This window comes from Chiloscyllium punctatum, chromosome 45, assembly GCF_047496795.1.
Source record: "Chiloscyllium punctatum isolate Juve2018m chromosome 45, sChiPun1.3, whole genome shotgun sequence".
Lineage (NCBI taxonomy): Eukaryota > Metazoa > Chordata > Chondrichthyes > Orectolobiformes > Hemiscylliidae > Chiloscyllium > Chiloscyllium punctatum.
In genome coordinates this window covers 28,985,473-29,050,946 of record NC_092783.1, presented here as the reverse complement: position 1 = coordinate 29,050,946, position 65,474 = coordinate 28,985,473, and the positions used below count along the sequence as shown (strand labels likewise).

At 45.9% G+C, this 65,474-nt stretch overlaps 1 protein-coding gene across 1 annotated transcript; it reads right to left on the bottom strand.

Annotated features, from left to right (window-relative positions):
- Positions 1-19,607: 19,607 nt before the first annotated feature.
- On the bottom strand, positions 19,608-20,334 carry LOC140467094 (beta-nerve growth factor-like). Its single transcript, XM_072563159.1, has one exon. The coding sequence runs from the start codon at positions 20,332-20,334 to the stop codon at positions 19,645-19,647; it is 690 nt and encodes a 229-aa protein (XP_072419260.1). The 3' UTR covers positions 19,608-19,644.
- Positions 20,335-65,474: the final 45,140 nt, after the last annotated feature.

Sequence of the window (65,474 nt, the reverse complement as noted above, 5' to 3'; positions counted from 1 at the left end):
CTCAAGCAACAAATTCCATATTTCTTTTTCCCTCAGATCCCCACTAAACCACATACTCCTCATCTTAAACTTATTCCCTCTGGTCTTAGACGTGTCTGCTATGGGGAAAAGATACTGAGCAATCTACCCAACATATGTCTTCATAACTTTGTCTACCTCAATCAGATCATCCATCAGCCTTCTCTGCTCTAAGAAAAACAAACCCAGCCTATCCAGTCTCTCCTCATAATCGACACTTTCCATTCCAAGCAACATCCTGGTGAATCTGCTCTGCACCTTCACCAGTGCAATCACATACTTCCAATAGAGTAATGATCAGAACTCCACATTGCATTCCATTTGTGGCCTAACCAGTGTTTTATAAAATTGTAAGAAACCTTCCTTGCTTCTATACACTATGCCCTAGCTAATGAAGGCAAGCATCTTGTCTGCCTTCTTCACCACCCTGTCTAGCTGTGCTGACACTGTCAGGGATCTGTGGACTTGTAAACCAAGCTCCCTTTGTTCCCCAATACTCCCTAGGGATCTACCAATCATTTTGTATATCCTTCCCTTATTCGCGACCTCCCATAATGCCTCACCTAACACCTATAGGCTTAAATTCCATCTGCTAATGATCTGCCCAATTTACCAGCTGATTAATATCAGACTGTAGCCTGATACCATCTCCCCAATAGTAACAATGCCACCAATTTTTGTGTCATAGAGTCATCGAGTCATAGAGATGTACAGCATGGAAACAGACCCTTCGGTCCAATCCATCCATGCCAACCAGATATCCCAACCCAATCTAGTCCCACCTGCCAGCACCCGGCCCATATCCCTCCAAACCCTTCCTATTCATATACCCATCCAAATGCCTCTTAAATGTTGCAATTGTACCAGCCTCCACCACTTCCTCTGGCAGCTCATTCCATACACGTACCACCCTCTGCATGAAAAGGTTGCCCCTTAGGACTCTTTTATATCTTTCCCCTCTCACCCTAAACCTATGCCCACTAGTTCTGGACTCCCCTACCCCAGGGAAAAGACTTTGTCTATTTATCCTAGCCATGCCACTCATAATTTTGTAAACCTCTATAAGATCACCCCTCAGCCTCTGACACTCCAGGAAAAATAACCCCAGCCTGTTCAGCCTGTCCCTATAGCTCAAATCCTCCAACCCTGGCAACATCCTTGTAAATCTTTTCTGAACCCTTTCAGGTTTCACAGCATCTTTCCGATAGGAAGGAGTCCAGAATTCCACGCAATATTCCAACAGTGGCCTAACCAATGTCCTGTACAGCCGCAAGATGACCTCCCAACTCCTGTACTCAATACTCTGACCAATAAAGGAAAGCATACCAAACGCCTTCTTCACTATCCTATCTACCTGCGACTCCACTTTCAAGGAGCTATGAACATGTACTCCAAGGTCTCTTTGTTCAGCAACACTCCCTAGGACCTTACCATTAAGTGTGTAAGTCCTGCTAAGATTTGCTTTCCCAACATGCAGCACCTCACGTTTATTTGCATTAAACTCCATTTGCCACTTCTCAGCCCATTGGCCCATCTAGTCCAGATCCTGTTGTAATCTGAGGTAACCCTCTTCGTTGTTCACTACACCTCCAATTTTGGTATCATCTGCAAACCTACTAACTGTACCTCTTATGCTCGCATCCAAATCATTTGTGTAAATGACAAAAGGTAGAGGACCCAGCACCGATCCTTGTGGCACTCCACTGGTCACAGGCCTCCAGTCTGAAAAACAACCCTCCACCACCACCCCCTGTCTTCTACATTTGAGCCAGCTCTGTATCCAAATGGCAAGTTCTCCCTGTATCCCATGAAATCTAACCTTGCTAACCAGTCTCCCATGGGGAACCTTGTTGAACGCCTTACTGAAGTCCATATAGATCACATCTACCACTCTGCCCTCATTAATCCTCTTTGTTACTTCTTCAAAAAACTCAATCAAGTTTGTGAGACATGATCTCCCATTCACAAAGCCAAGTTGACTATCCCTAATCAGTCCTTGCCTTTCCAAATACATCTACATTCTGTCCCTCAGGATTCCCTCCAACAACTTGCCCACCACCGAGGTCAGGCTCACCGGTCTATAGTTCCCCGGCTTGTCTTTACCGCCCTTCTTAAACAGTGACACCACGTTTGCCAACCTCCAGTCTTCCGGTACCTCACCTGTGACTATCAATGATACAAATATCTCAGCAAGAGGCCCAGCAATCACTTCTCTAGCTTCCCACAGAGGTCTCGGGTACACCTGATCAGGTCCTGGGGATTTATCCACCTTTACCCATTTCAAGACATCCAGCACTTCCTCCTCTGTAATCTGGACATTTTGCAAGATGTCACCATCTATTTCCCTACAGTCCAAATCTTCCATATCCTTTTCCACAGTAAATACTGATGCAAAATATTCATTTAGTATCTCCCCCATTTTCTGTGGCTCCACACAAAGACCGCCTTGCTGATCTTTGAGGGGCGCTATTCTCTCCCGAGTTACCCTTTTGTCCTTAATATATTTATAAAAACCCTTTGGATTCTCCTTAATTCTATTTGCCAAAGCTATCTCATGTTCCCTTTTTGCCCTCCTGATTTCCCTCTTAAGTATACTCCTACTGCCTTTGCACTCTTCTAAGGATTCACTTGATCTATCCTGTCTATACTTGACATATGCTTCCTTCTTTTTCTTAACCAACCCCTCAATTTCTTTAGTCATCCAGCATTCCCTATACCTACCAGCTTTCCCTTTCACCCTGACAGGAATATACTTTCTCTGGAATCTCAGTATCTCATTTCTGAAGGCTTCCCATTTTCCAGCCATCCCTTTACCTGTGAACATCTGCCTTCAATCAGCTTTCGTAAGTTCTTGCCTAATACCGTCAAAATTGGCCTTTCTCCAACTTAGAACTTCAACTTTTAGATCTGGTCTATCCTTTTCCATCACGATTTTAAAACGAATAGAATTATGGTCGCTGGCCCCAAAGTGCTCCCCCACTGACACCACAGTCACCTGCCCTGCCTTATTTATGAAGAGTAGGTCATGATTTGCACCTTCTCCAGTAGGTACATCCTCATACTGAATCAGAAAATTGTCTTGCATGCACTTAAGAAATTCCTCTCCATCTAAACCTTTAACACTATGGCAGTCCCAGTCTACGTTGGAAAGTTAAAATCCCCGACCATAACTACCCTATTATTCTTACAGGTAGCTGAGATCTCCGTACAAATTTGTTTCTCAATTTCCCTCTGACTATTGGGGGTCTATAATACAATCCCAATAAGGTTATCATCCCTTTCTTATTTCTCAGTTCCACCCAAATAACTTCCTTGGACGTATTTCCGGGAATATCCTCCCTCAGCACAGCTGTAATGCTATCCCTTATCAAAAATGCCGTCCGCAACCCCACCTCCCCACTCCTCTCTTGCCTCCCTTTCTATCCTTCCTGTAGCATTTGTAGCCTGGAACATTACGCTGCCAGTCCTGCCCATCCCTGAGGCACGTTTCTGTAATTGCTATGATATCCCAGTCCCATGTTCCTAACCATGCCCTGAGTTCATCTGCCTTCCCTCTTCTGCCCCTTGCATTGAAATAAATGCAGTTTAATTTATTCGTCCTACCTTGTCCCTGCCTGCCCTGACTGTTTGACTCATTTCTGTTCTCAACTGTACCAGTCTCAGATTGATCTCTTTCCTCACGACAATCTCACTAATTGTACCTTCTACATTCTACATTCACGTCTGTAAACTGAATTGTGCTTTTCTATTCTCCCTTCTGAGATGGATATGTTAACATTTTTCTCTGCTCCACTGTATCTGCCAAAGTTTGCCAATTCACATCGCCCATCTTTATCTGATTGCAGACTCTCTGCATTCTGTTCCTACCTGTCATTGGCTAATGTAACCACCATATGTCTATATGTTCAATCCCCTTACCAAAGTCTTTAACATCGAGTGTAAATTACTGAGGACCTAGCACTAAGCCCTGTATCATTCCATGAGCTAGGTTGTCCAACCAAAAAATGACCTACTTATCCCTGCTGACTGCTTTGTATGAGTTAACCAATCCTGTAGCCATGCTGATGTATTGCCCAGTACATCATGTGCTCTTATGTGGCACCTTATTAAACGCCATTGGAAATCCAAGTACACCACCATCTGTCAGATCCCCTCTATCCACGTTAATCTTGTAGTGCCAAAAGCGTTTATAGAGTCTTTAAATTTGATTTTCCTCTCACTAAGCTACTATGATTCTATCGAATCAAATCATGATTTCTTAAGTATCCTGCAAAAACAACCTTAACAGAGGGTTCCAGAACACTCCTTATGACAAACACTAGGCTCAGTGGCTTATTGTAGAATCATAGAATCTCTAAATTGCAGGAGGAGGCCATTCAGCCCATCGAACTCTGTACCGTTCCTCGGAAGAGCAACCTAACTCGCTCCCTACCCTTTCCCTGATAGTTTCTTACTTTCTCCAACCCTGTCTACTTTCTTGAGAAAAAAAATGACATTTGTTATTTTCCAATCAGTTGGGACCCTTCTAGAATCTGAGGCATTTGGGAAAATTATAACCAATGTCTCTGTTGTCTCTGCAACTAAGCCTTTAAGACCCGAGGATGCAGGCCTTCAAGTACAGATTTGAGAGGGCCCGTGGAATCCCTTATGGACTCAGACCTATAAGCCTCTCTCTAGGTTCGTCCCAGAGATCATACTCTTTGGAAGTCTGGAATAAAAAACCCTCTTGCAGACATATTTGATTAATTTTAGTCATCCTCTTTATTCGCTGATTGCATCACTGTTACAACATAACAATGGTACCTATAAGCTAAACTAACTAGATTCTAATAACCCAGGAGAGTAGGGTACCAGCTCTTCAAGTGCCCCAGCAGGCTACACCGATGTACTGATACAAGTAATCCTTTCTTTCACTCACTCCATAACCAGAACATCCTTCCTCAGATACACAGATCAAAAGTGCACACAATTCTCCAGATACTTGGATTCCAGTCGACGTTGGTGCAACAGGTACACAGACTCCAGAGGACAGTGTTATACACAGTCCTGACATAAGGGGTACACAGATTCCAATATACAGTGGTGTACACAGTGCTAATGTAGAGGGTATGTGGATTCCAGTGGATGATGCTGTACACAGCCCTGATATAGAGTTTGCACAGATTCCAGTGGACAGTGGTGTGCCCAGCCCTGATGTACAGGGTGCACAGATTCCAGTGGACAGTGGTGTGCCCAGCCCTGATGTACAGGGTGCACAGATTCCAGTGGACAGTGGTGTGCCCAGCCCTGATGTACAGGGTGCACAGATTCCAGTGGACAGTGGTGTACCCAGCCCTGATGTACAGGGTGCACAGATTCCAGTGGGCAGTGGTGTACCCAGCCCTGATGTACAGGGTGCACAGATTCCAGTGGACAGTGGTGTACCCAGCCCTGATGTACAGGGTGCACAGATTCCAGTGGACAGTGATGTACACAGTGTTGATGCAGGGAATACGCAGATTCTAGTTGACAGTGGCGTACACAATGCTGATGTAAGGGTTACACAGATTCTAGCGGACGGTCGTGTATACAGCCCTGATATACAGGGTACACATTTCAGTGGACAGTGGTGTACAGGGTACACATTGCAGTGGACAGTGGTGTACCCAGCCCTGATGTACAGGGTGCACAGATTCCAGTGGACAGTGGTGTACCCAGCCCTGATGTACAGGGTGCACAGATTCCAGTGGACAGTGGTGTACCCAGCCCTGATGTACAGGGTGCACAGATTCCAGTGGGCAGTGGTGTACCCAGCCCTGATGTACAGGGTGCACAGATTCCAGTGGACAGTGGTGTACCCAGCCCTGATGTACAGGGTGCACAGATTCCAGTGGACAGTGATGTACACAGTGTTGATGCAGGGAATACGCAGATTCTAGTTGACAGTGGCGTACACAATGCTGATGTAAGGGTTACACAGATTCTAGCGGACGGTCGTGTATACAGCCCTGATATACAGGGTACACATTTCAGTGGACAGTGGTGTACAGGGTACACATTGCAGTGGACAGTGGTGTACCCAGCCCTGATGTACAGGGTGCACAGATTCCAGTGGACAGTGGTGTACCCAGCCCTGATGTACAGGGTGCACAGATTCCAGTGGACAGTGGTGTACCCAGCCCTGATGTACAGGGTACACAGATGCCAGTGGACAGTGGTGTACCCAGCCCTGATGTACAGGGTACACATTGCAGTGGACAGTGGTGTACCCAGCCCTGATGTACAGGGTACACATTGCAGTGGACAGTGGTGTACCCAGCCCTGATGTACAGGGTGCACAGATTCCAGTGGACAGTGGTGTACCCAGCCCTGATGTACAGGGTACACATTGCAGTGTACAGTGGTGTACATATCCAGGTTTTCACTGAGGTAGGGAAGGGATAGTCAGTGTGTGAGTGCCACCAGCTGGCTCACACTCTTGGGCAATGAAGGATGTTGCCATGGAGACAGGTTCACAGTTGATAATCGAACAACCCCTCACATCCCGACTTGCCTCTTACTGGAGGTTGCAGCAGGTTGGGCCAGTCTCCAGTGTCTGAGAGTCAGTACTCACTGTTGTTGGAGAAAAACAGCCTAAAATTTGAGACACTGCTGGTCTCTGAGTTTGTGGGCAGGGCTGACACTAACACATTGGTGTGACTGAAGGGGTTTCTGGGCAGAAACACATTGCAAAGAACAAACTGTTTATATGGCTGTCTAGAACAGAGAATAGGTTGTGACATCTTTGACCCCCCTCTGTGACATTGAGTTGGTTATAAAGTAAAGTCATCCCACATATGAACATATGGAATAGGAGCAGATTTTAGCCATCAGCACTTCATGCATGTTCTGTGTAACACGACTTATTCCATCTTGCCAATCTGGAAAGGACCCATGTATTCCTACTCTCTGCTTCCTGTTAGTCAGCCTATCAATGCCAATATACTACCCCGCCTATAAGCTTTTATTTTCTACAAATACCTTCTGGAAATCCAAGCACAAAACATCCTCCTGGTTCCCTTCACCCACACTGTGTGTTACCTCTGCAAAGAACGCCAATAAATTAGTTTAAACATATTTTCCTTTTCACAAAACCATATTGACTCTGCTTGATTACCTTGAACTTATCCAAGTAGCTTGCTATTCCTTCTTTAATGATAGTTTCTAACCTGGTCCCTCCAATAAGCTAATTGGCCTGTACTTCCCTGCTTTTTGAATAAAGAAGCTACTATCACTACTTTCCAATCTAATGGGACTGCTGCTGAATCAGGGGAGTTTTGGAAAATTAAAGCTAATGTATCAAGAGAAATAAGAAAGGGACTATCACCTTATTGAGACTGTACTATAGACTTCCCCCAGTAGTCAGTGAGAAATAAGGAGATTTCAGTTATCTGTAAGACTAATAGGGTGGTTATAGTAGGGGATTTTAACTTTCCAAACATAGACTGGGACTGTCATAATGTTAAGGGCTTGGATGGAGAGGAATTTGTTAAGTATCTACAGAAAATTTTATGATTCAGTATGTGGATGTATCTACTAGAGAAGGTGCAAAACTTGATCTACTCTTGGGATGATAGACTTCATGAATAAACCTTGCTAATGTCTATATAGACCACTGCCTTCATTAACACCCCTGGTTATATCCAAAAAAAAATTATCAAATTACCTTCCCTTAACAAATCCATATTGAGTAGCCATGTCATTCCAAATGATATACTTTCGGTGTCTCAGACTTCTTTCTAATAATTTCCCCACTACTGAGGTTAAGCTGATTGACTTGTAAGTTCCTGGTCAATCCCTTCCTCCCTTTAATAATAAGACACTTTTAGTAGTTAATCACCTCACCTGTGGTCAGAGAAGATTTGAATGTGGCTGTCGGGGCCTTGGTATCTCCTTCCTTGCCTCTGACAACAGCATGGGATACATGCCATCAGCGCCTGCAGAGTTATCCATTTTTAAGCCTGCTGATCCACTGGTACCTCTCCCCTCTCTGTTAATTCCATTTCATATTTCGCTGTCCTCCATCCTGATGCCAATACCTGCAGTCCTCCTCTTCCTTTGTGAAGAATGACGCAAAGTATTCATTGAGAACGTCTTGCTTCTATGGTCCTATGCCCCTATGGTCCCTTTTGGGCCCTACTCTTTCCCTAGTTATTCCCTTGCTCTTTACAGGTTTTTAAAGCATTTTGGGATTTCCTTTATTTTACCCACAAAGGCTTTCTCATGTGCTTTATTAGCTGTTTTAATTCCTTTTGAAGTTTCTCCGGAATCTCATACTCAACCCTCAGTATCTGTCATAAGCTTTATCTTTTGTCGTTAATCAGAGTTCCCTGGTGCTGGTCTTTACACAAACGTATTTGCCCTTGTACTCTTTCTATTCCCTCCTTGAATCCCACTACTCTGTTATCTGCCAGTAGCTTCTGCCAATTCAATTTGATCAAACTGTATCATATATTAGGAAAATCAATCTTTCCCCATTTTTCAAATTTTATTCCTGACTCATCCTTATCCTTACCCATGACTATTCTAAATCACCAAACTCCAAAATGTGCCCTGACTGCAATACTTCCTACCTCCTTGGGTTCATTTCCAAATAGTAGGGCCAGAAGAGCCCCCTGCTTTGTTGGGCTTCCTATCTACTGGCTAAATAAATTCTCCTGTGTGCAATATAAATTCCCCTGTGTGCAATATAAAGATGTGTTCCCTTCCAACCTTGCACACCAAAACTACTCCAAAAACTATTTAGGTGGTTAAAAACTCACACTTTTATTGACTTATACTGTCATTACATTTTTGATCCTCTGTCTCTCACTGACTGTGTGAGGGTCTACAGAACACACCCAGCAATGTTTATAATTGTATTTGTTTATTTCTGCCCTTATGGCCTCGATCCTGCCAAGGCATCAACAATTGAATATTTGATCAATATCGTAAACCCCACCCCACTCTATTCCATCCTCTATCTCACCTGAGTACCCCGTAACAGGATTGTTGAGCTGCCATCTTTTTCAGCAAGTTTCAGTTACAGCCCGTCAGTTTTGTTACATTCACCCATGGGATGTGGGGTCAGCTGGCTGGCCAGCATTTATTATCCCTTCCTGGTTGCCCTTGCGAAGGTGGTGTTGAACTGCCTAATTGAACCATCACTACTGTAGGCAGACTCACAATACTACTGGGAGGGATATTGACCAAGCCGTAGTGATGAAATGGCGATATGTTTCCAAGTCAAGACGTTAGTGGATTGGAAGGAAATTGCTCATGATGGTATTCCCATATATCTGCTGTCCTTGTCCTTCAGGATGGAAGTGGCCATGGATTTACATCATGCTCTCTAAGGATCTTCGGTGAATTTTGGCAGATAGTACACACTGCTGGTAGTGAGGACGGAGAGCCTGTTTGTGGGTTTGGCACCACCAATCTGGGTGAGTGAGGGATATTCAATCACACTCTCATGAGTTGTGCCTTGCAGGTGGTGAACAGACCTTGGGGAGTCAGGCAATGAATTAATTAGGAGATTACAGAGAGTTAGGCAGAAATTTAAAAAGGTCCTCGAGAGTAGCAATATCTGGATTATTCCCGGTGCTATGAGCTCATGAGGGCAGGAATAGGAGGATGGAGTAGATGAATGCATTGCTGAGGAGCTGGTGTATGGGAGAAGGATTCACATTTTTGGATCATTGGAATCTTTTTTGGGGTAGAAGTGATCTGTCCAAGAAGGATGGATTGCACCTAAATTGGAAGGGGACTAATATACTGGCAGGGAAATTTGCTAGAACTGCTCAGGAGGATTTAAACTAGTAAAGTGGGGGGGATGGTGGTGGGGTGGGGGGGGGGGGGGGGGTGGGACCCAGGGAGATAGTGAGGAAAGAGATCAATCTGAGACTGGTACAGTTGAGAACAGAAGCGAGTCAAACAGTCAGAGCAGGCAGGAACAAGGTAGGACTAATAAATTAAACTGCATTTTTTTCAATGCAAGGGGCCTAACAGGGAAGGCAGATGAACTCAGGGCATGGTTAGGAACATGGGACTGGGATATCATAGCAATTACAGAAATATAGCTCAGGGATGAACAGGACTGGCAGCTTAATGTTCCAGGCTACAAATGCTACAGGAAGGATAGAAAGGGAGGCAAGAGAGGAGGGGGAGTGGCATTTTTGATAAGGGATAGCATTACAGCTGTGCTGAGGGAGGATATTCCCGGAAATACATCCAAGGAAGTTATTTGGGTGGAACTGAGAAATAAGAAAGGGATGATAACCTTATTGAGATTGTATTGTAGACCCCCCCAATTGTCAGAGGGAAATTGAGAAACAAATTTGTAAGGAGATCTCAGTTACCTGTAAGAATAATAGGGTAGTTATGGTCGGGGATTTTAACTTTCCAAACATAGACTGGGACTGCCATAATGTTAAGGGTTTAGATGGAGAGGAATTTGTCAAGTGGGTACAAAACAGTTTTCTGATTCAGTATGTAGATATACCTACTAATGAAGGTGCAAAACTTGACCTACTCTTCATAAATAAGGCAGGGCAGGTGACTGTGGTGTCAGTGGGGAGCACTTTGGGGCCAGCGACCATAATTCTATTTGTTTTAAAATCATGATGGAAAAGGATAGACCAGATCTAAAAGTTGAAGTTCTAAGTTGGAGAAAGGCCAATTTTGACGGTATTAGGCAAGAACTTTCAAAAGCTGATTGGAGGCTGATGTTCGCAGGTAAAGGGATGGCTGGAAAATGGGAAGCCTTCAGAAATGAGATACTGAGATTCCAGAGAAAGTATATTCCTGTCAGAGTGAAAGGGAAAGCTGGTAGGTATAGGGAATGCTGCATGACTAAAGAAATTGAGGGTTTGGTTAAGAAAAAGAAGGAAGCATATGTCAGGTATAGATAGGATAGATCGAGTGAATCCTTAGAAGAGTGCAAAGGCAGTAGGAGTATACTTAAGAGGGAAATCAGGAGGGCAAAAAGGGGACATGAGATAGCTTTGGCACATAGGGGTAAGGAGAATCCAAAGGGTTTTTATAAATATATTAAGGACAAAAGGGTAACTAGGGAGAGAATAGCGCCCCTCAAAGATCAGCAAGGTGGCCCTTGTGTGGAGCCACAGAAAATGGGGGAGATACTAAATGAATATTTTGCATCAGTATTTACTGTGGAAAAAGATATGGAAGATATAGACTGTAGGGAAATAGATGGTGACATCTTGCAAAATGTCCATATTTCAGAGGAGGAAGTGTTGGATGTCTTGAAACAGGTAAAGGTGGATAAATCCCCAGGACCTGATCAGGTGTACCTGAGAACTCTGTGGGAAGCTAGGGAAGTGATTACTGGGCCTCTTGCTGCGATATTTGTATCATCGATAGTCACAGGTGAGGTGCTGGAAGACTGGAGGTTGACTAACATGGTGCCACTGTTTAAGAAGGGCAGTAAAGACAAGCCAGGGAACTATAGACTGGTGAGCCTGACCTCGGTGGTGGACAAGTTGTTGGAGGGAATCCTGAGGGACAGGATGTACATGTATTTGGAAAGGCAAGGACTGATTCAGGATAGTCAACATGGCTTTGTGAGTGGGAAATCATGTCTCACAAACTTGATTGAGTTTTTTGAAGAAGTAACAAAGAGGATTGATGAGGGCAGAGCCGTAGATGTGATCTATATGGACTTCAGTAAGGCGTTCAACAAGGTTAGAGACTCATGGGAGACCGATTAGCAAGGTTAGATCTCATGGAATACAGGAAGAACTAGCCATTTGGATACAGAACTGGCTCAAATGTAGAAGACAGAGGGTGGTGGTGGAGGGTTGTTTTTCAGACTGGAGGCCTGTGACCAGTGGAGTGCCACAAGGATCGGTGCTGGGCCCTCTACCTTTTGTCATTTACATAAATGGTTTGGAGGTACAGTTAGTAAGCTTGGAGGTGTAGTGGACAGCAAAGAAGGTTACCTCAGATTACAACAGGATCTGGACCAAATGGGCCAATGGGCTGAGAAGTGGCAGATGGAGTTTAATTCAGATAAATACGAGGTGCTGCATTTTGAGAAAGCAAATCTTAGCACGACTTATACACTTAATGGTAAGGTCCTAGGGAGTGTTGCTGAACAAAAAGACCTTGGAGTGCAGGTTCATACCTCCTTGAAAGTGGAGTCACAGGTAGATAGGATAGTGAAGAAGGCGTTTGGAATGCTTTCTTTTATCAGTCAAAGTATTGAGTACAGGAGTTGGGAGGTCATGTGGCAGCTGTACAGGACATTGATTAGGCCACTGTTGGAATATTGTGTGCAATTCTGGTCTCCTTCCTATTGGAAAGATGTTGTGAAACTTGAAAGGATTCAGAAAAGATTTACAAGGATGTTGCCAGGGTTGGAGGATTTGAGCTACAGGGAGAGGCTGAACAGGCTGGGGCTGTTTTCCCTGGAACGTCGGAGACTGAGGGGTGACCTTATAGAGGTTTACAAAATTATGAGGAACATGGATAGGATAAATAGACAAAGTCTTTTCCCTGGGGTCGGGAGTCCAGAACTAGATGGCATAGGATTAGGGTGAGAGGGGAAAGATATGAAAGAGACCTAAGGGGCAACTTTTTCACGCAGAGGGTGGTACGTGTATGGAATCTGCTGCCAGAGGAAGTGGTGGAGGATGGTACAATTGCAATATTTAAGAGGCATTTGGATGTGTATATGAATAGGAAGGGTTTGGAGGGATATGGGTCGGTGCTGGCAGGTGGGACTAGATTGGGTTGGGATATCTGTTCAGCATGTACGGGTTGGACCGAAGGGTCTGTTTCCATGCTGTACATCTCTATGACTCGATGACTCTAATTGCCGCAGTATTCCTACTCTCTGAGCTACTCTTTTAGCCACTGGGTTTGTATGTTTGGCCCAATGTACTTTTCTGGTCAATGGTAACCCCCAGGACCTTGATGGTGGGGATTTGATGATGAATGTCAAGGGAGGTTGGTTAGCTTATTCTTTATGGAAATGGTCATCGCTTGGTATTTATGTGGTGTGAATGTTACTGACAAGTGACAAGTAACATATTGACTGACTGGGTCATGATGCATTTGAACACAGTCTGCTTTAGTATCTGACGAGTTGCAATTCGTGCTGAACATTGTGCAATGATCACTGAGCAAACCCACTTCTGATCTTATGATGGAGAAAAGTCATTGAGGAAGCAGCTGAAGATGGTTTAGCTTAGGACACTACCCTGAGGAACTCCAGGATAGATGACCTGGAGCTGAGCTGACTGACCTCTAACAACTATAACCATCATCCTAAGAACCACGTATGACTCAAACCAGTGGAGAGTTTGCCCCCAGTCCCCACTGACCCGAGGTCTGCAGAGACTCCTTGATGTCATGCTTTGTCAAATGGGCCCTTGATGTCACTCTCACCTTGTTTCTGGAATTCAGCTCTTTAGTCCATGTTTAAACCTAGGCAGTAATGAGGTCAGGAGCGAGTGGCCCTGGCTGAACCCAACCTGGGCATCACTGAGCAGGTTATTACTGAGCAGATGTCGTTTGATAACATTGTTAATGACACCTTCTATCGCTTTACAATGGCTGATGGAGCTGTAATTGGCTGGGTTGGATGTGTTCTGCTTTTTGTATAAAGGACATACCTGGGCAATTTCCCACATTGTTGGATATATGCCAGTGTTATACCTTTACTGGAACAGCTTAGATAAGGGAAAGGCAAGTTCTCGAGCACACATTTTCAATACTATTGCAGGAATGTTGAAAGAACCCATAACCTTTGCACTATCCAGTGCCTTCAACTGTTTCTTGATACTATGTGGAAGTGAATCGAATTGGCTGGTATTTATGATGTTAAGGAGCCGCAGGAGAAGGTCGCGATGGATCGTCCATTTGGCACTTCTGACTAAAGATTGCTGCAAATTTTTTCACAAACACAAATACAAATTGTTCGAGTTGTTTGTACCATGTTGAGCAACAGACAAAGTTCGGAGAATATTCAGTGTGAAGGGCAACGGGGATAATTCAGGAAATTGTAGGACAATAAGCCTTAATTCAGTGGGAGGGAAATTATTGGAGAAGGTTCTTAGGGACAGGATTTATTCGCATTTGGAGAAGATTAGTGATCGTCAGCATTGGCTTTCTGCAGGGGAGATCTTGTCTCACAAACTTGATTAAATGTTTTGAGGAAGTGACGAAGATGATTGGTGGGGATACAGCAGTGGATGTTATCTACATGGACTTCATCAAAGCGTTTGACAAGATCCCTTCTTGGTCCAGAAGGTTAAGTCACATGGGTTCCATGGTGAGTTGGTAATTTGGATACAAATTAGGCTTGGTCATGGAAGACACATAGCTGTGGAGGCTTTTACCTGACTCCCACTTTCCAAATGTCGATTTAAATGCAAGTAGATGCTCCCAGTCTAGACATGGACGGATATTGAAATCAGTATTCCCCAGATATAGACACTTAACTTCTGCACTTCCCATAACGGCTTTGAAACTTACAGGGTTATGGTCACTATCCCCAAAATGTTCGCCCATTGAAACTTCAACCTCTTGACTGGCTTCATTCCCTCGGATTAATCTACTACAACCCCATCTCGAGCAGCACTGTCCAAATAGGGGCACAACAAGCCCTCCTGGGTGCACTCCAAAAATTCCACCCTGTCTAATCCTTTCATTCTAAGGTGGTCCCAGTTAATGTTAGCAAGCTTGAAATCCCTAACAAATATAACTATTTCTCTCAAACCTTTCTGTGATTTGCTGACATATCTGCTCCTATATCTCCCTCTGCCTGTTGGAAATCCTTTAGTATAATCCCAACAAAGTAATGAACCCTTTTTTATTTCTAAGCTCTATCCAAATGGCCTCATTTGGAGACCCTTCTATGGCTTTCTCCATCATTACGCAGTGATAGTGATAATGCAATCCCCCACCTCTCTTCTATACCCACTATCCTGGTTGAAATGTCTACACACTGGAATGTTGAGCCTTTCTTCAGCTATGTCTCAGTGGTTGCAACAACATCGCATTCCTACAATGTACTGATTAACACTTGACATTCATCTGCCTTACCTGTCAGTCTCCTTGCTTTAAAATAGAGACAATTTAGCTTTCTCGACCTCCCATGTGCCTTAGCATGTGCATGTCTCCTCCATCTACTGGACTGTCCTAGCGTTCCTTTTATATCTGATTGGACCTTGCTCAAGGCTTTGTCCTGCCAAATTAGTTTAAAACCTCCCCAACAGCATGGGCGACCCTCCCAGCAATAATTCTATTCCATTCTGGTTCAGCTACAACCTGTCCAGCTTGTCCTAGTCCCAGATGCACCAGAAGCTGTCCCAACAATCCAAAGTCCTCCCTCTACACCACTCCTCTTTAACATTCACCTGACCTCTCTCCGAAGGCTTCGGGGGTGGACAGTTGAGCTAGCACTGGCCTCAAGGAAGCCCAGCGTCGGGTAGACTCACGGACTCGAGGTGAAGCCTAGCGTAGACTCACAACTTTAGAAATACTTTAATGCTGAACTTTTACCTTTATTTGTCTTTATTTAACCAACCCTTTGTCTTTATTTAATTTGTCTTTATTTTATACCCAAGATTTTGTATCTTTATACCTAGCTTTATAAGGACCATGATGCTGATCTTTTAGTAACATTTTTCATTTTTCTAATTCAATCTAAGGGGTTTTTGTACCTAGATAGCTTTGTACCTAAGATAGCACCAGAAATTCTGACTTTATACAATTTTTGCTGTACTCATGTATCCCTGTACTTGGGCAAATGTGACAAGAAACCTAATTCTACTTCTAATTCTATTTTCATATTCCTATCCTCAGTAGCATGTGGCACCAGAAGTAATCTGAAGTTCACATCCTCCTTGTTAACCTACTCCCTAATTCTCTAACTTCCTTTTGCAGAACCTCATTTCTCTTCTTACCCATGTCGTCGGTACAGACATGTACCATGACCGCTAGCTGTTCACTCTCCCCTTCAGAATGCCCTGTAGTCTCTCTGAGACATCCCTTCCTGGTGAAAGTGAAGACTGCAGATGCTGGGGATTAGAGTCAAGATTAGAGTGGTGCTGGAAAAGCACAGCAGGTCAGGCAGCATCCGAGGAGCAGGAAAATTGATGTTTCGGGCAAACGCCCTTCATCAGATTCCTAAGGAAGGGCTTTTGCTCGAAACGTCGATTTTCCTGCTCCCTGGATACTGCCTGACCTGCTGTGCTTTTCCAGCACCACTCTAATCCTGATCCCCTCCTGGTGGTCAACCGGTGCTTTTGTGTCTGTGTAATGACCAGCTCACTATATGTGCTATTCGTGATTTCCTCAGCATCATGGATGCCAGATAGTAAGTTCATTAGCCGCTCCAGCCCCTCCATGTGGTCAATTAGGAGCTGCAGCTGAACATAATTCCTGTATATGTGGTCACCATGGAGACTGGACATGTCCCTGATTTCCCACACACTGCAGGAGGAGTATTGTACAAGGGTGAGTCCTCCTGCCATTGCCTTAGCAACTACAAACAATAAACCAGGAGCAGATTACTCAACCTTTCCCACTACTCACTCTGTCTCCCTGCCAGTACTAGTCTCTCAGTCCCTAAAGCTGTTCCTAAGTAGCCAAACTTCTTGCCCTCCATCACCTTTTGAACTTAGATATCACTTCAAGAGCTCTGCTTCTGGATTCCGAAAATGTTCCATCTACTCCAATCATCTCCCACTCCCACACTGACTGAGCGTGATCCAGTCCTCTGCCAATGCTGCTCTGACTGAGCCTGTACTGCCTCCTGCTCCTCAAGTTTTCATGTTACCTGGGATGGAACACGTTAGCTATGAGCAGCTGCTTGGTAAGCTTGGGTTGTTTCCTTTTGAGTATGGATGTTTTGTAGAGGGGTGAACCTGTTAGAGATGTACAAGACTATGAGGGGCATTGACAGGGTGAATAGAAACCAGCTGTTTCCTTTAGTTGGATGGTCAATGACATGGGGCATAAATTAACAAGAAAGGTTTGCCTAAGAAGATAAACCTTTAAGAAGTACTTGGATGTGCACTTGAAGATCATGATATTCAAAGCTATGGATCTAGTGCAGGAAATTGGAACTATTTAAGATTATAGTGTATTTTGGGGGGTACAGACTCAATGTCTTTTGTAGTGCCTGATTATATGAATGTGATGTGAAGAAGTTTAACTGGATTCAAATGGAACCAAAGACTGGCACGAGAAACTGGAATAGAACAATGGGTGATTGTTATGGAAATGATGTCCAAGCAACGTACCTCCCAACAAGAGAGAAAGGCAGGGGAACTAAATTCTGTGGTCCACAGATGATGAGGGAGTTAGAGAATCTAGGAACATAGCACTTTAACAGAAGGAGTAGATTAATTCAGTTCTTTGAACCTTTTGATAAGATAGTAGCTGATCAGATTGTAGTCTTAGCTCCACTTCCCTGCATTCTCCCCGACCCAGCCCACCTTAACCATTAACTCACTAATCTCTCAAACATTTATCAAATTGAGCCTTGAGTAAACTTCAACACCCAGCCTTCAATATCTTCTAGATGGTACGGTGGCTCCACTACTACCTTGCAGCATCAAGGACCCAGGTTCGATAGCAGCATCAGGTGACTGTGTGGTGCTTGCATGTTCTCTTCAGGAAAGTGTGGGTTTCCATTGGGTGCTCCAGTTTCCTGTCACAGTCCAAAGATGAGCAGGTTAGATGGATTGGCCATGCTAAATTGCCCCGTAGTATCCAGGGCTGTGCAGGTTATGTTGATTAGCCATGGGAAGTGCTGGTATGGGGTGGAGAGATGGGTGGGTGAAATGCTCTTCAGAGGGTCCATGCAGACTCAACAGGCCAAATGGCCTCTACCTGAACTGTAGAGATCATAAAAGTATTCTACATTCTAATAAGTTCCTGAGAGAGAAAAAAATCTCCTCATCTCAGTCTTGAAAGAGAGACCTCTTATTCTTAAACTATGTATCCTTGTTCTAATTTCCCTCAGAAGAGGAAACATCCTCATCCTCACCCAATAAAGCCATCTCAGGATTTTATGTTTTAAATGCGATTACTGAACTCCAAAGGCCTAACATTTTCAATCTTTCTTCATAAGATAAGGCCTTCATCCTAGCAGTGAATCCCATGAACCTTCTCTGAATTGTTTTTAAACATATGTAAACTAAAAAAGTGGATAGATGACCCATGCCAGATGACTTCTTCATGCATAGACCATGCGAAATACACTATGTTGTGAGGGGACGTTAAGAAAAATAAGGGTGGAAAAGAAGAGGATGAGGAAAGATCGGCAGCTAACATAAAGGCGTAAACACAAATCTTTGATCGAGGTGTACAAGATGAGTAGAAATATGGATAAGGTTGACAAAGAGAGGTTGTTCCTGTGAGTTGCTGATATGAGGTCTAGAGGACAGAGGGTGTGAGCAGGAGGTGCTGGAGAAACATGAAGAACAAATCTTATACTATGAATGGTAATGATTAAAACACAGGAAGTTAGAAGTGGAGACAGTGAAATATTTCAAAAGGAAATTGTGTAGACACTTGAGAAACTGTTAGAGTCTGTTTTCCGATTACTGGATGGCTTTCTGTCATTTCTATTTCCTTGCTCTTTATTAGCTTCCTGTTCACCTTGTTGTAGTTGGGTTTTTTTAAATATCTGGGAGTGTCATCATACACAATCAAGTAGCTCTCCATCCCCAAATTATCCATGGTGTTTCTAGTCTATGAACCACCAGTTCATAGATTAAATCACCAGTGTTTCCAATTACTCAAATTATGTTCAATTCCCCAGCAAGGCCAGTACGTTTAACACTAAAGGTGAGGGAAAGAAAAAGGATCATTTTATATCCTTCTTTTATTTATTTTGACCAATAGGTGCTCTTTCCCCCATGACCAAATCATCCAAGGTTTGTTTTTTCCATCTACTAACCAGCATCGAAAGCCTGTTAAAGGTGTTCATGTGTTTAAAACGCTGCCAATTCTCAGGATTACCACAGTCTTTGTTTGAAACTAACCCCTTTGTTAACTTCTAATTAGCCAGGCAGCAATCTCTTCCCATCATGATTTTTATCTGTCAACAGAATGTGATATTTTGGTTCACTGGACTTGAAACACTAACTCTATTTTTCTCTCCACAGATGCTGCCAGGCTTACTAAGTTTCTCTCGCATTCTCTGTGTCTATTACATTTTGAAGATTGTTTTTATTTTGTCACTGTTTCACCATCAAACCTTTGATTTGATTTTTCCGATGTACTTTTGCAAACTATACCTTCCTAGCTCTGCATTAATCTGATGAAAGTTTAAGCCTCACTGCGGTTTAGGACAGTCCGTCCTCAATCTCTGCTTAATCGGATGTGATTTGGAGGCTCGTTATCATGTAAAGAGCTCAGACAGACTGAAGCTGCACACTGGAGTTAGGGAAGACCAGAGATTCAATAAAGCAGCAAAGACTAAATCAGGGCAGTGTGACACGGAGGGCTGAAAAATCAATGCACGTGGATCTTTTCCAAAATGTTTTAATAAATTAAGGATAAATTGTCAGAATATAAATATCACCATGCAGTTGGTATAAGTTAGGGCAATAATTTACACTGAGGTAGGGTGGGCTAGCTGCTGCTGGGTTATGGTATCCATGTTTTCCTGGTGAGTACACAGACACATGCTGTCCTAATTCGGATGAAGTTCCACCGGGTGTGATTGTTGTCCAGCACCAAGGCGTGAACGTGACTGTCAGTGGTGTCGCAGTGAGAGCTCCAGTGGCGATGGTCGATGCCCCGACAGCCCTGCCGCGTGGGCTTCCTCTTTCTGCACCTGGTCTCGTAAAACATCTGCCTCACCAGAGTCCCGTTCACGTAGAAATGTGACAATACATCCACCTTACGGCCACGAATGTCCAAGGCCACCTTTTTGTCCAGCACCCATTGATTCTCCTTGTCACAGACGGAGAACTGACCCTGGTGTTGCAGGCCTTGGGTGTGCCGCTTCAGACGGGAACTCGGGTGACTGGGCAGCGGCCAAGTGCGTCTGGCGCTGGCTGGGCGTTTGCCCAGACCATGGCTCTGAAAATGAACTCGAGAGGAATGGACGGGACGGTTCTGGAACACGTCCAATTCAACGGTGAGTGGTTGCACGTTGCTCACACTCAGTAATACCCTCTGGGCAAGGAGCTGAGTGTCTGGAATGCGGCGAGAGGGGGAGGTGGGCTTCAACTGTCCTGGGCTGAAAGGTAACGTTAACATGGTGCTGTCAATCGTTGGTGAAGCCAGAATGGCACGGACGTAAACAATGAGGAAACAGCAAATGGTGGACATCACTCATTCACCTGGGAATGAAAGGAACTCCCATCAGAGGCTGAAAGTAGGTACTGTCACAATCCCCCACCCTGCACACCCTGCACCCTGTGTATACGCCTCCCCCACCCTGTACACCCTCCTCCCTGTGTATACACCTCCCCCACCCTGTACTCCCTGCTCCCTGTGTATACACCTCCCCCACCCTGTACACCCTGCTCCCTGTGTATACACCTCCCCCACCCTGTACACCCTGCTCCCTGTGTATACACCTCCCCCACCCTGCATACACTGCACCCAGAGTATACACCTCCCCCACCCTACACACCCTGTTCCCTGTGTATAAACCTCCCCCACCCTGCACACCCTGCTCCCTGTGTATACACCTCCCCCATCCTGTACACCCTGCCCCCAGAGTATACACGTCCCCCACCCTGTACATCCTCCTCCCTGTGTATACACGTCCCCCAGCCTGTACACCCTGCTCCCTGTGTATACAACTCCCCCACCCTGCTCCCTGCGAATACACCTCCCCCACCCTGTACACCCTCCTCCCTGTGTATACACCTCCCCTACCCTGTACACCCTGCTCGCTGTGTATACACCTCCCCGACCCTGTACACCCTGCACCCTGTGAATACACCACCCCCACCCTTTATACCCTCCTCCCTGTGTATACACCTCCCCCACCCTGTACACCCTGCTCCCTGTGTATACACCTCCCCCACCCAGTACACCCTGCTCCCTGTGTATACACCTCCCCCACCCTGTACACCCTCCTCCCTGTGTATACACCTCCCCCACCCTGTACTCCCTGCTCCCTGTGTATACACCTCCCCCACCCTGTACACCCTGCTCCCTGTGTATACACCTCCCCCACCCTGTACTCCCTGCTCCCTGTGTATACACCTCCCCCACCCTGCACACCCTCCTCCCTGTGTATACACCTCCCCCACCCTGTACACCCTCCTCCCTGTGTATACACCTCCCCCACCCTGTACTTCCTCCTCCCTGTGTATACACCTCCCCCACCCTGCACACCCTGCTCCCTGTGTATACACCTCCCCCACCCTGTACACCCTGCTCCCTGTGTATACACCTCCCCCACCCTGTACACCCTGCTCCCTGTGTATACACCTCCCTCATCCTGTACACCCTGCTCCGTGTATACACCTCCCCCACCCTGTATACCCTGCTCCCTGTGTATACAGAGGGTCATTTCACCCTGCATCTGCATAGATATGAGGTTTATAGTAAACCATTAAAAGCAACATTTCTCAAAATGTTAGTGACATTTTACTTGCCTTATTAAATTGTTTGAAATTTAACAAAACATGTAGATGATGCTAATCCAATGGCTGTTATATACATTGACTTTCTGAAGATTTAATACTGGACCCTCATGTCGACTTGATCATGTAAACACAAGATGAATTGGAAGGTATCTACAAAACAGAGAGCACAGGTGTTAACTATGTGGTTTCCTGCATCATTCCCTACAGCATTGTCTGCATGGATCTGAGAGTGAGGGTGCTGTGGTCCAGAGGGCTCTGGGTGTCTTTGTACATCGAGTCATAGAGATGTACAGCATGGAAACAGACCCTTTGGTCCAACTAGTCCATGCAGACCAGATATCCCAACCCAATCTAGTCCCACCTGCCAGCACCGACCCATATCCCTCCAAACCCTTCCTACTCATATACACATCCAAATGCCTCTTAAATGTTGCAATTGTACCAGCCTCCACCACTTCCTCTGGCAGCTCATTCCATACACATACCACCCTCTGCATGAAAAAGTTGCCCCTTAGGTCTCTTTTATATCTTTCCCCTCTCAGCCTAAACCTATGTCCTTTAGTTCTGGACTCCCCGACCCCAGGGAAAAGACTTTGCCTATTTATCCTATCCATGCCCCTCATAATTTTGTAAACCTCTATAAGGTCACCCCACAGCCTCCGGCACTCCAGGGAAAACAGCCCCAGCTTGTTCAGCCTCTCCTTGTAGCTCAAATCCTCCAACCCTGGCAACATCCTTGTAAATCTTTTCTGAATCCTTTCAAGTCTGACAACATCTTTCCGATAGGAAGGAGACCAGAATTGCACGCAATATTCCAACAGTGGCCTAACCAATGTCCTGTACAGCCGCAACATGACCTCCCAACTCCTGTACTCAATACTCTGACCAATAAAGGAAAGCATACCAAACTCCTTCTTCACTAGCCTATCTATCTGCGACTCCACTTTCAAGGAGCTATGAACCTGCACTCCAAGGTCTCTTTGTTCAGCAACACTCCCTAGGACCTTACCATTAAGTGTATAAGTCCTGCTAAGATTTGCTTTCCCAAAATGCAGCACTTTGCATTTATCTGAATTAAACTCCATCTGCCACTTCTCAGCCCATTGGCCCATTTGGTCCAGATCCTGTTGTAATCTGAGGTAACCTTCATTGCTGTCCACTACACCTCCAAATTTGGTGTCATCTGCAAACTTATGCTCACACCCAAATCATTTATTTAAATGACGAAAAGTAGAGGATCCAGCACCGATCCTTGTGGCACTCCACTGGTCACAGGCCTCCAGTCTGAAAAACAACCCTCCACCACCACCCTCTGTCTTCTACCTTTGAGCCAGCTCTGTATCCAAATGGCTAGTTCTCCCTGTATTCCATGAGATCTAACCTTGCTAATCAGTCTCCCATGGGAATCTTGTCGAACGTCTTACTGAAGTCCATATAGATCTCATCTACTGCTTTTCCCTCATCAATCCTCTTTGTTGCTTATTCAAAAAACTCTATCACTACTGGAAGCATCTCTGCAATCACTGCTGGGCTTGACAAGGTCACATGGTCAGAGAGGGAGAATGGACACCTCGGGTGAGATTCAGACCAATTCAAATTGAGTAACTGAGAATTTAGGTAAAAATATGACTTTGAGACAGAATGTGAAAGAGGTGCTTTCATTAATAACTGAGCAATCAGTTAAGCTGTCATGAGTACAGCTCCAACTGGACCAATCACTCCTCACAGAGCAGTCCTGCCATCCCTGGTATCACTCTAGTGAACCTCTGCTGTGCTCCCTCTATGGTAAGTGTATCCTTTCTTAGGTAGGGAGAACAAAACTGCATGGAATACTCTAGGTGTGGTCTCATCGAGGTCCTGTATAACTCTGCTAAAACGTCCATACTTCTGACCTTCCTCAAATTTGGAGACCAAAACTACACACAATACTCCAGGTGTGGTCTCACCAAGGCCCTGTACAGCTGCAGAAGGACCTCTTTGCTGCTATACTTAGTTCCTCTTGTTATGAAAGTTACCATACCATTAGCTTTCTTCACTGCCTGCTGTACTTGCATGCTTGCTTTCATTGACCGATGTACAAGAATACCTAGATTAAATTAGATTACAGTGTGGAAACAGGCCCTTCGGCCCAACAAGTCCACACTGACCCGCCGAAGCGCAACCCACCCATACCCCTACATTTACCCCTTACCTAACACTACGAGAAATTTAGCATGGCCAATTCACCTAACCTGCACATCTTTGGACTGTGGGAGGAAACCGGAGCACCTGGAGGAAACCCGCGCAGACACGGGGAGAATGTGCAAACTCCACACAGTCAGTCGCCTGAGGCGGGAATTGAACCCGGGTCTCTGGCGCTGTGAGGCAGCAGTGCTAACCACTGTGCCGCCCACCTCGTTGTACTGCCCCTTTACCTAACTTAACTCCATTTAGGTAGTAATCTGCCTTCCTGTTCTTGCCACCAAAGTGGCTAACTTCACATTTATCCACATTAAAGTGCATCTGCCATGCATCCGTCCACTCACCTAGCCTGTCCAGGTCACCCTGTATTCTCCTAACAGCCTCCTCACATTTCACCCTGCCTTGTGTCATCAGCAAATTTGCTCATATTACTTTTAATACCTTCATCTATATCATTGATGTACATTGTAAACAGTTGTGGTCCCAGTATCGAACCTTATGGTACCCTACTGGTCACCGCCTGCCAATCTGAAAGGGAGCTGTTTATCACTACTCTTTGCTTCCTGACAGCCAGCCAATTTTCAATCCAAGTCAATATTTTGCCCCCAATTCTATGTACCCTAATTTTGCTCACTAATCTCTTATGTGGGACTTTATCAAAGGCTTTCTGAAAGTCCAGGTACACTACATCCACCGGCTGTCCCTTGTCCATCTTCATAGTTACATCCTCAAAAAAGTCCAGAAGATTAGTCAAGCACAATTTCCCCTTCGTAAATCCATGCTGGTTCTGACTAATCCTGTTACTGCTGTCCAAATGAGTCGTAATTCCGTCTTTTATAATTGACTCCAGCATTTTCTCACCACTGACATCAGGCTAACCAGTTTATAATTCCCTGTTTTCTCTCTTTTCTTGAAAAGTGGGACAGCATTAGCCACCCTCCAATCCGCAGGAACTGGTCCTGAATCTATAGAACATTGGAAAATGATTATCAATCTGTCCATAATTTCTAGAGCCACCTTAAGTACCCTGGGATGCAGGTCCCGGGAACTTATCAGCCTTCAGACCTAACAGTCTATCCAACACCATTTCCTGCCTAGTATAAATTCCCTTCAGACTATCCATTACCCTAAGTCCTTCAACCACTCTTACATCTGGGAGATTGCTTGTGTCTTTCCCAGTGAAGACAGATCCAAAGTACCTAATCAACTATTCTGCCATTTCCTTGTTCCCCATAATAAATTTACCTGTTTCTGTCTTCAAGGGACCAATTTTAGTCTGAACCATTATTTTTTCTTTTCACCCTAAAAAACCTTTTACTATCCCCTTTTATATTTTTGGCCAGTTTGCCTTCGAACCTCATGTTTTCTCCGTGTATTGCCTTTTTAGTTATCCTCTGTTGCTCTTTTAAAGTTTCCCAGTCCACTGGTTTCCCACTCATCTTTGCTTTGTTATACTTCTTCTCCTTAATCTTTATACAGTCCTTAACTTGCCTCGTCAGCCACGGCCATCCCTGCCTCCCCTTAGGATCTTTCTTCCACTTTGGAATGAACTGATCCTGCACCTTCTGCATTATACCCAGAAATACCTGCCGTTGCTGTTCCACTGTTAGACTTCCCTACTCTTATACTCCAACCCCCTGAAATAAGGGCCAACATCTCTTTCACCTTCCCGATTACCTGCTGCACCTGTGTTTTGTGGAGAAGTAGCCCCCCAAGTCCCTTTGTGTCACAGTTTTCTGCTGTTTGCTCCATGTCCTTTTGTTCTTCCTTTCAAAATGAATAACATCTCACTTTCCCACATTATACTCCGTTGCCAATTTTTTGCCCACTTTCTTAACCCTATAACATCTCTCTGTAAACTTTTGCATTCCTCTCTATAACTTGCCTTTCTACCTAATTTTGTGTCGACTACAAATCTGGCTACAGTACATTCTCGCTTTCCTCCAAGTCATTAATATATATTGTAAACAATAGTGAGGCCAGCACTGATCCTTATGGAACCCGACTGATCACAGTTTACCAACCTGAAAAAATACACCTTATCCCCACACACTGTTTCCTGCCCATGAGCCAACTCTCTATCTGCACCAATATGCTACCTCCAACACCATGGCTCCTATCTTATGACTTAACCTTCTCTGAGGTACCTTGTCAAATGTCTTCTGGAAGTCCAAATACAACAAATCTACTTATCCCACTCTGTCCACTTTGTTTCAGACTTCCTTGACAATCTCTAATAAATCAGTCAGACACTATTTCGCTTTCATGAAGCCATGCTGATTCTGTTTCATTAAATTATTATTTTCCAAAAGTTCCACTATTACTTCCTTACTAATTATTTCTGATATTATTCCAACATTAGATGTTAGGTTAATCAGCCAATAGTTACCCACTTTGAAGAACTCTAGCAAATTAGTCAAATATGATTTACTTTTCATAAAATCATGCTGACTCTGATGAATTGTATTTTGATATTCCAAAGGTCCTGTTATTACTTCCCTAATAATGAATTCTATCAATTGCCAATGTTAAACAAACCGATCTGCAATTTCTTCCTTTCTACCTCCCTCCCTATTTGAATATGGTTATTGTCCAACAGGTTTGTTTGAAATCACAAGCTTTCAAATTGCAGCCCCTTTACCTGAAAAGGGGCTACGCTCCCAACGCTTGTGATTTTAAATAAACCCTTTTGAATAATAAGAGCAATTTTTTCAAATGCGTTGGAACTTTTCTCACATCCAGAGAATTGTGGAATATTATAACCAATAAGAAAGGATTCAAATCAAAAGCTCTTTGTTGCACATATGGACAGGAAGCAAATTGTCAGGGAAGTTTAGGGTCAATTGGAGACCAAAATAGAGAAGACGGCATGTGCACTTTGCATCTGTTTTACTAAAAAATAGAATGAGGCGGAACTGTGGCTCAGTTGTTAGCACTGCTGCCTCACAGCGCTAGAGTCCCAAGTTCGATTCCAGCTTTGAGTGACTGTGTGGGGTTTGCACATTCTCCCCATGTCTGTGTGGGTTTCCTCCGAGAGCTCCAGTTTCCTCCCACAGTCCAAAGATGTGCAGGTTAGATGAATTGGCCATGCTAAGTTGCCCATAGTGTTCAGGGTGGTGTAGGTTATTGGGTAATGGGCTAGGGGAATGGGTCTGGGTGGGATACTCTTCGGAGGGTGGGTATGGACTTGTTGGGCCAAATAGCTTGTTTCCAAACTGTAGGGATCCTATGATTCAATGAACTCTACTAAAGCTATGGCAGGTTACCGTGGTATTGGGTGAGATGAAAATGGGTAAATGTGAGATATATAAAAGCTGCTGGTGCTGAAAGTGGAGGAGGCAGCTAATGCAGATAGGAGACCCACTCAGTTCCTCAGGGAAGTAGGAGTGAAAATTGAGAAGGTGTTGACCACAATCTTCCAAACCTTGTTAAAAACAGGCCTGGGAGTGGGATGGAACTGGGGGGTTGTCAATGCTGCACCATCATTGCTGGTAAAGAATGGAGACTTGCTGATTCGAGACAATTCAGCTTGAACACTGTTGGAAACAGTAGGGCTGAGAGAAATTGGACAAGTGCTCGATTTGAGGCATTGAATCCGTTTGAGGCTGAGTTAGACAGATAAGGTCAGCCATTCCCACCAGCTTCTGCTGGATGCCACTGACAAACATGTAATCCCCTCCCCTCCTGGTCAGCCTTCCCTCTGTGACACCCTTGTCCACTCCTCCACAACTCCTCACACTTCCTCACTCCTATGTCACCTTGCCATGTAATCGCAGAAGGTATAACAATTGCCCATCCACCTTCTCCCTCCTCACTGGCCAGAGCCTCAAATACACATTCCAGTGACCCAGTCCTATTTCTTTCAACCTGTTTCACTGCATTCGCTGCTCACAGTGCGTTACTCTTTACCATGGCAAGAGCAAACACTGACTGGGTGGCCTCTGCTCAGCCTGTAGGAATGTCCCTGACCTCCCAGTTCTCATCATTTCAATAAACCTCTTTGCTCTCGTGCTGACATTTCGGTGACCAGCCATCCACTTTAATTCCCCCTCCCACTCCCCCAGCGACATGTCCATCCTTGGCCACCTCCACTATCAGAGTGAGGCCAAACAGAATGGAGGTATAACACCTCATATTTCACATGGGAAGCTTACAGCCCAATGGCTTCAAAATCCCTCCTCCCCCAGTCTTATCCCATGTCCATCCCCACCCATCCTCCTCGCCTCCCTGAATTGTCCTAACCTGTCCATCTTCCTACTCATCTATTCGCTCCACCCTTACCACTGACCAATCACAATAAACCACTACCCAGCATCCACCTATCACCATCTCATCTACCCTTCCCTCAGTCCCACCCCTCTCCCCCTATATATTTCTGGGCTCCCTCCCCAGTTGGATGTTGTCTGACTTGCTGTGCTTTTCCAGCTCCATATCTATTTACATTTCTGTCCTGGGTCTGCGACAGTGTTTCAACAAAGCACCAAGCTAGCTTGAGAAACAACACCTCAGTTTCCACTTAAGGTTGATGGTCAGAATCTTATTTCCAGAGTTGAAATGTCTATAACTAGGGGGTATACATTTAAGTTGAGGGAGGAAAATTCAAAGGAGATTTGTGGGTGACACAGTGGCTCAGTGGTTAGCACTGCTGCCTCATAGCACCAGGGTCCCAGGTTTGATCCCAGCCTCGGGTGACTGACTGTGTGGAGTTTGCACATTCTCCCCGTGTCTGTGTAGGTTTCCTCCGGGTGCTCCGGTTTCCTCCCACAGTCCAAAGATGTGCAGGTCAGGTGAATTGGCCATATTAACATTGCCCATAGTGCTAGGTGTATTAGTCAGAGGGAAATGGGTCTGGGTGGGTTACTCTTCGGAGGGTCGGTGTGGACTTGTTGGGCTGAAGGGCCTGTTCCCACCCTGTAGGGAATCTCATCTAATCTAATGTGAGGGGCAGGTTTTTCACACACACACAGTAGTAGGAGTCTGGAAAGTGCTGCCAGTGGTGGTGGCGATGGAGGTACATATGATAGGGGCATTTAAGGGACTTTCAGATAAGCACATAAATATGCAGGGCATGCAGCAATATGGACCAAGGGCAGGCAGAAGGGATTAGTTTAATTTGGCTTCATGCTCAGCACAACATCGTGGGCCGAATAGCCTGTTCCGGTGCTGAATTGCAGAAACTGACCGTGTTATATTGTTTTGCATTTCTGGAAAGGACCAAATCCCTCCCACTCACGCCTTAATTTTAAACCCATTGTAAATCTCTTTTTTTTAATTCTCCACTATCAACAACTCCTTTGTCTTTTGGTTCCTTCTCTGTCAAAAGTGGAAATAAAGAATCTGCTTTCCAACACCTTTCTGTTTGAAAGAAGAGTCACACTGGACTGAAAATATTAATTCTGTTTCTTTCCGTAGGTGCCTGACAGACTTTTAGATTAGATTAGATTAGACTACTTACAGTGTGGAAACAGGCCCTTCGGCCCAACAAGTCCACACCGCCCCGCCGAAGCGCAACCCACCCATACCCCTACATTTACCCCTTACCTAACACTATTGGCAATTTAGCGTGGCCAATTCACCTGACCTGCACATCTTTGGAGTGTGGGAGGAAACCGGAGCACCCGGAGGAAACCCACGCAGACACGGGGAGAATGTGCAAACTCCACACAGTCAGTCGCCTGAGGCGGGAATTGAACCCAGGTCTCTGGCGCCGTGAGGCAGCAGTGCTAACCACTGTGCCACCGTGCCGCCCCAATTGTTGACTTTCTCCAGCAGTTTCTGTTTGTTTCTGATTTCCTGTACCTGAGTATTTTGCTTTCATTTGGGTTGGATATTTGATGGGCCAAATAGGTTTAATATAATTTCAGGTGATAGCTATTGGGTCTCTCTTGCTCTTGCTCTCTATCTGTGCCACATTCCTTTTCATTTCCCTTCACAGCCAAATCTCGCACTCTTCCCTCACTCCTCTCTTCTTGGTTTCCTTCCTTCTCTTCACTTGGTGTTGTTCTGATTGTCTGAAATTATTCCACTGTTAACAGTATTGATAAAGATTAACTGGTGAGGCCTGTGTGATAGAACAGTGCAGTTCTAACAGACCATCGCAGTCACAGCACAAATAGAATTCATTCCATTCAAATTTATTTCAGGAATTGTGATTTGTTGTGACCTGTTGAACGTTCTGATTCCACATGATGGCAGCAAAGTTCAGTGAGAATTTGCTGAGCCCTGTCTGTCTCACTTGTCTCAATTTGTCTCTTAGAAACATAGGAGATAGGAGCAGGAGGAGGCCATTCGACCATTCAAGCCTGCCCCAACATTCATCACAGTCATGTCTCATCATCCAACTCAACAGCCTAAACCTGCTTTCTCCCTTTGATCCCCATTTGTCCCAAGTGCTATAGCTACCTGCCTCTTGAATACATTCAAGTTTTGGCATCAGCTACTCCCTGTGGTAATTAATTCCACAGGCTCACCACTCTCTGGGTGAAGAAATGTATCCTCATGTCTGTCCTCAATGATCTATCCTGAATCCTCAGAATGTGACCTCTGGTTCTGGACACACCTACCTGTCTAGTCCTGTTAGAATTTTATGAGCCTCCTGGAACTGGTCCTCCTGGGAGCAGATGCGGCGAACATGAAGGAATTGGGAATATGGGATGGCGTTTTTGCAGGGGGCAGGGTGGGAGGAGGTGTAGTCTAGGTGGCTGTGGGAGTCGGTCGGTTTGTAGTAAATGTCCGTGTTGATTCGGTCGCCCGAGATAGAAATGGAGAGGCCCAAGAAGGGGAGGGAGGAGTCTGAGACAGTCCAGGTACTCCCACAGCTACCTAGACTACACCTCCTCCCACCCTGCCCCCTGCAAAAACACCATCCCATATTCCCAATTCCTTCATCGCCGCCGCATCTGCTCCCAGGAGGACCAGTTCCAACACCAAACAATCCAGATGGACTCCTTCTTCAAAGACCGCAATTTCCCCCCAGACCTGATCGACAATACCCTCCACCGCATTTCCCGCTCCTCTGCCCTGGAGCCCCGCCCCTCCAACCGCCACCAGGACAGAGCCCCACTGGTCCGCACCTACCACCCCACCAACCTCCATGTCCAGCGTATCATCCGTCATTTCCGCCACCTCCAAACGGACCCCACCACCAGAGATATATTTCCCTCCCCTCCCCTATCAGCGTTCCGAAAAGACCACTCGCTCCGTGACTCCCTTGTCAGGTCCACACCCCCCACCAACCCAACCTCCACTCCCGGCACCTTCCCCTGCAACCGCAAGAAATGCAAAACTTGCGCCCACACCTCCCCCCCCTTACTTCCCTCCAAGGCCCCAAGGGATCCTTCCATACCCGCCACAAATTCACCTGCATCCGCTGCATCCGATGTGGCCTCCTCTATATTGGGGAGACAGGCTGCCTACTTGCGGAACGTTTCAGAGAACACCTCTGGGACACCCGAACCAGCCAACCCAACCACCTTGTGGCTTAACACTTCAACTCCCCCTCCCACTCCACCAAGGACATGCAGGTCCTTGGACTCCTCCATCGCCAGACCATGGCAACACGACGGCTGGAGGAAGAGCGCCTCATCTTCCACCTAGGAACCCTCCAACCACAAGGGATGAACTCAGATTTCTCCAGTTTCCTCATTTCCCCTCCCCCCACCTTGTCTCAGTCCCAACCCTCGAACTCATCACCACCTTCCTAACCTGCAATCTCCTTCCTGACCTCTCCGCCCCGACCCCCACTCCAGCCTATCACCCTCACCTTATCACCCTCACCTTAACCTCCTTCCACCTACCGCATTTCCAACGCCCCTCCCCCAAGTCCCTCCTCCCTACCTTTTACCTTAGCCTTCTGGACACTTTTCTCATTCCTGAATAAGGGCTCATGCCCGAAATGTCGATTCTCCTGCTCCTTGGATGCTGCCTGACCTGCTGCCCTTTTCCAGCAACACATTTTCAGCTCTGAGCCTCTATGAAACCCCCCCTCCATTTGCCTGATCTCCAGCAAAAACAATCCTAACCTCGTTTATCTCTTCTCCAAGGTCAGTCCCGCCATCCCCAGAATCAGCCTGGTAAATCCTCACTGCACTCCCTCGAGAGCAAGAGCATCCTTCTTCAGAAAAGGAGACTAAAACTGCACACAATATTCTAGATATGCCCTCACCAAGGCCCTGTATAACTGCAACAACACATCTCTGTTCCTGTACTTGAAACCTCTCTCAATGAAGGTCAACATACAGGTCACCATCTCCCTCACCTTCATCCACCTATCACTTTCTCAGCTACCTTGCCCCCAGCCCCACCCCCTCCCATTTATCTCTCAGCCCCCGGCCCACAAGCCTCATTCCTGATGAAGGGCTTGTGCCCGAAGCGTCGATTCTCCTGCTCCTCAGATGTTGCCTGACCTGCTGTGCTTTCCCAGCAACACATTCTCGACTCTGATCTCCAGCATCTGCAGTCCTCATTTTATTCTATGAAGAGCCACTTTTTCCAATTGGCCCCTCACCCTCTCTCCAGAGGGGACAATGTACTCGAGAGAATGATCCAGGGGTCAGCCCTCTCAATGCTGATCCAGGGTGAGCACTGCACAGCTCAGAAACACAATACCTCAGTATGAGAGAGCTCTCCCCTGAGTCTTCTCAACAACACAGGCATCTTCTCTGCAGGACAAAGGCCTGCTCAGTGGGTGACCATATAGTTACATGGCTTGTGTTGAATGAATGGTCTGCCTCAGTTTTGAGTTTCTCAGTGGAAGGAACAGAGAAAGTGCATGCTGACATCCAGGGGCAATCTTCCTGGTGGAGACAGGCGAGGTGGCTGGCACTGCCTCAATGCTGGCAGTTTCCTGTTTACACAGCAGACACATCATGGGTGACAAGCAGAATAGGCCACTCACCCTCACCCCCAGCCCACTCTGTCATTCAAGAACATCATGGTTGACCCAATTAATCCACATTCCTGCTTATTAGGCAGGAATCCATCTACCGCTGCCTTAAAAATATTCATTAATCTTCTCTGAACAGCTTCAAACATATTTATATCCTTGCTTCAATAAAGAGATTCAAACTATACACAGTCCAGCAGATGTGGTCCCAGCAACACCCAAACAGCAACATTCCATTTACTGGATCTTCAGATGACTATGCTGTGATTCATGTCCTAGGACAGCCAGATCCCTCTGGATCTCAGAGTTCTGTAATCTCTCTCTATTCCTTCTCTATTCTTCCTGCCAAAATGGACATTTTTCTACATTATATTCAATCTACCAGTTTTTTTCCCACTCACTTAATCCATCTATATCCCATTGTTGGTCCCTTTTGTCTTCTTTGTCACTTAACTTTCAGGCCTAGCTTTGTGTCTCCAGCAATTTTATCAACCTTACTTTCAGCCCCATCACTCTCATCATTGACATAAACTGACGATCCAAATCTGAATCCTGTAGCACTCACCACAGCCTTGGTGTGACTCGCTGCAGGAGTGTATTTCCCACCCCCATGAACATGGTGTCCTCCCTATGCCTCTCACATGATGGGTCACAGATTACACTGTCCAAAACATTTTCCCAACTGACCCCTCGAATGAACTGCAGTGATCAGGCAATGGTCACCCTGTCCTCCAGCATCCTGCCTGGGTCAGAGACAACTTGCTTTATAATCCCAAGCACCTGAGACACCATTGGCCTGGCAGCATCTTGAAGCTAAGCCATTGTCTCTTTGAACTGCATTGTGCCTCCTTCCAACATCCACTTCTGTTCTGCCCTCTGTGCCCCCCACATGCCAATAGCGTGCGAACCCAGCCCCCCAACCTGCCCATATTCCTCTGTCAGGACAGCCTATTCACATGTTCCCTCTATGTCACTTGTTCTCACTCCATGTCTCACTCACCTTATCACTCCCTTTCAGCTTTAGGCTCACTTACTTTGTTCACCTCATTCTCACTCCTTTTCACACTGTCTCTCACTCTCAATCTCTCATTCACTGTCACTCCTCACTCACTTGCTTTCTCCTTCAGTCACTCTCACTCTTTCAGTCACTCTTTCCCACTTCCTCTCTCTCTTTTTGTCCCAATCTGCCCTCATTCTCTATCTTGATCTCTCTGTTTTTCTGCCTCTCTCCCGTCTCTTTGTACCTCTGGCTGTCTGCCTGCCTTGTCTCATTCTTTCTTTCTTACACTCTGTCTCTGTCTTTTTCTCTCTATTACTTTCTGTCTTTCTGTGTCTACTGCTCTCCCTGTCTCTTTATCTCTCCCTCTCTATCTTGCACTTTCTTTCTCTGTATTTTGCCCTCTCTCTCTCTCTCTCTCTCTCTCTCTCTCTCCCCCTCTGTCTGTCTGTCTCTCTCTCAGATAATCCAGCAGGTCAGGGTCCTGACATCAGACTAGAATGGGGGTCCTAAGCCCATTCACCCCTCCCCCATGCCCCGGTCTGGGGGATGATGCTCCTAATTTGGGCTGATGGTCAGGCTCCAGAAGCTGCACCCAATCAGAGTCTGAGAGGCAAGGTCTCTACCTAGGCAGGCAACAAACCTCAACAAGGAGGTGCCCTGGAGGGTGGGGAGCCTGGTACTGAGTGACGACAGGAGCCTGCAGTGACCATCAGCCAAAGGCCTCTCACTGGACTTCAGGATGAGGCAATGAGCTTTCAGCCCCTTGGCTCCAAGATTGAGAGGGGGAGCTTCAACAAATCTGGGTCTCACCAAGAGGCTCTTCTGATTCACTGGGAAAACATCTGGATCCAAGGGACTGGCAAAGGACCCTGTGACCAACTCACTCTGGGCATCTCATCAGGAAATGGCTCAGGGAGCCTTCCTGATACATGTCCCCACCATCTTCTTACACCCACCTCACCCCCACCCTGCACACTCACCATCTTCTACACCCACCCTGCACACTCACCATCTTCTACACCTAACCCTGCACACACTCACCATCTTCTACACCTAACCCTGCACACACTCACCATCTTCTACACTCACCCTGCACACTCACCATCTTCTACACCTAACCCTGCACACACTCACCATCTTCTACACCTAACCCTGCACACACTCACCATCTTCTACGCCCACCCTGCACACACACCATCTTCTACACTCACCCTGCACACTCACCATCTTCTACACTCACCCTGCACACTCACCATCTTCTACACCCACCCTGCACACTCACCATCTTCTACACCCACCCTGCACACACTCACCATCTTCTACACCCACCCTGCACACTCACCATCTTCTACACCCACCCTGCACACACTCACCATCTTCTACACCCACCCTGCACACTCACCATCTTCTACACCCACCCTGCACACTCACCATCTTCTACACCTAACCCTGCACACACTCACCATCTTCTACACCCACCCTGCACACTCACCATCTTCTACACCCACCCTGCACACTCACCATCTTCTACACCCACCCTGCACACACTCACCATCTTCTACACCCACCCTGCACACTCACCATCTTCTACACCCACCCTGCACACACTCACCGTCTTCTACACCCACCCTGCACACTCACCATCTTCTACACCTAACCCTGCACACACTCACCATCTTCTACACCCACCCTGCACACTCACCATCTTCTACACCCACCCTGCACACACTCACCATCTTCTACACCCACCCTGCACACTCACCATCTTCTACACCTAACCCTGCACACTCACCATCTTCTACACCCACCCTGCACACTCACCATCTTCTACACCCACCCTGCACACTCACCATCTTCTACACCTAAACCTGCACACACTCACCATCTTCTACACCCACCCTGCACACTCACCATCTTCTACAACTAACCCTGCACACTCACCATCTTCTACACCCACCCTGCACACACTCACCATCTTCTACACCCACCCTGCACACTCACCATCTTCTGCACCCACCCTGCACACACTCACCATCTTCTACACCCACCCTGCACACTTACCATCTTCTACACCCACCCTGCACACACTCATCATCTTCTACACCCAACCTGCACACTCACCATCTTCTACACCCACCCTGCACACTCACCATCTTCTACACCTAACCCTGCACACACTCACCATCTTCTACACCCACCCTGCACACTCACCATCTTCTACAACTAACCCTGCACACTCACCATCTTCTACACCCACCCTGCACACACTCACCATCTTCTACACCCACCCTGCACACTCACCATCTTCTGCACCCACCCTGCACACACTCACTATCTTCTACACCCACCCTGCACACTCACCATCTTCTACACCCACCCTGCACACACTCACCATCTTCTACACCCACCCTGCACACTCACCATCTTCTACACCCACCCTGCGCACACTCACCGTCTTCTACACCCAACCTGCACACACTCACCATCTTCTACAACTAACCCTGCACACTCACCATCTTCTACACCCACCCTGCACACACTCACCATCTTCTACACCCACCCTGCACACACTCATCATCTTCTACACCCACCCTGCACACACTCACCAGCTTCTACACCCAACCTGCACACTCACCATCTTCTACACTCACTCTGCACACACTCACCATCTTCTACACTCACCCTGCACACTCACCATCTTCTACACCCACCCTGCACACTCACCATCTTCTACACCCACCCTGCACACACTCACCATCTTCTACACCCATCCTGCACACACACCATGTTCTACACCCACCCTGCACACACTCACCATCTTCTACACCCATCCTGCACACACACCATGTTCTACACCCACCCTGCACACACTCACCATCTTCTACACCCATCCTGCACACTCACCATCTTCTACACCCACCCTGCACACACACCATCTTCTACACCCACCCTGCACACTCACCATCTTCTACACCCACCCTGCACACACTCACCATCTTCTACACCCATCCTGCACACACACCATGTTCTACACCCACCATACACACACTCACCATCTTCTACACCCATCCTGCACACTCACCATCTTCTACACCCACCCTGCACACACACCATCTTCTACACCCACCCTGCACACTCACCATCTTCTACACCCACCCTGCACACTCACCATCTTCTACACCCACCCTGCACACACTCACCATCTTCTACACCCACCCTGCACACTCACCATCATCTACACCCACCCTGCACACACTCACCATCTTCTACACCCACCCTGCACACTCACCATCTTCTACACCCACCATACACACACTCACCATCTTCTACACTCACACTGCACACTCACCATCTTCTACACTCACACTGCACACTCACCATCTTCTACACCCACCCTGCACACACTCACCATCTTCTACACCCACCATACACACACTCACCATCTTCTACACCCATCCTGCACACTCACCATCTTCTACACCCACCCTGCACACACTCACCATCTTCTACACCCACCCTGCACACACTCACCATCTTCTACACCCACCCTGCACACACACCATCTTCTACACCTAATCCTGCACACTCACCATCTTCTACACCTAATCCTGCACACACACCATCTTCTACACCCACCCTGCACACTCACCATCTTCTACACCTAATCCTGCACACTCACCATCTTCTACACCTAACCCTGCACACTCACCATCTTCTACACCCACCCTGCACACTCACCATCTTCTACACCCACCCTGCACACTCACCATCTTCTACACCTAATCCTGCACACACACCATCTTCTACACCCACCCTGCACACTCACCATCTTCTACACCTAATCCTGCACACACACCATCTTCTACACCCACCCTGCACACTCACCATCTTCTACACCTAATCCTGCACACTCACCATCTTCTACACCTAACCCTGCACACTCACCATCTTCTACACCCACCCTGCACACTCACCATCTTCTACACCTAACCCTGCACACTCACCATCTTCTACACCCATTCTGCACACTCACCATCTTCTACACCCACCCTGCACACACTCACCATCTTCTACACCCACCCTGCACACACACCATCTTCTACACCCACCCTGCACACTCACCATCTTCTACACCTAATCCTGCACACACACCATCTTCTACACCCATCCTGCACACTCACCATCTTCTACACCCACCCTGCACACACTCACCATCTTCTACACCCACCCTGCACACCCACCATCTTCTACACCCACCCTGCACACACACCATCTTCTACACCCACCCTGCACACTCACCATCTTCTACACCTAATCCTGCACACACACCATCTTCTACACCTAATCCTGCACACTCACCATCTTCTACACCTAACCCTGCACACTCACCATCTTCTACACCTAACCCTGCACACTCACCATCTTCTACACCCATTCTGCACACTCACCATCTTCTGCACCCAACCTGCACACTCACCATCTTCTACACCCATTCTGCACACTCACCATCTTCTACACCCATTCTGCACACTCACCATCTTCTACACCCACCCTGCACACTCACCATCTTCTACACCCATTCTGCACACTCACCATCTTCTACGCCCACCCTGCACACACTCACCGTCTTCTACACCCACCCTGCACACTCACCATCTTCTACACCCAACCTGCACACTCACCATCTTCTACACTCAGCCTGCACACACTCACCATCTTCTACACTCAGCCTGCACACACTCACCATCTTCTACACTCACCCTTCACACACTCACCATCTTCTACACACCTCACCTCCATCCTGCACACACACCAATGTCCACTCCTGGCTGCTTTCTCCCACTAATTGTCTCTTCCTTTGATTCCATGGAAGTTAGACAATGACAATCTGTTACTTTCCATCAATGTGTCTTTCTGTCTGTCCCCCTATCTCTCTAGATCTATGTGCCCATCTCGCTGCCATCCTCTGCCTCTTTGTCCAGTCTCTTATTCTATTTGCCTGTCTTTCTCCTGTATTTTATTCACTTTTGTTTCATTTCTCTGTTCTCCCACCTCTCTTTGAATCTGTTTTTCTCTCTTCTCTCTGCCTTCCATCCCTACCGACCTCACTCTTCATCTCTTTTCTCCTTCTATTTCTCTTTATCACACTTTCTCTGATCAGACTCTTTCCATCTCTCTTTCACTCTTATTTCACATTAATTCTCTCTGTCTCTTCTGACATTTCCCTGTCACTTCACTCTTTTTTGTCTCTAGCAATATACTTGATCCTTTCTTTTTCCGTCTCTTTCTACTTTTCGCTCTTTCAGTCTCTTTTCAGTCATCCTTTTTCTTTCTATTTCATCAGTTTGCTCCTTGACACTTCTCTCTTTGCTTCTCTCTGTCCATTTCCTTCTCTCCATTCTTTTGTCAATTACTCTTCTCTTTATCTCTCCGTCTCTCTGTCTCCCCATTTCTCTCCATCCCTGTTTGTCTCTGCCTGTAACGCGAGCTCACTTTTCTGTCTGACTCCCTGACTCTGTTGTTCTCTCAGCACCTGTCTGTCTCCTGATTCCATCTTTCTCTGTACCTCCACGTTTTGCCGTCTCCCTTCTCTGTTCCCCTCCTCTCTCTCTCTCCCTTGTCTCCCTATACCACTCCTTTGAACCCCACTGCCTCTTTGTCACTCATTTCTGCCACCCGGCAGTGCCTCATGCCCCATCTTTCGATCCTGCCACCTTGCTGCCCCCTTCATGTTAGTACCCACCTTTTGGTAAGTCTGCTGCTCTGTGTGGGGCCTTGCTCTCTCTCTCTCTCTCTCTCTCTGTCAGTTGTTCACAGGCAGCTTGCTCACGTGCTCAGTCTGCAAGTGCTGATTGCGTGCCGGAGATATTTTAAACTGTTTAAAAATGTAAGTCTTTCAAATAAACAACTCCAGCGGAGGATTCTTTCTTTGATTTGTTTTACCGTTGTGATTGTGGCCTCTAACAGGAACCCCTTGCTCCCACCCCCTGAGAGTCTCCATCATCCCCTGAAGCAGGTTGTCTCGTGGGGGACAGAGTGTCAGGGCATGAAGGGGCTTTCAGGGTGGGATCCATTCAGGAGCCAGTGGCCTAGTGTCTGTGGGCCTGGCCCTGCTCTGAGGCAGGGTGGAGTCAGCTCATGGTGCCCGTTTCCATGACACTGACGCAGTTACTGGGAGTGCTGCTTTGTTCCCAATCTGAATCCCACCCTCCAGCAAGATTAAAGAGCCTGAGCAACAAGTTTTCTGAATAAATTATTCACCTTTCACTTAACATAACACAGAAGCAAATAGACTTCCTGGCTTTGCCTAAGCAGATTTCTCCGGTGCCCTCAGACTGTGTAACTGACTCAAAACCAGGCCCAGCTTGATGGCCAGGCACAAGTCCAATCTGAGGTCCCCATGCAGTCCGCAGTCCAAGTTCGAGGACCAGTCCCCTGTCCAGGCCACAGTCCAAGCTTGAGGACCAGTCCCCTGTCCAGGCCACAGTCTAAGCTTGAGGACCAGTCCCCATGCAGTCCGCAGTCCAAGCTTGAGGACCAGTCCCCTGTCCAGGCTACAGTCCAAGCTTGAGGACCAGTCCCCTGTCCAGGCCACAGTCCAAGCTTGAGGACCAGTCCCCTGTCCAGGCCACAGTCCAAGCTTGAGGACCAGTCCCCAGTCCAAGCCGCAGTCCAGGCCTGGTGTAGACAACTCCATCCCTACTCATACAACAAATCTGCCGCCCCAGGAATCTGGTGAATTTTCCCTGTATTTCGTCATTGGAAAGTTCATCTTTTCTGAGATAAGGAAACCTAAATGGTATAAATGGTACACAGTACTCCAGGTGAGGTCTTCCAATGGCACTGTATGCTGTATGACACCTTAATTGCTCCTGAATTTGGAAATGAAAGCCAACATACTAAATACCTTCCTAACTGCCTCCCCCACCTGTATGCCTGCTTCAAACTGTCTGCTGTACAAGGACACATGAGCTATCACTGTTCAAATAATACTGTCATTCTCTTTTATCTAAGTTACCCTGAAGCCTCTTTACTTCCTCTTCATCCCTCTCAAATTTGTCCTAGTTTTAAATCATCAGTAAATTTGAAAACATAAGATGTAATACTCTCATGCAAATTATTGACTTATATTGTGAATAGCTGGACTCAAACTCTGATCCCTAATCAACTATCACTGCTGTCACAATATAAGAAAACAGTGTGATTGAGTCAATGTCATGTAACAGTTAAAAATACAAGAAAAGAGTTTGTCCCCCCGACATTCCTGATGAAGGGCATATGCTTGAAACGTCGACTCTCCTGCTCCTCGATGCTGCCTGACTGGCTGTGTTTTTCCAGCTCCACTCTTATCACTGATCTCCTGCATCTGCAGTTATACAGTTATACACTCATACAGTTATACACTCATAGAGTCATACAGTTATACAGTCATACACTCATACAGTTATACAGTTATACACTCATATAATTATACAGTCATACAGTTATACAGTTATACACTCATACAGTTATACAGTCATAGTCATACAGTCATAGAGTCATAGAGTCATAGAGATGTACAGCATGGAAACAGACCCTTCGGTCCAACCTGTCCATGCTGACCAGCTATCCCAACTTAATCTAGTCCCACCTGCCTGCACCCGGCCCATATCCCTCCAAACCCTTCCTATACATATACCCATCTAAATGCCTCTTAAATGTTGCAATTGTACCAGTCTCCACCACTTCCTCTGGCAGCTCATTCCATACACGTACCACCCTCTGTGTGAAAAAGTTGCCCCTTAGGTCTCTTTTATATCTTTCCCCTCTCACCCTAAACCTATGCCCTCTAGTTCTGGATTCCCCGACTCCAGAGAAAAGACTTTGTCTACTTATCCTATCCATGCCCCTCATAATTTTGTAAACCTCTACAAGAGTGATGTGATTTATCACTGTCATGTGTACCAAGGTACAGTGAAAAGTGTTGTCTTACGTGCTTGACAGGCAGGTGGTACGATACAAGGGCATCAGGGTAACAGAACAGAGTGCAGGATACAGTGGTACAGCTGGCAAGAAGGTACAGAGAGAGATCAACAATAACATTAAAGAGATCCATTCAAAAGATTGATAACAACAGGGAAGAGGCTGTTTTTGAATCTCTTGAATATTCTGATCATATGTGCATAGAAATGTTTATAACTTCTGCCTAGTGGAAGAGAGTATAACCAGGGTGGCAGGGCTCTTTGTGTTGGTTGCTGTCCCAAAGCAGCGGGAATTGGAGATAAAGTCAACAGATGGGAGGCTGGTTTGTACAATAGACTGGGTTGTGTTCACAATCCTTTGTAGCTTGCACATCCCACTGATGAATAAAAAAAAAATCTGTGAACTTACTGATCAATCTTCTTTCATTCATGTCCAAATCATTTTATAAAAACCACAAACAGCAAAGGCCCCTAATACTGATCCCTCTGGGACCCCACTGGACGCAGTCTTCCAGTCACAAAAACACCTTTGAACATCACCCTCTGTTTCCTGCTGCTCAGCCAATTGTGGTTCCAATTTGCCAAATTTCTTTGGATCCTACGGGTTCCGACCTTTGCTCTCAATCTGACATGCAGGATATTATCAAAAGCCTTGCTGACATCAAATGCATCTCCACACCTGGTCACCTCTTTGAAAAATTCAATCAAGTTGGTCAGACATGACGTCCCTTAACAAATCCTGACTGTTCTTGATTAAGACCTGCCTCTCCAAAGGCAGGTTAATTCTGTCCCTCAGAATTACTTCCAATCCTTTGCCCTTCAATGAGGTCAGAGTGGCAACCCTGTAGTTTCTTGGTTTATTCCCTTGCTCCGTCCTTGAGAAAGAGTCCTACATTGTCTGCTCTCCCATCCTCCGGCCCCTCTCCTGTGGGCAGAGAGGAATTGAAAATTATTGCTAGCACGCTACTGCTTCTTCCCTTACCTCAATCAATGACATGGGATACATTTCATCCAGCCATAGAGATACATCTACTTTTAAGACACTCAGAACCTCCCCTCAGTAGATGCTAATTTCTTTAATTATTGTCCCTGATTTCTAGAGCTGTATCGTCCCTCTCACCTGTGAACATCGACACAAAGTATTCATTTAGAATCGTACCTACATCAGACTCCAGACACAAATAACTATTGTAGTCCTTAATGGACCTTTCGTTATCCTTTTACTGTTAATATACTTGTAAAACAACACATGGTTTCCATTATTTTACTTGCCATTATCCTTTTCACATTCCTTTTTGCTCTCCAACTTTCCTTAAGATGCTTCCCCTTATACATTCTCTACGCCTCTAGGGCTTTTGAGATTCTGGTACCTGCCATAAGCCTGCCTTTTTCTCTCAATCCAATGCTGTATATCCCTCAATACCCAGGAGTCATAGGAATTGACAATCTCAAATTTTCTCTTATTTGGAGATGTTGGCCATGTACTCTCCCTATTTCCTTCTTGAATGCATCCCATTGTTCTGAGACAAATTTACCTGAAAATAAGTGCCTCCTCTGCATTCTGCCCTAATAATATCAGATTTTATTAAAATCAGCCTTCCCTGATCTATGAACTTTGATTTCAGGTCCATCCTTGTCTTTTCCATAACTTGAATGTTATCTTGAACAGAGTTCGATTGAAGTTTGCAAAGTGCTCCCTCATTGGTACTTCAACCATTTGCCTGGCTTCATGACCTAAAATTAAGTCCAGGATTTGTAAAATCTTCTCCGTACTGGCTTAAAAATCTCTCCTGGATGCATTTTTAAAATTCTGATCCCTACAAACCTTTCACATGTGACTACCCCTGTTAATATTGGGGGAGTTGAAATCCTCGACTAACACAGTCCTATTGGATGTGTTGTGTGTGGACTTTCAGATGACTTTATAATGGGTTAGTGGTTAAAGCACATGTGATAGGAGGTAATATATTAGTAATATATTAGTCGAGAGTGTGGTGCTGGAAAAGCACAGCTGGTCAGGCAGCATCAGAGGAGCAGGAGAATCGTCGTTTCGGGCATAAGCCCTTCATCAGGATTCTTTAGATCACTTACAGTGTTTCCAACAAGTCCACACCGACCTGCTGAAGCGCAACCCACCCATACCCCTATATTTACCCCTTACCTAACACTACGGGCAATTTAGTGTGACCAATTCACCTGACCTGCACATCTTCAGACTGTGGGAGGAAACCGGAGCACCCGGAGGAAACCCACACAGACACGGGACATGCAAACTCCACACAGTCAGTCGCCTGAGGTAGGAATTGAACCCGGGTCTCTGGGGCTGTGAGGCAGCAGTGCTAACCACTGTGCCACCGTGCCGCCCACGGATGCTGCCTGACCAGTTGTGCTTTTCCAGAACCACAATCTCGACTATGATCTCCAGCATCTGCAGTCCTCACTTTCTCTGAGGTATTACATTAGCATGGATCGAGAATTGGTTGATAGACAGGAAACAGGGAATGGGAACAAATATGTCTTTTTTACAATTTGCAAGCAGTAACTAGTCAGGTAGAGCGAGGATCAGTGCCAAGGCCCACAATATACATAAGCAGCCCAGAGGATAGTGCCAAAAGTAATTACTCCAAGTTTGCTGATGACATAAACATGGGTGGGATTGTGAGTTCTGAGGAGGTTACAAAGAGGCTTTGAGGTGATTTAGTGGACAAACATTTCTTCATCCATGCGAACTGTGGAATTGTGTATTACAGAAGGCTGTGGAGGCCGAGTCACTGAAGATATTCAGAAAGAGATAGATAAATGCTTAGATTTTAAAGTCTTAAAGGAGTATGGGGAGAAAGCAGGAATATAACCTTTAGATAAAGAACCAGCTGTGATCAAATTGAATGGTGGAGCAGGTTCTCAGAGCCAAATGGTCTACCCCTGCTCATGGCCTCTATAGTAAATTAGGGATCACTTCAGGATCGGGCCTACGCAGAATTAAAGGCTGCCCTGACATCAGCCTCACCCTCAAAATGTCCTGAACCATTTCATGTGCATTACAATATGGATTGAAATTCCCCCGTGCAGTTCTGTTACAGGAGTATGGCAGGAACATAAGGCCAATAATTTCTTATTCTACACAGCCAGAGTGTGGGGAGATGGGTTGCCATATTAGACTGTGTCACATGAGCGGTGTGAGGCTGTGAGATGATAACCATGTCAAGACAGAGAATATATGTTTGAAGAGCAGGAGTAGGCCATTCAGCCCCTCAAGCCTGCTCCACCATTTAATATGATCATGGCTGATCTAATCTCAGCCTCAACTCTACTTTCCTACCGGATATTCATAACCCTTCAACCCATTATTCATTAAAAATCTGTCCATCTCTTCCTTAAATTTACTCAATTTCCCAACAGTCACCATTCAGGGCTAGTGAATTTTATAGATTCATGACTCCTTGAGAGCTTTTTCTCCTCATCTCTATTTTAAATCTGCCACCCCTCATCCGAAAACTATGACCTCTCATTCCCATAGGAGAAAACATCCTCTCTACATCTACTACATAAGTCCCCTTTAGCTTCTTATATAGACCTCAATTAGATATTCAAAGATTGGCCTGGTGGTTAAAGAGAGGAGGAAGGTGTTAGGTTACAGGGATTGGTGAGATGGGCAGATCAGTGGCACCTGCTAAATGTGAGGTGATGCACCGTGGAAGAAGTAACAAAACAAGGAAGTATTCAATGAATGGCAGGACACTAGGAAGCTCAAAGGAACAGAAGGATCTTCGGTGCTTGTCCACAAACCCCTTCAGGTAGTAGGATTGATTAATAAGCTGGTTAAGAAGGAAAATGGGACATTTGCCTTGATCAGTTGTGCTGAGGAGCAGGAAAATCCATGAAGGGCAAAAGCCCTTCATCAGGAATGGAGGCAGGGAGCCTCCAGGGTGGAGAAATAAGTGGGTGAGGGGTGGGGCTGGGGAGATGGTAGCAAAGAGTACAATAGGTGAATGGGGGTGGGGATGGAGGTGCTAGGTCAGAGAGGGAGGGTGGGGGAAGGTGGCAAAAAGTACAATGGGTGGATGGAGGTGGGAATGGAGGTGTTAGGTCAATGGGGAGGGTAGAGCGGTTAGGTGGAAAGGAAGATAGGCAGGTAGGACAGGTCATGAGGACAGTGCTGAGCTGGAAGGTTGGAGCTGGCGTGAGGTGGGGGAAGGGGAAATGAGGAAACTGGTGAAGTCCACATTGATGCCCTGGGGTTGAAGTGTTCCGAGGCGGAAGATGAGGCGTTCTTCCTCCAGGCGTCTGGTGGTGAGGGAGCGGCGGTGAAGGAGTTCCAGGACCTCCATGTCCTCGGCAGAGTGGGAGGGCGAGTTGAAATGTTAGTCCACAGGGTGGTGTGGTTGATTGGTGCGGGTGTCCCAAAGATGTTCCCTAAAGCACTCTGCTAGGAGGTGCCCAGTCTTCCCAATGTAGAGGAGACCGCATCGGGAGCAACGGATACAATAAATGACATTGGTGGATGTGCAGGTAAAACTCTGATGAAGTGGAAGGCTCCTTTAGGGCCTTGGATGGTGGTGAGGGAGGAGGTGTGGGCGCAGGTTTTGCAATTCCTGCAGTGGTGGGGAAAGTGCCAGGATGGGAGGGTGGATTGTTGGGGGGGGGGGGAGGCGTGGACCTGACCAGGTAGTCATGGAGGGAACGGTCTTTGCGAAAGGCGGAAAGGGGTGGGAGGGAAATATATCCCTGGTGGTGGAGTCCGTTTGCAGGAGGTGGAAATGTCGGCGGATGATGCCGTTTATGAGAAGGTTGGTAGGGTGGAAGGTGAGCACCAGGGGGTTCTGTCCTTGTTATGGTTGGAGGGATGGGGTTTGAGGGCGGAGGTGTGGGATGTGTAATTTTCTTTGTTCTTTTATAAGAATATAATAAGAGAGTTAGTTAAAGGCAGCCACACGGGTTCCAATGGCATTATAAGAAATGAATATTCCAAACATACAGGAGGTGAGATGGATTAGACATGGTAAATGTGGGGTTACGGGATAGGGTGGGATTCTCTTTGGAGGGTCAATTTGACTCAATGACCCAAATGGTGTGCTTCCACACTGTAAGGATGCTTTGGTTGCTTTTGAGACTGGATTGAAGGGACAGTGGTATTTCCCAGGGCTGTTAATACCAGTGCTGTCTTTGATATTTATTAGTAATATGGATTTGGCTCATACAGGGCATTGTTTCAGAAGTTGACAGATGACGTAAAACCGTTCTGGAATGAGGAGGAGGATTGTAAGCAAGGCACAGACACTGGTTACATCATTACTGGGAACATATTCAATCTCAAAACTAAACTCGATACATTATTGAAGACAGAACGTTCCAGAGCTGTAGAAATAAAATCCGAGTGGGACGGACTTATTGACTAACTACGTGGAAGAACTGGCATAGGCATAGTGCACTAAAGTCACTTCTATATCACTCACTGACTGTACAGTTCATGTACAGTTTGTATTAATTTTATACATCTTTACACTATAGTTATTTATAATCCACACAGCTTCCATCTGGTGTAGCACCTGTGTATAGAGAGAGTAAGGTGTCATGCATAATTCTTGCTTTGTACAGAGTTTCAGCTGGAACATTGGAGCAATGACAAACAGGTGGCATGTTGCATGCCCCTTGGATATCACAACATAATATTAATCCAGCCTAGTCTGTGATAAAAAAAAGTCTTGGAACTTCCTCTTTGAACCATCTAGGCAATTAGATCTAGTCCAGGAGATCTCTCTGGCTCTAGATTCCCTAATATACCTGTCTTTAGACCAGAAACCAGGCTCCAAACAGTGGCCACAGGAAATGGTATAAATCAACAAATAACAGAAGCATGTAAAAAGTATCGAGCAATATTATGGGAGACTGTAATCTTTATGTTAATTAGGTTAATCAAATTCAAAAAGGTAGCCTCAACAACAAATTCATTGAGTGTATTAGGTATAGTTTCCTTTGGGAATTTATCGTGGTACCAAGCAAGGAGCAGCTTATCTTGAATCTGACAATGTGTCATGAGGCAGGTTTAGTGAATGGGTTCAGAGTAAAGATCTCCAAAGAAGTAGTGGTCATAACATGATAGAATGTAGCATTCAGTTTGAAAGTGAGAAACTTAGGTTGTATACGATTTAAATAAAGGGAATTAGCTAAAGTGAATTTGGCAGATAGATGAGCAAGAATGACAGTGAGCAAACAGCAGCAGACGTTTAAGAAGGTAATTAATGATTCTAAGCAAAAATACATCCCAGTCAGGAGGGAAGCGACTGAGAGAGGGCAAAACCAGCTATGGCTAACCAAGGAAGTTAAGGAGAATATTAGGTTAAAGGAAAAGTATGTAAGGATGCAGTGATAACCCCAAACACTACGATAAATTCAGAATCCAGCAAAAAGACAATAGAACCATATAAAATAAAATACAAGGGCAAACTAGCAAGGAATATAAAAACCTGACAATAACTTCAAACATATAAAAAGGAAGGAAAAAATGTCAAAGCAAACATAGGCCCCTGAGAAACTGAATCTGGAGAGATGGTTATGGGCAGCAAGGAAATGACTGAGGAGTTAGACAGCTATTTTCTGTCAGTCTTTACAGTGGAAGAGACTTCAAACATTGCATTAATACTGAAGAATATGGGGGAGGAATTAAGTACCAGCACCATCACTAAAGAAGTAGTATTAGATTATTAATGGGGCAAAAGACAGATAAGTCCCCTGGCCCTGATGGCTAGTATCCAAGGATCCTAACAGAGGTAGCTACACAGATAGTCGAAGTATTTGCTGTAATTTCCTAAAGTCCTTAGATTCTGGCAAAGTACTGGAGGATTAGAAAACTGCTAAAGTGACACTCCTATTCAAAAAGGAAAGCAAAAAGGGGAAAACAACAGCCCAATTAGCCTAATATGTATTGTGGGCAAAATGTTGGAATCAATTATTAAGGAAGTAATAGCAGAACAAATGGGAAAATCATAATCTAATGTCTTCCCTTCAGTATTGTGATCCCCTGACATCCCAGCCTTCTTCCTCAAATTCCCATGATTGAATTTCCCAGCCTCCCTCCCATAGCAGTAGCCTCCCACACCCCCGCCTCCCTTGATATACAGAGTGGACAGATCCCGAGGACTGACCATGACTTATATCCGGGAATGACTTAGCCAGACAGCCCTGAACAACAAGAGACTGACTCCCGAGTGATACCTGGAAGGCTCCCAACTCTGTTCCCATGACTCTACAAAGTGGTTGCACCGGACCCACAAAGCTGACTGTGTCCCACTCTCTGTACAAAAGAGGCACAGAGCATGTGTTCCTGACTGCCCCAAATCAGCCACTCGACCATGCCCAAGCCCCTGGACTGATATCGGAGGCTGCCCCTTGACTAACGGTGCTGGGATCCCCTGACTGGGGTGACTAGGAACTAAATATTCAGGATATTGGATGTGTAGGAAGGATAGACAAGAAGGAAAAGGATATTGAGCTGTGTTAATAGCGAGGAATGGATCAGTATATTAATAAGAAAGGATCTTGGATCAGAAGAACAACAGGTCGTCTGTTTGAGTGGAGCTAAGAAAGAACAAAGGCCGGGAGATATTGGTTGGAATTATTTATAGACCACAAAATAGTTGTGGAGGGTATTAATCAAGAGATGAAAGAAACACAAAGCATAAGCAAACTGTATTATTGGGTGACTTCAATCTACATATAAATTGGGTAAAGCAACTGAGCTCTAAAGCTATGCAAGGATGAGTTTCTCAAATGTGTTAGGGATGGCTTTTTAAAACAGTATTTGAGGAACCAGCTGGAGGACATGCTCTTTTAGATCAAAAATTAGATTAGATTACTTACAGTATGGAAACAGGCCCTTCGGCCCAACAAGTCTACACCAACCCGCCAAAGAGCAACCCACACAGACCCATTCCCCTACATTTACCCCTTCACCTAACGCTACAGGCAACTTAGCATGGCCAATTCACCTGACCTGCACATTTTTGGACTGTGGGGGGAAACCGGAGCACCCGGAGGAAACCCACGCAGACACGGGGAGAATGTGCAAACTCCACACAGTCAGTTGCCTGAGGTGGGAATTGAACTCAGGTCTCTGACGCCATGGGCTCATGAGAAAGTTAAAAATCACACAACACCAGGTTATAGTCCAAAAGGTTTAATTGGAAGCACTAGCTTTCAGAGTGCTGCTCCTTCATCAGGTGGTTGTGGAGCTGGATCATAAGACACAGAACTTATAAGACACAGCACAAGATCACAATGTCAAGCAACTGATATGGTATAGTGAACAAACCTGGATTGCTGTTAAGTCTTTCATCTTTTAGAATGGGTTGCAGGTTTCGATTCATAATATGTAAATCCAAAAACTTCTTTCAAGTCACATTCTCAAAATAACTTAAAAAAGGTGATATCCCAGTTCAGATAATGCATTAAAGGTGTGAGATTAGAGTCTGTCTGTGTGAGAGAGTGAGTGTGAACGTGCACATAGGAGTGTGAGTGCTTGTGAGAGTGTGTGTTTGTATGTGTGCGCCTCTCAGGGAGTGTATGAGTGTGTATCTGAGAGAGAGTGTGTGTATGAGAGAGGGTCTGTGTGAGTGTGAGAGTATGTAAGAGTGCGTGTGTGTGTGTGTGTGAGCGTGTATTGTGTAGTGGGTTCACCTGGAGTGTGACAAGAACCCAAGGTCCTGGTTAAAGGTACTGAAGTTGACTATCAGTCTCTGCTTGGCCAGTCTGCATTGTTGCGTATCGTGAAGTCTGCCTTGGAAGATGGTCACCCAAAGATTTGAGGCAGAATGTCCCTGACCGCAGAAGTGTTCCCCAACTGGGAGGGAACATCCCTGTCTGGTGATTGTTGTGCAGTGTCCATTCACCCATTGTCATAGCATCTGCTTGGTCTCACCAATATACCATGCAACATTGTATAAATTTCTACTTTGGACATACTCACACTCTCCTGAAGGACCTGGATCCTGATCCGTGACCTCACATTCTGGGATCCGACAAGCTGCAGGTCCCTCAGCACACCCCTCCTTCCTTTCATACACCCCCCACAGAGCCAGATCCATATCAGGCTGACCAAAATGTGACTCTAGGTTGAGCACCTCCTTCTCCAACTCCTCAATCCTGGATTTCTGCCTCTTCTTGCCAACCCCCCTCATATATGCCTGACAGAAGCAGATATGACTCTTGTTCACGTCTCACCATAGCCTCAAGGAGGGGAAGCCCCCTGCTTCCTTCTCCACCGTCCTAGAACCTATGGAATAAATCCCGGAATCACTCATCCTCCAGCAGTGGGTTATTAAAGTGTCAGTACCTGGACCAGAGACAGGCATGGTACAGGGTGAGTTTTGCACACCAGGTATTGATCTGTGTATTATACCTGCCGCATGAAAGCTGTTGGAACACAGAAGAGGTACTCCTGTGAAACATACAGGTGGTTGATCCTGAATGCTCCACCTCCAGGCCTCAGAATGCTTAAGGCAATGGAGTCACAATGAAGATTTCACCAGCCATCCACCAGGTTGAAGGACTTCACCATGTCTCTCAACCTCCTTCCTGATGCTAAAGGGGTCTGGGCACCAACAAGATCCTGCACCTTGAGGGTGCAGTTAAAATCCCCATCGACAGTAAATCCCCATTACTGTCTTTCATCAATGGAGGCAAGGTGAGAGGACACTGTTTACTTCACTCTGACCAGACTAGTGCACACGTTCACAAAGATCTTCAGATTTACTGGTAAAAATGTGTGATTTTCTCAGCTTCTTCATTGAATTTTATACAATCCTGAATTCCCTTTGTCAGCCAGGATTGATTGACCTTAATTAATGTTTTGCACTTTGAAGGAATACACAAGTTGCTTTAAGTGCTGTGATAGTTCTTTAAAGACTGTCCATTGCCTATGAACAGGCTTTTGATATATTTTCCAAATCCACTGTACGCCTTCAGAATTCCCCTTATTTAATTCCTTACTTCAGAATTATCCACTCACTTTCAAATGTAATGTAAAATTCTATATCACGGGTCACAGTCTAAGGCTAAGAAGGAGGCCTTTTTGGAGAGAGGAGAGGAGAAATGTCTTCACCCAGAGAGTGGTGAGCTTGTGGAATTCTGTGCCACACAAAATTGTCATGGTCAAAGCACTGAAGACTTTCAAGAAAGGTGAAGATAAATTTCTTCAAGGTAGAAAAGGTATGGGAGGACTGCAGGCCTGTGACAAGTGGAGTGCGTTAGGGATCGGTGCTGGGACCATTGCTGTTTGTTATCTATATCAATGATTTGGATGAGAATGTACAAGGCCTGATTAGTAAGTTTGCAAATGACACTAAAATAGGTGGTATCGTGGACAGTGAGGAAGATTACCAGAAATTGCAGCAGGATCTTGATCAGCTGGAGAAGTGGGCCAAGAGATGGCAAATGCCATTTAATATAGATGTGTCAGGTATTGCATTTTGGAAAGTCAAATTATGGAGTCATAGAGATGTACAGCACAGAAACAGACCCTTCAGTCCAACTCGTCCATGCTGACCAGATATCCAATCCTATTTAGTCCCACCTGCCAGAACCCAGCCCATATCCCTCCAAACCCTTCCTATTCATATACCCATCCAGATGCCTGGATACATACATACACTCACCACCCTCTGTATGAAACAGTTGCCCCTTAGGTGTCTTTTATATCTTTCCCCCCTCACCCTAAACCTATGCCCTCTAGTTCTGGACTCCCCCACCCCAGGAGAGAGACTTTCTCTATTTATCCTATCCATGCCCCTCATGATTTTATAAACCTCTATAAAGTCACCCCTCAGCCTCCGATCCTAGTCACAGGTAAGGTGCCAGAAGACTGGAGGTTGGCTAACGTGGTGCCACTGTTTAAGAAGGGTGGTAAAGACAAGCCAGGGAACTATAGACCAGTGAGCCTGCCCACGGCGGTGGGCAAGTTGTTGGAGAGATTCCTGAGGGACAGGATGTATATGTATTTGGAAAGGGATAGTCGACATGGCTCTGTGTGTGGGAAATCATGTGCCACAACTTGATTGAGTTTTTTGAAAAATAACGAAGAGGATTGATGAGGGCAGAATGGTGGACGTAATCTATATGGACTTCAGTCAGGCGTTCGACAAACTCCCCCATGGGAAACTGGTTAGCAAAGTTAGATCTCATGGAATACAGGGCTAACTAGCCATTTGGAAACAGAACTGGCTTAAAGGTAGAAGACAGAGGGTGGTGGTGGAGGGTTTTTCAGACTGGAGGCCTGTGACCAGTGGAGTGCCACAAGGATCAGTGCTGGGTCCACTACTTTTCATCATTTACATAAATGATTTGGATCTGAGCGTAAGTGATATAGTTAGTAAGTTTGCAGATGACACCAAAATTGGAGATGTAGTGGACAGTGAAGATTACAATGGGATCTTGATCAGATGCGTCAATGGGCTGAGAAGTGGCAGATGGAGTTTCATTCAGATAAATGTGAGGATAAATGCATTTTGGGAAAGCAAATCTTAGCAGGACTTATACACTTAATGGTAAGATCCTAGGGAGTGTTGCTGAACAAAGAGACCTTGGAGTGCAGGTTCATAGCTCCTTGAAAGTGGAGTCGCAGGTAGATAGGATAGTGAAGAAGGCGTTTGGTATGCTTTCCATTATTGGTCAGAGTATTGAGTACAGGAGTTGGGAGGTCATGTTGTGGCTCTAACAGGACATTGGTTAGACCACTGTTGGAATATTGCATACAATTCTGGTCTATTTCCTATCAGAAATCAAGGTAGGAGTTTCATGGTGAATAGTAGGGGGCCTTAAGGAGTGTAGTGGAGCAGAGGGACCTTGGAGTTCAGATTCACGGTTCACTTAAAGTGGAGTCACAGGTAGACAGAACAGTGAAGAATGCTTTTGGTATACTGGCTTTCATCAGTCAGGGCATTGAGTAGAGAAAGTGGGACGTCTAGATGAGAGTAGTGCTGGAAAAGCACAGCAGGTCAGGCAGCATCCGACGAGCAGGAAAATCGACGTTTCGGGCAAAAGCCCTTCATCAGAAAGTGGGAAGTTATGTTGCAGTTACAAAGGATGTTGTTGAGGCCACCCTTGGAGTATTGTATTCAGTTTTGGTCACCTTGTTTGAGGCAGGATGTTATTAAACTGGAAAGAGTACAGAAGAAATTTACTCACTGGAGAAAAGGCAGGGCCCATCAGCAGCTCCTTGTGCTGCTGGCTGATGACGGGTCCCTTACCTCGAGTCTGGACAGCTTCAGGGCCCAGGCCTCAGCCTATTACACAGCTCTATTCTCTCCAGCTCCATCCAGTGAGGATGCTCACAGAGTTTTGTGGGGAGGACCTGTTGCAGGTTGGCCTGGGGAATGCCAGGATGCTCGATGCTCCCATCACTTTAGAGGAGTTGACTGGTGCTCTCACCCGGCTCTCAAGGGACAAGTCCTGAGGGCTGAGTGTACTGACTATGGAGCTCTTCAGGGTGTTCTGAGATGTCTTTTCTTTATGCCTTATGACCAGGATTACCCAATACCTAGACCTACCCATGCTTGAGCCAAGTTTCTGTCATCACCACAAAATCATAATGCCACATGGCAATCTGTGTCTGACTCCTCAATCTTATCAACTTAACTTAGAACTTCAGTACTATTTCCCTTACACTGATTCCATATTTTGTGCCCCCTTGTATTAGTCTAATATTCTCTCCTGTTTCCTACACACCTGCTGAGTTAGTTTAAACCATCCCACCAGCAGCAGCAAAACACCCTGCAAGGAACTCAGGTAAAGAAAGAGTACAGATAATGCAAGCCAATTGGTGTTAACTAAACTGGTAGAGTTGACGCGATTGTAGAGGTATTGGTGTTAAAGTGTTCCCTCTATTCGATCAGACTGGAAGGTAGCAAATATTATCTCCCCTATATATAGGAATCTAAAGGCCAATTATCTTGAGTCTGTTGTTAGAAGTCATTAGAAATGATAATTAAAGAGATTATAGCCGTGCACTTAGAAAAACATCAAGGTAATCCAGAATTGTCAGTATCAAGGGAAATCAGATTTAACAAATGTATTAGAGTTCCTTAGAGGAATAACACCAATACCCTGCTCAGTGATGCTGAGTTTGGGTTCCACCAGGGCCACTCAGCTCCTGAGCTCATCATAGCCTTGTTTCAAACCTGGACAACAGTTGCGTTCCAGAGGTAAGTTGAGAGTGACAGCCTTTGCCATCAAGGCTGCATTCAACTTGGGTGTGGCATCAAGGAGCCCTAGCAAAACTGGAATCAATGGATACCAAGAGGCAAATCTCTGCTGGGTGAAGTCTTACCTGACACATAGGAAGATGGTCATGGTTGTTGGAGGCCAGTCATTTCATCTCCAGGACACCTCTGCAAGAGTTCCTCAGGATAGTGTCCTCGGCCTAACCATCTTCACCTGCTTCATCAATGACCTTGCCTCCATCATAAGGTCAGAAGTAGGGATGTTTGCTGATGATTGCACAATGTTCAACATAATTTGCAACTCTTCAGATACTAAAGCAGCCCAAGTTCAAATGCATCAAGATTTGGACAATATCCAGGCTTGGGCTGACAAACAGCAAATAATATTCATACCACACAAATGCGAGGCTGTGACCATCACCAATAAGAGACAATTTAACCACCGCCCCTTGACATTCAATGGTGTTACCATCAATGAATACTCCACTATCAACATCCTGGGGGTTATCATTGACCAAACATTCAACTGGACTCACCACAGTCTTATGTCTGTGGTCAGCAAAATTTTGGAAAGAATTCCGAGGGATAGGATTTATGACTATTTGGCAAAGCATAGTGTGATCAAAGGCAGTCAGCATGGCTTTGTGAGGGGCAGGTCATGCCTCACAAAACTTATTGAATTCTTTGAGAAAGTGTCAAGACAGATCGATGAAGGTCGAGCAGTGGTGTATATGGACTTCAGCAAGGCATTTGATAAGGCTCCCCATGGTAGACTCATTCATAAAGTCAGGAAGTATGGGATACAGGAAGATTCGGCTATCTGGATTCAGAATTGGCTGGCTGACAGAAGGCAGAGAGTGGTTGTAGATGGAAAGTATTCTGCCTGGAGGTCAGTGTTGAGTGGGGTCCCACAGGGCTCTGTTCTTGGGCCTCTGCTCTTTGTAGCTTTTATAAATGACTTGGATAAGAAGGTTGAGGGATGGGGTAGTAAATTTGCAGATGACACAAAGGTTGGAGATGTCGTTGATAGAGGGCTACTACGGGCTGCAGCGCGACATAGACAGGATGCAGAGCTGGGCTGAGAAATGGTAGATGGAGTTCAACCTGGATAACTGCAAAGTTATGCATTTTGGAAAGTTGAACTCGAATGCTGAATATACAATTATAGACAGGATTCTTGGAAGTGTGGACGAACAGAGGGATCTGGCTGTGCAAGTACATAGATTCAACAAAGTTGCCACCCAAGTGGATAGGGTTGTTAAGAAAGCATATGGTGTTTTGGCTTTCATTAACAGGGGGATCGAGTTTAAGAGCTGCGAGGTTTTGCTACAGCTCTACAAGTCCGTGGTGAGACCACACTTGGAATATTGTGTCCAGTTTTGGTCGCCCGACTATAGGAAAGATTTGGAGAGGGTGCAAAGAAGGTTTACCAGGAAGGTTTACCAGGATGCTGCCTGGACTGGAGGGCTTGCCTTATGAAGAAAGGTTGAATAAGCTCGGACATTTCTCTCTGGAGAGAAGGAGGAAGAGAGGAGACCTGATCGAGGTGTACAAGATAATGAGTGGAATAGATAGAGTCAATAGCCAGAGACCTTTCCCCAGGGCAGGATTGACTGGTATGAGGAGTCATAGTTTGAAGATATTAGGAGGCAGGCATAAAGGAGATGCCAGAGGTAGGTTCTTTACGCAGAGAGTTGTGAATGTATGGAATGCGTTGCCAGCTGAGTTGGTGGAAGCGAAGTCACTGGGGACATTTAAGCGACTGCTGGACATGCACATGAATAGCAGTGAGTTGAGGGGTGCGTAGGTTATTATATTTTACATTAGGATTAAACCTCGGCACAACATCGGGGGCCAAAGGACCTGTTCTGTGCTGTACTTTCCTATGTTCTATGTTAACACATTAACACAGTGGCTACAAGACCAGATCAGAGGCTCAGAATACTGCGGTGAGTAACTTACCTCTTGACTCCCCAAAGACTATCCACCATCTGCAAGGCACAAATCAGGAATGTAATGGAATACTCCCCCCTTGCCTGGATGAGTGCAGTTCCAACAACACTCAAGAAGCTTGACATCATCAAGGACAAAACAGCCCATTTGATTGGCACTCAGTAGCAGCAGTGTGTACCATCTACAAGATGTGTCAGAGTCATACAGATGTAAAGCACGGAAACAGACTTTACAATCCAACCTCAAGAGTGTGATGCTGGAAAAGCACAGCAGGTCAGGCAGCATCCGAGGAGCAGAATTGACATTTCGGACATAAGCCCTTCATCAGGAATGAGGCTTGTGGGCCGGGGGCTGAGAGATAAATGGGACAGGGGTGGGGCTGGAGGAAAGGTAGCTGAGAATGTGATAGGTAGATGAAGATGGGGGAGAAGGTGATAGGTTGGACAGGAGGGTGGAGCAGATAGGTAGGAAAGGTGATGGACAGGTCAAGAGGGCAGTGCTGAGTTAGAGGTATGTGACTGGGATAGGTGGGGGGGAAATGAGGAAACTGGTGAAATCCACATTAAACTCATGTTGTTGGAGGGTCCCAGGAAGATGAGGCATTCTTCGTCCAGGTGTCGGGTAGTTAGGGTTTGGTGATAGATGAAGCCTGGGACCTGCATGTCCTTAGTTGGGTGGGAGGGGGAATTGAAGTGTTCAGCAACGGGGCTGTTTGTAGGTGGCAGAAGTGGCTGAGGATGATGCAATGTGTCCCAAGGTTGGTGGGGTGGAAGATAGGACCGGGGGCATCTATCCTTGTTGCATTGGGAGGGGTGGGGTTCAAGGGTGGAGGTGCAGGAAGTGGAGAAAATGTGCTGGAGAGCAACGCCAACCACGTGGGAGGGGGCAATTATGGTCTTTGAAGGAGGCCATCTGGGATTTTCAATGGTGGAACTGGTCATCTTAGGAACAAGTGTGGCAGAGGTGGAGGAATTGGGAATTAGGGGTGGCACTTTTACAGGAGGCAGGGTAGGAGGAGGTGTAATCCAGATGGCTGAGGGAGTCTGTGGGTCTGTAGTAGATGGAGATGGAGAGGTCCAGGAAGGGGAAGGAGGTGTTTGGGATGGTCCAGGTGAATTTGAGGTCAGGGTGAAAGGTGTCAGTGAAGTTGATGAGCTGCTCAATCTCCTCGTGAGAGCACGAGGTGGCATCGATCCAGTCATCGATGTAGCTGGGGAAAGTTGTGAGAGATGCTAAAGATGGACTGTTCCACGTACCCAGTCTAGAGACAGGCATAGCTGGGGCCCATACGGGTGCCCATGGCTATCCCTTTGGTTTGGAGGATGGGGGGAGGATTAGAATGACATGATGGTTATGGAGATTGGAAAAGAGACTGGGTTTGGGTGGGATGTTGTTCAGAGGGTCACTGTAGCCTCATTGGGCTGAATGGCCTCTTTCTGTGCTGTAGGGATTCTATGATTCTAAGGTGTTCAACAGATCAGTCCATTGGGAAAAGTGGATCAGGTCCCGGACCAGATGGATATTGTCATGGATCCTCCAGCCTGGGATGATATACAAACTGATCAAGGTGGATCATGCGATCTAGCTTGGACCCCAAGCGAGAATGCAATGCCCTGGTGAAGATTTTATAATCTGTGCTGAGGACAGAAACTAGAAGTCAGTTTTTAAGTAAATGAAGCTGCTGCTCGATGACAGCCCTGCGCCATGAACTATTCCTCCAGGCCCACACGCTGTGGAAAACAGAGAGAGAGATTTTGGTTAAGGAGAGCTTTGCAGTGCTGGAGAAATAGTATGTTTCAGAATGTTCAAAAACAAAATCAATTTGGCTAGAGCTAATGAATAAGAAGGGTGTGGTTACATTTCTTGCTGGAATTGGTGTCAAAAAGTGTGGCGCTGGAAAAGCACAGCAGGACATGCAGTATCTGAGGAGCAGGAGAGTCAACGTTTTGGGCATAAGCCCTTCATCAGGACCACCAACTAGTGGTAAGGATGTAGAGGAAAAAGTCTGCAGAGAAATTACTGGAGGATACAATCCATCATAGAAGGGGTTTCATCAATGATCCCTCAGAACCAAGAGCACTGCTGGTTCTGGGAGCACACATTTTCAGTACTATTGCCAGAATGTTGTCAGGCTTCTAACCTTTTGCAATGTTGTGTCTCCAGCCATTTCTTGATATCACATGGCACAAATTAAATTAGTGAAAGACTGGCATCATGATGCTGGGGAGACAAAGGCTGCTCATTCACTTAGCACTTCAGCCTTATCTTCTGCACTGAAACACTGGGCCCTTCCATTGTTGAGGATGGGTTGTTGTTTAATTGTCCACCACCATTTATGACTGGATGTGGCAGGACTGCAGAGCTTCAATCTGGTCTATTGGGTTGGGATTACTTAGTTCTATGGGTGCTTCCATTGTCAGGTAAATAGTCTTGTGATGCTACTTCATCAGGTTGGCACCTCAGTTTTTGGTAAACCTGGTAGTGTCTGACACGCCCTCCTGCACTCTCCCAGCTTTATGGTCATGGTAAAGTGGGATCTATACAGGCCATGAAATTGTAGGTAATGTTCTGCTGCTGCTGATAGACCACAGCACCTCATGGATGCTCAGCTTTGAGCTATTTGACACAACATAATGGAGTGTAACCTCAATGTGAAGATGGGACTCAATTTCCACAATTACGTCACAGTGATGAGTCCCATACCGTCATGGATGGATGTATCTGTGATGGATACAATAAAGTCAAGTAGACTTTTCCCATTTGTTTCAGAGGTCAGTTAAGAGTGATCCACATTGCAATGGGCCTGCAGTCATATATGGAGCACACCAAGTAAAGACAGCAGATTTCCTTCCCTAAAGGACCATAAGACATAGGAGCAGAAATTAGGCCATTCAGCCCATTGAGTCTGCTCTGCCATTCGATCATGGCTGATAGGTTTTTCAAATACATTTTCCCACTTTCTCCTTGTAATCTTTGATCCCCTTGGCAATCAAGAACCAAGTCTTAGTCTTAAATATACTCAATGACCTGGCCTCAACAGGCTTCTGTGGCAACGAATTCCATAGATTCATCCCTCTCTGGGTGAAGAAAATTCTCCTTATAAAGTTCTAAAGGGACTTCCCTTTACTCTAAGGCTGTGTCCTTGGGTCCTCGTCCCTCTTGCCAACGGAAACATCTTCCCACAATCAAATCTATCCAGGCCATTCAGTATTCTGCAAGTTTCAATCATATTTCCCCTCATCCTTCTAAACTCCATCGAGTGTAATCCTGGAGTCCTCAAAAATTCCTCATATGTTAAGCTTTTAATTCCTGGGATCAGTCTTGTGAACCTCCTCTGGGCCCGCTCCAGGGCCAGGACATCGGACCTCCATTTTGAACAGAGTGGCGAGGAGAGAGGGCAGAGAGAAGCAAGGGCTGCCATGAAGGTTTTAAGTGGGGGAGATCTAAACCAGACACCCTACACCGTAGGGCCTCCCTCCCACCCACCTCCTCTAACCTTACTAAGAGTCTGTAGTCTCGGTAGGTTTTCAGGTTTTCTCATTTCTTTCTTCTCTTCCTAGTTTAGTCCTGTATGGGCTTTCAGATTAGCGGGGTATAGCTGATAGGGCAGTTCCATGCTCCTCCTACAGAATGTGGCAGGTGAGAGACACCACACATCTCTGCCGTCCACATCTGCAGGAAGTGCACCCAACTCCAGCTCCTCGAAAACTGAGTTAGGGAACTGGAGCTGGAGATGGATGAACTGCGGATCATCCGGGAGGCTGAGAGAGAAATTGAGAGGATGTACAGGGAGGTGGTAACTCCTCAGACACAGGATAAGGACAGCTAGGTTACAATCACGGGGAGGAAAGGGAACCAAGAGATAGGGCAGGAATCCCCTGTGGCTGTTCCCCGATCAATAAGTATACCGTTTTGGATACTGCTGGTGGCCTACCAGGGAAAGCCTAGTTGTCAGGTCTCTGGCACTGAGGCTCAGAAAGGAAAGGGGGAGAATAGAAAAGCGCTTGTGGTAGGGGACTCAATAGTTAGACGGATTGACAGGAGATTTTGTGGTCAGGAACGGGACTCCCGGAAGGTATATTGCCTCCCCGGTGCCAGGGTCCGGGATGTTGCCGATCGGGTTTACAGGATTCTGAAGGGGGAGGGTGAGCAGCCAGAAATCATGGTACATATTGGCACCAATGATATAGCCAGGATAGGGATTAAGGATCTGAAAAGTGACTACAGAGAGTTAGGTTGGAAGCTGAAGGGCAGGACGAGTAGAGTAGTGATCTTGGGTTTGCTACCGGTGCTGCCACGAGACAGTGAGGTGAGGAACAGTCAGCGAGTGCAGCTTAGCACGTGGCTGCGAGGCTGGTGCAGGAGGGAGGGCTTCAGATATCTAGACCATCGGGATAACTTCTGGGGAAGGTGTGATCTGTACATGAAGGATGGGTTGCACAAATGTCCTGGGTGGGAGATTTGTTTGTGTGGTTCGGGTGGGTTTATATTAGTTTGGCAGGGGGGTGGGAATCAGAGCTACATATCTGAGAGGTGGGTAGTTGTCGATGGGGCAGTGACAGGATGTATTAAATCTATCAGGAAGGTTTCTCACGTGATGTAACAAAGGGATCAGTTAAGGTGTTCTGCTTTAACGCAAGGAGTGTCCAAAATAAGAGTGACGAACTTAGAGCGTGGATCAGTACTTGGGACTATGATGTTGTGGCCATAACGGAGACGTGGGTTTCACAGGGACAGGAATAGTTGCTAGATGTTCCAGGGTTTAGAACATTTAAAAAGAACAGGGAGGGTGGGGAAAAGAGGGGGTGTAGCATTGCTAATCAGAGAGTGCACCACAGCTACAGAAACAAAGGTTGTTGAGGAAGGTTTGTCTACTGAGTCAGTATGGGTGGAAGTTAGGAACAGCAAAGGAACAGCCACCTCATTGGGAGATTTCTATAACCCACCTAATAGCAGTAGAGAGATTGAAGATTGCAGAGGCGGGCAGATTCTGGAAAATTGCAGAAGTAGCAGGGTTGTTGTTATGGGTGACTTCAACTTTCCTAATATCAACTGGAACCTCCTAAGTGCAGATGGTTTGGATGGAGTCATTTTTGTCAGGTGGGTTCAGGAGGGTTTCCTTACTCAGTATGTAGACAGGCCGATGAGGGGAGAGGCCATTTTGGATTTGGTGCTTGGCAACGAGCCAGGACAGGTGTCAGATCTCGTGGTGGGAGAGCACTTTGGTGACAATGACCACAACTGCCTCACATTTACCATAGCCTTGGAGAGGGAAAGGAGCAGTTAGCGAGGGTAGATATTTAACTGGGGAAAAGGAAATTATGACGCTATCAGACAGGAGTTGGGAAGTACTGTCTGGCGAAGATCTTTGCTTCCTCACTCTCCGCGGGAGTCGTACTGGAGGACTGAAGGGAGGCGAATGTTGTTCCTCTTTTTAAGAAGGGTAATAGGGAAATCCCTAGCAATTACGGACCAGTCAGTCTTATAACTGTGGTCAGCAACATTTTGGAAAGAATTCTGAGGGATAGGATTTATGACTATTTGGAAAAGCATAGTGTGATTAAAGGCAGTCAGCATGGCTGTGTGAGGGGCAGGTCATGCCTCACAAATCTTATTGAGTTCTTTGAGGAGGTGATGAGACAGGTTGACAAAGGTCGAGCAGTGGATGTGGTACATATCGACTTCAGAAAAGCATTTGATAAGGTTCCCCATGGTACGCTCATTCATAAAGACAGGAGGTATGGGATACAGGGAGATTTGGCTGTCTGGATTCAGAATTGGCTGGCTGACAGAAGAGAGTGGTTATAGATGGATGCCTGGAGGTCAGTGTTGAGTGGGGTCCCACAGGGCTCTGTTCTTGGGCCTCTGCTCTTTGTAGTTTTTATAAATGATTTAGATGAGGAGGTTGAGGGGTAGGTCAGTACATTTGCTGATGACACAAAGGTTGGAGGTGCCTTTGATAGTGTCGAGGGCTACTGCAGGCTGCAGTGCGACATAGAGGATGCAGAGCTGGGCTGAGAAATGGCAGATGGAGTTCAACCTGGATAAATGCGAAGTGATGCATTTTGGAAGTTCAAACCTGAATGCTGAATATAGGATTAAAGACAGGATTCTTGGCAGTGTGGAGGAACAGCGGGATCTTGGTGTTGAAGTGCATAGATCCCTCAAAGTTGCCACCCAAGTGATAGGGTTGTTAAGAAAGCATACGGTGTTTTGGCTTTCATTAACAGGGGGATTGAGTTTAAGAGCCGCAAGGTTTTGCTGCAGCTCTACAAGTCCGTGGTGAGACCACACTTGGAATATTGTGTCCAGTTCCAGTCGCCCTACTGTACAGAGGCTTTGGAGAGGGTGCAAAGAAGGCTTAGCAGGATCTGCCTGGACTGGAGGGTTTGCCTTATGAAGCAAGGTTGACTAAGCTTGGACTTTTCTCTCTGGAGAGAACGAGGAAGAGAGGTGAACTGATCGAGGTATACAAGATAATGAGAGGCATGCATAGAGTCAATAGCCATAGACTTTTCCCCAGGGCAGGACTGACTGGCACAAGGGGTCACAGTTTTAAGATATTAGGAGAAAGGTATAGAGGGAACGTCAGAGGTAGGTTCTTAACGCACAGAGTTGTGAATGCATGGAATACGCTGCCAGCAGTGGTGGTGGAAGCAGAGTCATTTAAGTGACTGCTGGACTTGCACATGGACAGCAGTGAGTTGAGGGGTGCATAGGTTAGGTTAATTTATTTTAGGTTAGGAATAATCCTCGGCACAACATCGTGGGCCGAAGGGCCTGTTCTGTGCTGTACTTCTCTGTGTTGTGTGTTCTACATGCTTCCTGAGATATGGGCCCCAAAATTGCTCAATATCCTCTAAATGTGGTCCTTTGAGATGAATGACAACATTGTATTTGCCTTCCTAACTACCAACCCAACCTGCAAGTTTACCTTAAGAAACACCTGGACTCGGTCTCTAGAACATTAAACAACTTGTTATTTCTGGTTCCTTTTTCTGTATGGAGCATTTTCTGTGTGGTATTTCCTGTTCCCCTCCACTGCTGCTCTGTGTATGATTGTTCTTGCTTAATTGTCTTCTTGCTCTTATCCTGCCCTGTCCTTCCAGGATCTACCATTAATCCTGTATAATGTCCCTAGCTTCCATTTCTCATCAGCACCCTGTCTTAACAGCAGTATCATCATGAGGCATGTTTTGAGTTTTCACAGCAATGCTGACAATATCCTACAGTACCTCAGCACCATCTCTCCACTCCTTCACTGTTGCTAAACTATAAATTGGATATCCAGTCTTGGAGAGCAAACATATCCTGCAAACAAAATTTGTAACAACTACAACCATTGTTTTAAGTTCTCAATCCAAACTCTCTTCCTTACCTACCAATTCCATCCCTGTTCATCCAAGACTGATCCAAGCTATCTAAAGTTTTGATGCCTTATTTGACCCTAAGGTAAGCTGCTAATCAAATATCCATAAATTCACAAAAACCACCTATCCACCTTTGTAATATCATCCAATTCCACTCCATTTCGGTTTATCCACTACCAAATATCTTATCCATGACTTTGTTACCTCTGGACTGCTCTACTGTCCTCCTGCCTTCATTCTATCCTCTGTAAACCTGTGGTACTTCACTCTTATGGACATCAAACCCGAGCTCTCTGTGCTCACTGACCTATAGTGCCTGCCATTCAAGCAACTGCTCAATTCTGAACATTTTCATCTTTTTTAAAAATAACTTCTATGCAATTTCCCTCAGTCCCACAACCTTCCTGGGCAACAGTTTACATCCCAACACAAGCAGTAGTTGCTATTAATGTCCCTTTGGGGAAGGAGATGTGCCTCTATATTATCATAAGCTGAGATCAACACAGTTGAATCTTAACTTTTATTTGAAGCAACTGGGCAAGCATGGATTGCACTGATCCAAAACGTCAGCTCGTCAGCACCTTCTCGAAGCTTGAGGTGGGCAGTAAATGTCAGCCTTGTTACTGACACCCACACACAGAGACTAACTTAAAAAGTCCCATTTAAGAGGCTGAGACTATATCCTGTCTCAGTTTCTAACTGTGTTTACAGTAGGAGAAGACCAATAACAGTTCTCAGGAACCAATAAGAAATCACATCAATGTTTTGTTTTGAAACTTTCCAAGTGCTAAGAGAATTACTTAATATTTCTTCTGAAGAGCAGAAAAAATGTACAAAATATCACACATGTCTATCACAGGTCAGGTTCCAAATTTGTTATGTAAAGTTAATTTTCAAAAATAAGTCATCCGCAAAATTCCTCTCGACATTCCAGCTCATTGTTAAGGTTCAATGGTTTCCTTTTAATGTCTGTGGACAATGCAATCAGTCGAAACAAAGCACAAAGTGAGTCAGATCGTTCTGCTTCCAAGGCAGCCTACACAATAGATATACTCCATTCTGTAAATTCACTTTTCATAACTCAAAATATCGCCACTAAGAGACTTCACAGTGAACAGGGTTAACTTCAAGCCCAGGTCACATCACATCCTTCTGTGTAGCACAGCTTTATCCATTTTGCACAATCCCGATCTCTCACAAACACCGTCTGTTGCTTGCGCTCTCTCTCTCTCACACACCCATCCTAACACACTGAAACATATCACCTATACTCAAACACCGACCCTGTGTCTCTTTCAAACAATAG

What these genes read in the sequence shown, in the direction of transcription:
- LOC140467094 (XM_072563159.1), bottom strand. Translation starts at nt 20,334, where the DNA reads ATGTCCACCATTTGCTGTTTCCTCATTGTTTACGTCCGTGCCATTCTG.